The 51,472-nt window shown below is 27.7% G+C and overlaps 4 protein-coding genes across 8 annotated transcripts in view; 2 read left to right on the top strand and 2 right to left on the bottom strand.

Annotated features, from left to right (window-relative positions):
* Positions 1–9,031: 9,031 nt before the first annotated feature.
* LOC140180463 (uncharacterized) lies at positions 9,032–10,842 on the top strand. Its single transcript, XM_072221640.1, has 4 exons — positions 9,032–9,140; positions 9,348–9,499; positions 9,585–10,508; positions 10,606–10,842. The coding sequence occupies exons 1-4, from the start codon at positions 9,032–9,034 to the stop codon at positions 10,840–10,842; spliced, it is 1,422 nt and encodes a 473-aa protein (XP_072077741.1).
* Positions 10,843–14,404: 3,562 nt separating this feature from the next.
* Positions 14,405–17,447, bottom strand: LOC112765692 (uncharacterized). 2 transcript variants are annotated; one of them, XM_025811565.3, is made up of 4 exons: positions 17,344–17,447; positions 17,057–17,215; positions 15,449–15,776; positions 14,405–14,804 (listed from the first exon to the last, which is right to left on the bottom strand). In XM_025811565.3, the coding sequence occupies exons 2-4, from the start codon at positions 17,202–17,204 to the stop codon at positions 14,591–14,593; spliced, it is 690 nt and encodes a 229-aa protein (XP_025667350.1). In that variant the 5' UTR covers positions 17,205–17,215; positions 17,344–17,447; the 3' UTR covers positions 14,405–14,590. The 2 variants fall into 2 exon arrangements, with proteins under 2 accessions (XP_025667350.1, XP_072078319.1); XM_072222218.1 differs by having other exon boundaries at positions 17,057–17,364.
* Positions 17,448–38,929: 21,482 nt separating this feature from the next.
* Positions 38,930–42,409, bottom strand: LOC112764387 (ETHYLENE INSENSITIVE 3-like 1 protein). Its single transcript, XM_025809944.2, has 2 exons — positions 42,096–42,409; positions 38,930–41,315 (listed from the first exon to the last, which is right to left on the bottom strand). The coding sequence occupies exon 2, from the start codon at positions 41,167–41,169 to the stop codon at positions 39,304–39,306; it is 1,866 nt and encodes a 621-aa protein (XP_025665729.1). The 5' UTR covers positions 41,170–41,315; positions 42,096–42,409; the 3' UTR covers positions 38,930–39,303.
* A 7,614-nt stretch (positions 42,410–50,023) lies between these two features.
* LOC112765585 (AP-1 complex subunit sigma-2) overlaps positions 50,024–51,472 on the top strand; it is a 2,625-nt gene continuing 1,176 nt past the window's right edge. Inside the window, exons 1-5 of one of the 4 annotated variants that reach the window (XM_025811480.3) lie at positions 50,024–50,162; positions 50,281–50,367; positions 50,658–50,749; positions 50,856–50,934; positions 51,398–51,433. In XM_025811480.3, the coding sequence (XP_025667265.1) occupies positions 50,160–50,162; positions 50,281–50,367; positions 50,658–50,749; positions 50,856–50,934; positions 51,398–51,433 (297 nt within the window). In that variant the 5' untranslated portion in view covers positions 50,024–50,159. Of the gene's footprint in view, positions 50,163–50,280; positions 50,368–50,657; positions 50,750–50,825; positions 50,935–51,397; positions 51,434–51,472 lie in introns of all 4 variants that reach the window. The other 3 variants (XM_025811479.2, XM_072222217.1, XM_072222216.1) reach the window with 3 other exon arrangements.

The raw sequence follows: 51,472 nt of genomic DNA, 5'->3' as shown, positions 1-51,472 counted from the left end.
TTGTAAATGACGTAGAATATGGTAAGCCACTAAGTTTGAGACGAAACAAATATTGATTCGTTGTTAATAAGTTTTTTTTTTTTTGGGTCTTGGTTGTTAATAAGGTTAGATAATGACTTATGAACCAACCAAAAGGAAAACGACCTTTTAGCCTCATGGTGGGTGTTGGTCCATCACATTGCAACGTGAACTTCAGAATATCTGAAACAAAATATAGAAATCAACTTTTAGTTAATTAATATTAATTAATGTTAGAATTTAAATTTATAATTTAAAATTTAAAAATTAAATAAATAAAATAATTTTTAAAAAGTCTACAATATTAGTTAAAAAATTAATTTTCTACCATTGCTCATTTCTTTTATACAAATTAGTGTTAAATGATATAAATTCAAGTTTTTTATAAATTAAATGCGGATGATAATAATAAATTTTATTTTAAATGAGATGATAAATATGTTACATTAAAACTACTAAAGTATCATTTAAAACTTAAAAGTCATTCCAAATAAAATAATTCAATTCAATTCTATTAATATACTATTAAAATTTTTTTTCCAAATACACTGTAAAAGTATATAGTATTGGATTTATTGACTGGACATCCCTATAGAATACAGGAATTCAAACTTTAGAAAAAATTTTAAGTGTATCGAAAAATACTGATATTCTAGTTGTTTTAATTGTTGATTTTAATTAATATATATATATATATATATATATATATATATATATATATATATATATATATTTTATAATTCAGATCAACGATTAAAACAATTGAAACATTAATATTTTCGGTACACTAAAAACTCTTCGCAAACTTTATTGCCTTATCAGTTATCACATATGACATATGTAAAAGAAAAGCTTTTAGGCTAATTTAGTCTCTGTCTTTTTCTGCCTAATGTCTACTAATGCTAATATGCTTAGTTGGAATAATTGAATTTCTCAAAATATTTGTTAAACATGTACGCTTAAAAACAAAAAGGGTCAATCTTCAAGACAGACATGCGCAAACTGACCAATTGGCAATGTCTATAATAATATCAATTTGTAAAATTTAGAATTTTTTTTTTTGTGGTTTTATAATTGAAACATATATATATATTTGGATAAGTTGTAATTAAGGTATAATATTATTTAATTTTATTAGTTAGGATAATGATAATTTCAAAATTATAAAACATAACATCGATCCATGATTTGGACAACTATGTCTATGTTATTGATTTAAGAGGTTTTAATAATAATGGTACATAGATTATTTATTTTTCCATGTGGGTATGGATTAGTGAATCTTAAATTATTCAAAATTGGACCAAATTTCTTAGCCCTTCACTAAAGTTGTTTTTTTCTTCGAATAGTTTGCACATGCATTGACAGATCACTTAGATTCGATGTATATAGTATTGGATATATTGACTGGACACGCTATATAGGGAAACTGAGGAATTTAAACCTTATTGCCTTATCACATGTGTGAAAGAAAAACTCTTAGGCTAATTTAGGGTATGGTTAATTTGCATTTTTATTTTTAGTATTTTTAGTTTTAAATATTTTAAAGAAAATGATAAAATAGAAAAAAAAATTAACAAAAATTCTTAAAAAAAAAACTAACACACACACAAAAAAAAAAAAAAAAAAAAAACCAAAGGCAGTCGATTTTTTCTGCCTAATGTCTACTAAAGCTTATATGCTTAGTTGGAATAATTGAATTTCTTAGAACATTTGCTGAAAAACACACATACAGCAATCCAAAGGCAATCGATTTTTTTTTTAATTTATTTTTCCGTGTTTTTTTTATCCTTCCTTCTCTCCTTCTTCTTCTATTGCACTTTGAATAATCTATTTAGGTGTAATTTTTAATGTGTACGACTTATTAATTTAGTTAGACATGTTAACTAGTGATTGTCACTTTTTTAATGTTTTGATGAATTTCGCCAAAATTATGTCATTCGAGTTTCTGATTAATTAAAACGTCACAAGAGCCAAAATCTCTATCCTAAAAAACTGAACTATCCATGTTTATTTTGCATCAGCCTTCTTCCAGCGGAATCTACCCAACCGAAATTGAGTGCGACACTTGTAAGGTTATTGAGCTATTTTTCTTAAAACGTAGCTTATCTAAATACTTAGCATCTCTTCTATTAACATTATTTTTTTTTATTTTGTCTTAGATTTGAACCTATATTAATAAATTTTTTCATTTTTTTACATTAAAAATATTGATCCTTTAACATTCTTATTTTCAATTTAATTTTTTTATTAAATTAAAAATTGAAAATTTTATTTAACTAATATATATTTTTTATTTAGGTATCTATAGTGCATAATAATAACTAAATTCCTTTGTAATTTTTAGAGTGATGACTATGAAATTCTCTTCATATCTATTCCATCTAATTAAATCAAGAATGAATAAGATATAGTGTCAGTTTGGATTGGATTTTGAAAAAAATATTTAGTTTTTTCATCTTTTTAAAAAAAATTTAATAAACAAACATTATTTTACATTTGGATAGATTTTTTAAAAAGAATTTTCAAGTATTAAAACCGTCATTTGCTTCTATTTTTTTTAAAAGGTATTATTAACTTTTAGAAAAAATAAATAATTAATTTTTTAAATAAAAGTACATTTTTTAATATGTACCTAAATAGATTTTAAATTAAATAAAAGTATTTTATTTTTTTAAAAAATATATTTTTTTAAAATTCAAAAAGACTAATTCAAACTAACACGTAATAAAACCTTGATAAAAAATCTCCTTTTTGTTTACATTTTAGATATTGTTTAAACAAAATGTATTAAAAATTTATAAAATCTAATAAATAAATAATATATTATCCCATATATATATATATATATATATATATATTTAAAAATAGATGCTATAAAGTTTAAAAGTCCACGAAAAATCAAAGACTACTACTCTCGTAAAGAATATTTATATCAAAACATTTTGAAATCAATTATTAATTAATTACGGTAAGACAGGCTATTAAACATCTAGGTTGACACTATTTTTATTTTGAGGAAAAAATATTTTAAATTTAATTAATTAGTAACTTTTTTTTATTTGCAGATTACTATAATAATAATATTTTTTAATTCAATTCACTTGTTACAAATAATAACGGTAGAAAATAAGTGGTTTTAACTTATTGTTTTATCAGTCATAAATACATATATATACATCTTTTAATATAAAATTATATTAATTTTTTTTTTAATTTTAAGAGACATAATTTACAATTCTAATAAATTAAAATACATAATTTTTTATTCTAATAATAAATATACACTGAAAACATTTAAAAAATACTTTATCTATATTTAATTATAGAAATATTATTAATATGATATTTCTATATATATCTAAATTTGTTTCCGAATTCCATTATTAAACCTTTCTCTTAATCATTTCAACTTCTTTCTTAAACCTTTTTTGCTTCACATTCTACTTATTTTTCCCTCTTCAAATATATATTAACCAAGGTAACTAATTAACTACCACACTCTTATGTCAGTGAAAAAATTCAGCTTGTAACGTTTTTTATGTTTTAGCCATTTGAGCTTTACTAATTAGTAATTACTAGGCACAATTAAATATAAAAATATCACAACCAAAACTTTAACCACAACATAATGCCATTCATTGAAATATGAAATCCAACCTTATTCATATATGGATATCACATGTCAGATTAAGTTTTTAGCCTAAGACGGTATATTAAAGTGCAATTATGTTTGTATACACTAAATTAGTCATAAAATCAATTTATTATATAAAGATTTAATTTGATAAAATTTGTTAAAACATAATAATCAAATAATTCATTAGGTAGAAATAAGTCATAGATGGATTATCTTCTATCAGATTTGTCAAAAAATTGGGCAAATATCTTAGGGTTACCCTTAACTATTCTAGAGTGATCCATTCAGTTTTTTATGGTGTCTTGAATAAGATTCGAAGTAAACTAGCAAGTTGGAAATGAAGTTTACTCAATCGAGCTGATAGACTCTACTTGGTTAATTCTGTTGCAGCCGCTATTCCCATGTACCAGATGCAGGTCTCTATTTTTTCCAAAGAAATCATTAGTAAACACGATTTTTTCAAGATTAATTATGATACTAGTTATCTTGGTTCGGGTGATAGTGTTGGTTTTGCTTGTGTTATTAGAGATTGTAATGGGAGTTGGCAAAGGGGGTGTTTGGGAATGATTGAGAGTAATAGTATTCTTCAAGGGAAATTGTTTGCTATTTGGAGAGGATATCTCTTAACTTGGGATGTGGGCCAACGAGATGTTATTTGTGAGACGCATTCTATGGAAGCATTTAATCTTGTTACTAATAACCAAGATGGTTTTGGGTTTATTGATCCATTGGTACTCAAAATAAGATATATCATGCATTGGAATTGGTGTGTTGACTTTCGTTTGATTATGAGAGATGTAAACACGGTGACAGATACTATGGCAAAGATAGCGATAAAGTTACAACTTTCTCATGTAGAGCTTTCTTCACCTTGGGAGAAATTTAAGAGTAGTCTTAAAAAGGATTGTCCCTTTATTTAAGCAGATTCTTTGTTTTGTTTTTCTTTATTCAGTTTATTTCAGTCACCAAAAAAAAAGTTATTAGATGGATAATTTAAAAAAAACTAAATGTGATTCTTAATATATTTTAAAATTATTTTTACAAAATTACATAGAAATAAATCTAATATATATAAATAAGATCAAAATTTAAATAAAAATATCTCATTTCTTTTAGGTAGAATTTATTTTTAGAGACTAAAATGAGAAGATTAAAATTTAGTATTATATTTAATAGTAAGAGTTTGAAATTAAAATTTCAATACCAAAATATAAAATTTCAGTCACTTTGATATTTTTAGAAAATAAAAACACAGAAAATTAAATTTTTTTTAAAAAAAATTAAAATTTTAATGATATTTTTTTAAAAAAAATATCTTTATTTACTTTTTTAAATTCTAAATTTATTTTTTAATTTGTATATTTATTTTAAACTAAATATAATATTCAATCTCTTAATTTTAATTTCTCTTTTAAAAGCAGCCTTAATATTTGGTATTAATAATATGTGAAGAACTTTTTTCTAATTTATTTTTTCGTATTTTTTTTTTACTTTTTTTCTCTCTCCTTCTTCTCCTGTTGCACTTTGAATAATCTATTTAGTTGTGGTTTTCAATGTGTACGGCTCATTAATTTGGTTGGGCGTGTTGTTGACTAGTGATGGTCACTTTTTCAATGTTCACCGTGAATCTCACTAGAATTATGTCATTTGAGTCTCTAATTAAACCGCCACAAGAGCCGAAATCCCTAACTTAAAGAACTGAACAATCCACATTTATTTTGCACCAATGTTCTTTCGTCGGGGTCCACCTAACTAGAATTGAATGCGACATTTATAAAGTTATTGAGCTCCTTTTCTTAAAACGCAGCTTATCTAAATACTCAGTATCTCTTGTATTAACACTTTTTTTTTATCTTAGATTTGAACTTATATTAATGAATTTTTCATTTTTTTTTATACATTACAAATATTGATCCTTTAGCATTTTTATTCTCAATTTAATTTTTTATTAAATTAAAAATAAAAAATTTTATTTAACTAATATATATTGTTTATATAGATATTTATAGTGCACCATGATAACTAAATCCCTTTGTAATTTTTTGAGTGATGATTAAAAAATTTTCTTCATACCTATTTCATCTAAATAAATCAAGAATGAACAAGATATAAGGTTAGTTTAGATTTGCTTTTGAAAAAAATATTTAATTTTTTTTATCTTTTTAAAAAGAGTAAACTATTATTTCTATCCACGAAAGTTGAAAACGCTGACATATCTACCCATAGAAAAAGGAAATTACCATTTGTACCCATGAAATATAGGTTCCACATAACAAAATTATCCAAACATTAAAAAATTATCCAAAATTTCTAAATTACCCTTATCTTCACCACCACAGCACCTCCTTCACCCAATCACCTTTCTAACCCTAACCCTCTTCACCCAGCCACCACCCCTCTTTTCCCTTCTAATCTCAAATCACACCACCACCACCTTCACCCACCACCACCCCTCAAGCTCTTCACTCAATGGTGGCTCCCGCTACCCCCCGCAACCGTCACCGGAATCCTCGCCCTCGTTCATGGATTTACCGGCGAATCTAGCTGGTTCCTCCAGCTCACTGCCATCTACTTCGCCAAGACCGGATTCGCCACCTACGCCATTGACCATCAGGGCCACGGCTTCTCCGACTCAATCAATTTGATTGCCTAGTCATGCTGTGGAGAATTCCCATTGAGATCCAACTGCTTCATGCCCCAGATCACGGTGATTCTTATTGTATATGGTCATATTTTCTATTCATTGAGTAAATGGCCGCTTTAGACCCGCAAGGCTTTCATCGGAGCACATCACTTTTGCTCTCAGTGGACCTTAGTTTCTCAGTGGAAGAGGACCTTAATGAAGAAAGAAGTCAACTTTCTATACATAATTTTCTGAATAGCCGAATAAAGGGCTTGATAGCCACTCCCCTGAAAAACTTAAAAGAAGATGATTCGCTACTTCCGAATCGTTGCATCTAGCTCCTCCAGTCTCCTCGATTGGCCCCTTCGCCCCTTAGTTCACTATTTTTTTGTATATAGAGTCGAGTGCCTGTCTGTGATTCGGGTTTGGATATTCTCCCGTCGGCGGCGCAATCGCGCTATTAATCGCGGATCGATCCTGGACGTTTCCTTCAAAGTGGAGTGGAAGCGGAAGCTGGCGCTGGCGAGCCTGCGGAGGAAGGTGGCGCATCCCCGAGCTTTGACGGCGCAGGAGCTGCTACGGATATGCAAAGGGGTGGTGGTGGAATTTGAGATTAGAAAGAGAAAGAGGGGTGGTGGCTGGGTGAAGAGGATTAGGGTTAGAAAGGTGATTGGGTGAAGGAGGTGGTGTGGTGGTGAAGATAAGGGTAATTTAGAAATTTTGGGTAATTTTTTAGTGTTTGGATAATTTTATTGTGCGGAACCCATATTTCATGGGTACAAATGATAATTTCCTTTTTCTATGGGTAGATATGTCAGCATTTTTAACTTTTGTGGGTAGAAATAGTAGTTTACTCTTTTAACAAAAATATTTTTTTAACAGACAAAAATTATTTTACATCTGAATAGACTTTTTAAAATGAATTTTTAAGTATTAAAAACGTCTTTTGCTTCTATTTTTTTAAGCAAGGTATTGTTAGCTTTAAAAAAAATAATTTATTTTTTTAATAAAAGTACTTTTTTTATGGTTAAGTACGATTTTGGTCCCTAACGTAAAGGTCAAAAATTTGTTTCATCTCCAAGTTTTTTTTGCAAACAAAATTGTCTCCAAAGTTCATGCTTGTTTTAAAATGCTCCTTTCGCACCAAAAATAAATTTTAATGACAAGTTTGCCCTTTGCGGTTTGTGTCCCTTGATTTCATTCTCGTGAATTCGACTGCTGCTCCTCAAATAACTCTTAATGTTCCTTAAAACACTTGAAAGCTGAAACGTTGGTGTGAAACCCTCGAATACGTTGGTGCGAAGAGAGTCTATAGAAGGGGTTGTCGCGATTTGGCTGGTTTAGGGTTCATAATCGGTGGGGGTGTGACATTAGTCATTGATCTTCATCGCTGCTCCAACTGATTGTCCAGGTACAGTTACTTTCCATCCCTCCAGTAATCACGTCAACTTTCTATAGCTAGGATTTGTATATTTGTTTTTCTTTGTTTCAGTCTCTGTTTTAGTAATGTATTCTGTTGAATAACAGGGTTGACTGAGCAGAAAATGGTGTACATAAACATGAGGATATATCATGGCGGTGCATTCGGATATGAAGACGGGGTTTATAAGTACTTCAAGGGTCAAAGTACAATTATCGAGGACATTGACGGCGATCGTTGGTTTGTGTTTGAGACCTATGAATAGTTAAGGCAGTTAGGGTACTTGCAGGCCAACATTGCAGCCTTGTGGTATAAAGATCCAAGCTTGGATGATTCGGAGACTAACTTGAAGATGCTGAAGGGTGACACAAATGCAATCGAAATGTGCAACATTACTGGGTTAAGGGGCTTGGTAGAGTTGTTTGTGGTCCACGATATTGGTGATGCGAAGCCGTTTCCGAAAGTGGGTTACATTGACGTTGGGGGAGTAGCTGAAGAAGGGACAGATGCTGGGATTGAGTTGGTTATTTTCAAAGGGCACGGGACTGAGGCAGCTGAGGGAAGTTGAGAACCTAATAAGGGAACCGAGGGTCAAGGAGATTTTGAGTGGATGGAAATGGAACCAGTGATGAAGACAGTGAGGACCCCAAGTATTTGCCATCCAATGAGAGAGGGACAATACATGTGACATTCACTTCACTGATAGTAAGAAGGAGTATGAGTACGTTAGTGGATTTGATGAGGATAATTCTGTTCCTAAGGAAGATACTGCTGGCAAGGGAAAGAGGTTGGAATAAGTCAGTTTAGTGATGAAGATGGGGCAGATAGTGACGAGTTGGAGGTAGACCATATGATTGGTGGAGATGATGGGGAGGACAATGATGCTGAGGATGATGCTGATGATGCATTAGATCGTGGGGGTCAAAGTTTTCCAGTTCATAAACCTTTGAAGGACATGAGCAGCTATAGATGGGAGGTAGGAACACTTTATGCATCCAGACAAGAATTTAAGGACACTGTGTTGGATTATACAATTTATACGGCTAGGAGCATCAAGTTTAAGAAGTGTGACTTGGTGAGGGTTAGAGCTGTTTGTCAGAAGGATTGCCCTTTCTGGCTCTATGCACACAGGGTTGGGGATGAATCCACGTGGTAGTTAAGAAGCATGAACCTACAACACACCTGCATGCAAACACACAAGGTTGGCATACTGCACACTAAGTAGCTCGGAGCCCAGTTTAAGAAGAAGGTAGAGTCTAATCCTAGAATAAAAATAAAGGAGTTAGTGACAAAGGCACACAAGAAATGGAATGTAACTCTGACCAAGTCCATGGTAGCCAAAACAAAGCAAGAGGCACTAAGCCAGATTCAAGATGCATTTAGGGAACAGTATAAAAGGATTAATGATTACTGTGCTGAGCTTCTAAGGACAAATCCAGGTTCATCGGTCAGCCTGAAAGTGATCCGGAGCCCAGATTTTGCCCAGGAGGTCCAGAACCCAGAGTTGATGAATTATTGTATATTCCAAAAACTGTATATCTGCTTTGATGCATGTAAGAAGAGCTTCTAACATTACAGACCCTTTATCAGCTTGGATGGGTGCTTCTTAAAGACTCCTCAGGATGGCTAGTTATTGACTGCAATAGGAAGAGACCCCAATTACCAGATCCTTCCGATTGCTTATGTGGTGGTTGAAGCTGAGACAAAGGACTCCTGCATTTGGTTTTTGAGACATCTATCTGACAATTTGGGTGCTGAAAAAATTGAAAGGTGCACATTTATGTTGGATCAGCAGAAGGTAAACATTAATTTGATAATCGTTTTGGGCATTATGAATTATTGTGAACACTATACTAACTTGCAAACTCACCTTTCTACTGCAGGGCTTGTTACCATCTTTTGAAGAAGTTATTCTAGGGGTTGACAACCAATACTGCGTGAGGCATCTGTATAACAATTTCAGGAAGAAAGTCCCTGGATTGGAGCTGAAGAATCAAATGTGGAGATGTGCAAAGTCAACGCACTGGAAAGATTGGGAGAAGGAGATAAAGTCACTGAGGCTCAAGAATGAGGGTGCATTTCGGCACTTGAATTGCATTTCACCCAGGTTCTGGTCCCGTTCTCACTTTTCATTTCATTCAAAATTTGACTCCCTTGTTAACAACATGAGTGAGAGTTTTAATGTTGTCATAGTTGAGGCTAGAAAAAAACTAATTGTGACTATGTTTGAGGTCATTAGGGTCTATGTAATGACTAGATGGGCTGCCAATAGAGATAGGATTCAACTGTACCAAGGTTACATCATGCCAATAATTAGGAGAAAATTAGAGAAAAGTGCAAAGTATGCTAGGGACTGGAGACCATATTGGTCAGCTGCTAGTAAGTATGAGGTGATGTGTGGGTTAGACAAGTTTGTTGTCGATCTGTTTGCTGGTGAGTGTTCCTACAGGAGGTGGCAGATGAGCGGGCTACCCTGTCCTCATGCTATCAGCTGCATCAACTTCAAGGGGTTGGACTTGGAATCGTTTGTGGATGACTATTACAACAAGGATGCTTACTTGAGGTGCTACCAGGAAGTCATACATCCTCTGAACAGGCCAGATCTGTGGGAGAGAAGCCAGTATGATGATGTCATGCCACCACCATATAGGAGGCTAAGTCACCGGCCAGTGAAGAAGAGGAAGCGAGGACTTGGGGATGAGGATAACAGAAGCCAAACTCACCTCTCCCGTAGGGGTCAAATACAAAGATGCTCTAATTGTGGTGGTGTAGGTCACAAGAAATCAGGTTGCACAAAACCTAAGAAGGTATGTGGCTCACTGTTTTAGGGTTCAGTTTGGTAGTATACATTGTTATATATTAAATTGTGACATGAATGTTTCCAATTTTTAATTTTTCTCACAGGTCCAACCTGCAACCCAACAAGCTGGCAAGGGTCTTAAGAGAGGTATGAAAGTTTCAAGCTCACAACCCCCTGGCCAAATAGTTCAAAGAGGAAAACTTAGCAGGACTTCATGTTCTCAGCCCAACCCTGCAACAACTCAGCCCAACCCTACAACAACCCAACGCAAGAAACTAGCAATCAGGCCCAGGAAGTCAGCAGCTAAGCCCACTGATCATTCAACTCAGCCCAAGACCTAGGCCAAAAAATCAAGGCCTGCACCAGCTCAGTCCAACCCTAAAGCTCCTTCAACTCAACCATTGCCTAAGAAGAGCAGTGCAACAGAATCCTCCACTAGCAAGAAGGACTCACATAGTCAACCAACTGAGAGAAAGAGGCATTTTTTGTTATCCACACTGGTGCACCTTATATCCCACTGCAGAAACTGAAGCTAATGGCAAATTTGCCTCCTAGTGCATAGGGCAACCTTTGGATGTCATTAGTTATGATTTGACTTTTATGGCTGTTTCACTAGGCCTCAAACAATGTTATTTTGTTAATTTGTTCTACGTGGCTAAGTGGTTTTAACTTTGTTTATGAACACTGTTGGTCTGTCTTTTTTTTGTTTAAGTGACATCTTTAATTCTGTAATTGGCCTTTTTAGCTTATGGATTGTGTTATGCATGACTTGAATTATCAGTGTTTTAAGTTTCATTGGTCTGTGTTTTATGTCATTACCAGTTGCACATATATCTACTTTAGAATATTGCAACACAGATCCTCTGCTTTATGCTTGGAAACCAACACAACACTGTCATTCATACATTCAAACATGTTCACAAAAGATACAGCACAAAAGATCATTGTAACATGAAAAGTTGTCCTATCAAATACCCAAAAGAACACAAAAAAAAATCCTAAAATTCATGTTCTAATCATCTACAATTTAATTGCATTTCATATGCTTGCCTTAACTTATGTGGATTATGCAGCAACAAATACAAAAACTCAATCCACCCGACAACCCCTAAAGTAGCTACAATCCTCAGCTTCCATTCGACATCCTTCAACCTTGTCTTCAAGGTTGTAATTTTCTTCCTGCTTCTTGCAATTTCAGAATCCTGCTGCGCTCCTCTTGCTTCCGGGTTTGCCCACTGAAAGAAATCACAGGCATCCTGAATCTATCACAACCCAGAATTTCTAAGATGAAAGAAACCCAGATGAAGAAACTCAATCTCACAAAATAGAGGCTAACAAAATACCTCATAGTAGACGCAACCCTAAAATTGTCGGTCTGGATTGTCCTTCGTCGTTGAGGTTCGCAGAATTGGCCTCTCCCCATACCCACATACCAACTCCTTCACAGGCGATCGAATTCGACACAATCTGGAACTCTAAGAAGCCATCGACGCAGTGTTTCCGACCCCTTCCTCTGCTTCATTGAACCCTAGCGCAGCTTCCTTCCTCTGAGCCTTGCCAAGAAGACGATCCTCTACTCCTTCTTCCACAACGTTCACTTTTTTTATTATTATTATTATTATTATTATTATTATTATTATTATTATTTGACTAACAAATAGTAACGAGCAGTAACAAACTCAAGGGCATAATTGTCCGTCAGACCATTTTAAAACAAGCATGAACTTTGGGGACGATTTTGTTTACAAAAAGAAATTTGAAAACGAAACAAATTTTTGGCCTCTACGTTAAAGACCAAAATCGTCCTTAACCCTTTACAAACAAAATGATCAATCTCCAAGACAGACATGCGCAAACTGACAAATTGCTAATCTATTATATAGCTCTAATTTCACAACCAAAATGTGTCACATGTCACTTTCTTATTGCAATTGGAATCAAATCTTTTCCTCCAAAATTAAGGAATTCTCCTCTCCTCTTTACTAATTTTACAACCAAAATGTGCCACATGTCACTCTCTCATTATAATTGAAATCAAATATTTCCATCCATCCAAAATTAAAGAATTATTCCCTCCTCCTTACTAATTTTACAACCAAAATATGCCACATGTCACTCCCTCATTGCAATTGAAATCAAATCTTTCCCTCCAAAATTAAAGAGTTCTTCCCTCCTCCTTCTTCCTTTCTTTATTTATCTCATTCCTTCAACCACTCTATCTATTTTATATATAATTATCAATATTAATGACTAATTACTAATTTGGTAATCAAAATGTGCAACATGACATTCTTTAATTGCATTAAAATTAAAATTAAAATATTAAAATTAAAACTGAAATATACTTATATTATGTATCATATATTACTATCTAATTTAATAATCAAATGTGTCACATGACACTCTCTTATTAAAATTGAGAGAAAATATTATTTTCAAAATTAATAAACTCCATTCCTAAATTCTCTCATCTACCTCTCTCTATTTTTTTATTTCTCTCTACTATTTTTACTCTATATATAATTTATATTTTATATTAGTAATTTGACAAATCAAAATATTTCATCCGATGTTTTTTTACAATTAAAATAAATCTTTTTCTTCCAAAATTAACAAACTCTCACTCTCACTCTCATTCTTCATCTTTATCTTTCTCTCTCTTTTCTCTCATTCTTTATTTTTTCTATCTTTCTCTTCTACGGAAAACAAATAAACAAAATAATATAATTTAAATAAAAAAATTATTATTATTATGATTATTATTGTATACATAATTTTTTATTTAGTTTTAAATTTTCACCGCTTATGTTTCTAATCTATATTTTCATTTCTCTTCTTTCAAATATTTATTACATATGATTTGGAGAGAATACTAATGTTATAATTAAAAGTTAGAATCAAGATTCAATTGTTTTAAAAAATTAATTTTGAGTTAATTTTATAACTGTCAGTATAATTTTTTATGCTAATATTTAATTATATTTTTATATACACAGGGAGAAAAAATATTATTTTTAAATAGTAAGTATAAAAATTAATTATTTATATTTGTGCAACAGATTTAACAGTTAATACTTAATTAAATATAAAAGTATACACGTTAAAGTGTTTTAAATTTTAGATAACAAATGTTAAAATTAATTATTAATAAAAAATTAGACTTTTTATATAAAAATAATAAATAAAAATCTTATTATTTGATTTTTTATCTACAGATATCTTTGTCTTCTTAGTCAAAGACTTTTGTTAATCTACGATTTTTTTGTAAAAGTAGTTTGATTTTATAAATCTTTTGTACCATGCATAATTTATAGTTTTATACTATAAGAACAAAGTGGACGGTAATTTTAAAAAATCTATATTCCCGTAATGTTATTACGGATAAAAATACTAGTTTCTATAATATATTAAGGATATTATTTCAAACATCAAAAGTTTCCTCTAACACGCATTTGATATTTTATATAGTTCTAGTAGCTCTCATCAAACAGGTCAACTTCTATGAAAATATAATAATTAATTTATAAACCCTCTTAATAAGAAAGGCATAATCTCTATCCAAACGCCAACGTGGAATATAAGCCCGTACATGCAAGATTATTTTAAGTTATTTTAAAAGGAAAACCATTAAGATTAGAACAAGAACATATTGAGGCTTACTTAATAAACATAGAAGTATTATTTAGTTTTGACTAAATGACATTTGCATTACACAAGTAATCATGGATAATGACAATGTTTATCTTGTTCACATTTTAAAATTAAATAAATAAAAGAAAGAAAACTTTTTTTTCGGAGGTTCAAAATATTATGCACATACTTAAAGATTTTAACATAGACAAAAAGGATTTCAGAAGAGAGAATCGACAAAAACATTGTAAGAAGAACAACTACATCAATATCTAAACTAAAGTAGTGATTTTAATCTTCATTAACTTCACATTGTAAATTCAGTGTACACACTCACCTCAACTACACCACAATGATCAATGCTATTAATACCAACAACATTTTCTTTTATACAAAAAAGCTCACACATCAATTCACATCTCACATTTGATATATGTATGTGTATATAATATATATATCTCACAATGAAATCATCTTCCTGTGAATATGAGTGTGTTCTCCAGCCATACCTACTTCTCCATGGTCATGATGATGAAAAAAGAGCGTCAAGATGCCAACTAAGCACAACACTGAACCGACGAGAAGTTTGTCATAGCGCTCGACCCAGTGAAACTTCAGCTGACTAGCCCCGTAGAATGACAACGCTACTAGCGATGTCATCACAGATATTGTGCTGTAACATGCACCATGTCTCAAGCTTAGTGATGGTAACAAGTTTCTAAACTACTAAATCTTTACATAGTTGTTGGCATCAAAACAAGACTATACATAAAGAAGTAGGCTAGAAACTAAAAAAATTCAGGGCTTCAAAGAATATACATCTTCAGTACACAATAACATGCAAAGCTCCAAATGCAAAACAATAATCAGGATTCTTAAATTCAAGGGAAAATCATATTTGACTTTCCTTGAGGTTTGGTGTATACTTTACAAAATACAAGGGTAGCGGGCTTATTAAAAATACAGACGAGTCAGGTTGAATTTCACCAAATTTTAAAGGAGTGTAATTTTCCCTAAACTTCATTATTCTTTCAAACAACTCAAAAACCCCGAGCCTCCCTAAACAAATGTAGACGGTTTGAAGGGAAAAGTATAACTGGAACAGGTTGACTTTAATGCTTAAGTCAATGTGAGGCAGATGACCAACATCAGAATTTCTAACCATGAATCCACGATAACCAGCGACACAGTTTCACAGTAAACATGTGACTTTATACACTTGCAGGAAAAGCCAACAGCAATGCACACAGAGAAAAGCAGAGTAGCACATTTGAAAGAAGAAGCACAGAAAAAATTTGCATTGCAATTGACTGATACCTGAATAGCAGCACTATGATGGCAAGTATCATCATGGAAGACGAGTTTCCAACGGCAAGAAATACCGGAAGCGTAGTAGCACAAGGAGACAATGCAGGAACAAGGATAAGTCCTGCTACGGCCATTTTCTCCATGGGTTGGTTGTGTGAATGACTATGGCCACCCTTTCCACTTAAAAACAAAATAACATAACCACCACCAAGAACTACAAGTAGCATTGATGCAAGCTTATGCACTGTTTCTTCACCAGCAATGGTGTTTGCCATCGTGATTGCTGTTATGCCAAGCAGTGAAGTGGATATTACATGCAAAATTGCTCCAAGCGCAGCTGCATGGAGAAAATGGATTAAGTACAAAATGTAATGCCGAGAATGATGCAGATAATGATGCCATAATAAAACAACTCGATATATTATCTTCTGATGATATCGTATCAACAAACACAACAAGTAAAAAAAAAAAATACACCAATCAAACACGATATCACCCCATGTTATTGCTAATTTGATTAGTGGAGGGAAAAAAGTTACATATATAACAATGTTATCATCCATCAACAAAAGCTTCAGTGTACTCTCACGTGTTGGACCATTCTCCTTAATCATCTTTGCAAAGCTGAGATTTCAAACTTAAGATTTTAGCATGCAAGGTTGCGCATCAATTAGTTTTGTAGAATACAGTTCATAGAATTGCATACATACACCAAAAAAAGTGCATACTATTTGATTTCATTAGTCCTCAACTGAGAACCCTTTCCTATGAAAAACTATAGATCGAAGATAATTTTGACACGCCAAGCACCAAATCAATTATTAAGCTAAGAGTTAGACTAAGATCCAATAGATCATTATGATGGGAGGTTAATGACTACCAACAAGGTGCAACGATTCATGACACACTCCACAAGCAAACTTTTCTCTTTTCCCTCTTTCTGGGGCATAATTCTAACTCAAGTCCTTACACATAATCATATCATTGAATACAAAAAACAACAGAAAGAAAGAAAGAAAACATTGAGTAGCAGATGGGCAAGTTATGAGCATAAGCATTCAGCTAGCAGCACTTAAAGCATTACAAATTGGGAACCAAAATTTTTAAAAAAAAAAGGTATATGAAATGTTGAGAACTCATAATCCCATTTTTCGTATTTCAATAATCTATTATACAGAAACCCAATCATGAATCATCAGAGAGAAATTTTCTCATTCTTGATACCTCGATCCATTTATAGCATCCACATCAACAGATCAATGCTTCATAAAACTAGAACAAAGCTACAAAATCCATAATCCCTAAACCCTAAGATTGAAACATGACTTACGCTCTAAGCACCACAAAACTAATCAAAACCTAGAAAATCCAAAATATTAATAACAACAATAACAAAGATAAGTAAACAACAACAATAATAACTTCTTCAACCTCACAATGGCAGCATCTGATGCAACCTCATTCACACAAAGTTCAAATGCAAGTAACTAAATAGCTACCAGAAACGGAATCTTTCTCTCATTGGATACAACAGAAAGGTGAAACTAAATTTCATTTCCGAAAACACGGATCTAAGTAAGAAAGAATCAAATCGAAGAAAAAAAAGGAGGAACTCACTAACTAGGAGAGTTCGAGAGAGATTCCATTTCTGAACACGACCAACAATGGAGAATGGAAGCCAGTGAGTTGGAATGAACGAATGCAGAATCGAAACCGTTGCTATTCCCCCAATCGTGGATAGATCTTCGGCGCTGAAACCATCCATTGCCAAAGCAGCTAAAAAAATATGCAAAAAGAAAAAAAAATTAAAAAAAAAGGTGAGATTATGGTTAGATTAGATCTGTGAGTGGAAACCCTGCAAATGGAGAATCGAATTAGAAGATTGAAAAGGGAAATTGAATTGCCATAGTTTTGGAGAAAATAGAGTAAGCGGTAACAGCAGTTGCAGAGGGAAAAAAATAATGGCAAAAATGAGAAAAAAAAGCAAATAAATAAATATTATTTTCTTAAAAAAACCGTTGTACATCCGTTAAACCATTTAATTATTGTGATTATAATTTTATTCAATTTGTAATTAATTTTTTATATTTTTTAATTGTATTTTTGTATTATTTTTTTTATAAATTAAAATATTTATAATTAAAAATTTAACTAGATTTTTTTCTAAATATTTTTTTAAAAAATTATTTTGTTAATTTTATATTTTTTATATAAAAATAACTTAATTATAAAATTAAAAATATTATAAAAGTTAAATTAAAAAATATATATAAAAATTTAATTAAAATTTTAATTAAATTATAAAAACTCAAAGAATAATTAAATCTTAAATGTACTATAAAATTTTATTTAAGTAGTATTTTTATGAGAAAAGTTTTACACTCAAGTAAAATACTTAACTAAATTCAATTAAGTTGTTATCAAGAATTTTAAATTTAAGCATGCCTTTTTTTTACCTATGTTGTTGCTACATCTTTTTCTTATTCTTTTGTTATTATTGTCACCGTCGTCATCACCGTCACCACCACCTCATCCTTCTCCTCCTCTTTCTTTTTCTCTTTTCTTTTTCTCCTTCTTCTCCTTCATTTTCATCATCGTGGTCTTCTTTTCTTTTTTCTTCATCTTTTTTTATTATTATTATTATTGTCATTGTCACCACCATTACACCACCACCTCCATCTCATCCTCCTAATTCTTTTCTCATTTGAATTTCTTTGATCTCCTCCTTCTTTTTCCTCTTCCACCTCCTACTACATTATCATTATTATCATCATCGTCCTCTTCTTATATGTATAACAGTTCAAACTCTTTTTCATTGAAGGGAAGAGTTCTGTTAATTTCTAATGGAATGAATTCATTGATTTTCTATTTTTTATTTATGCATTATTGTTTCTAAGAGAGAATTTTCATTTTTTATTTTAATGATTCAAATTCATTGGAAGATGGTTTGAATCTAGGTTGAATTTCATGATCAATTGAAAAATTAAATCACTTGAATTAAGTTTGAAGATCCCCTCTCTTGATTCTTCTGGTTTTAAATTTAGATTTGATATGTGAAAGGGAATCACCTAAATTTAAATCTAAAAAATTGTGTGGTTTATAAATTAGGAAATGAGCTTCATCTCTTTTCATGAGAAATTGATCAAAAAATTGGCAATTGATTAAGTCAAAAGAAGTTAAAATACTAAAAAATTAAAATTCAATCACTTATGATTTGACAGAAATCTGTAATTATATAATTAAGATAAAGTTGAGATCTATTATTCCTAAAAAATTAACATCTCTCAATCTTAATGTTCTTCATCATATTATCTTTTAATTGTTTGCTTACTGTTTTCATTTACTACTTCATTTCAATTCTGCAATTAAGATTTATTTACTGTGTATGTTCTTAATTCATTATGAGCCTTGTTGTCATTTATTAAATTCAATCATTTACCTTTCAACTATTTATATTTTTGTCATTTATTTTTAGTCATTTATATTACAGTTATTTATTTTAATATTAAGTTATCTAATTTTATATTATGTTCTTTGATTAATTTTCATCTAAATTTAACTTGTTTAACTAAAATAGTCAATTAATTATTATTGTTTAATTCATTAGTTCTCGTAAAAATAATAATTCACTTACCGTAATATTATTTGATATGATCTGATACACTTATCTCAATAATTTATGCAAAAGTGATAGAGCACACAGATCTTCTCAGAGTGACAAATAGGCGTTGCTGCAATTGTATAACACTAATAATCCACCCTCATAATTCAGCATTTTATCTTTATTAACTCCATATAAAAAATAATTTCTGTATGATATATACATATATTTGATTTTTTTTATGTTTTTATTTATGTCGTTATTAATTATAATTTTCTATTATTCACTACTTAATTGATTTAATATGGAATCAAATATTAAATTAGATGGAATAAGTAAAATTTATTTGTAAAAATAGAATCAATATCGGAATATTATTTGAATGAGAGAGAGGTGATGGTGATTGAGAGTTACATTGCATTTGTGAATTGTGAAATGAATAATGTTGGGATTGAAGAACTTCCTCATCAAGACGGCGCTCTCTGATCTCTACCATAGAAGTTGTGTCGGTGGGTCACATTATTATTTCATTTTCAATCCCCAATTCTTGTCCTCCATCAAACAATAATTATACTATTCATTACCAATAGATAACCCTAACTAGCCCTAGCTACATTAGATTCCATTGTCGTCATAGTCGAGGAGCTAATAGAATATTTGTATAATGTGTATAATAAACTATAAATTAATTAAAGATCGAACTTTTGATCTTTTAGATCTAGAACTCTAATATCATGTCATGAAACCACTCATCTCAAAAATTTAAACTGATAAAAAAAATAATACTAATAATTATATCTCTAATACTGAATCAGACATTCCTAAACTTCTATTATACACATTAGACAGATACTCCATTAGCTCCTTATACTCCCTCTTATATTATAAGTATTATATAATGAATTCCTTTGCTTGTATTGTTAAGAAAAATATTTCTTTTAGAAGTAGAAATAGAAAAATATATTATAAAAATAATTTTTATTAAAATTAGAAGCAGTTATTTATTTTTAAATTACAATTATATATAATAGTGAAGAACAAATATTATTTCATATAATATGACATATTTAAAAAATTTAAAAAGCATAATTATTTTATTATATATTTATTTATTAATATAAAATAAAATATTTATGTAAATAATTAATAGAACATACTAATTATGTTATCCTTTTAGTGATATTTCTATTAAAATATTTATTTTAATAATAGCATGTAATATATAATATATTTTTTAGATACATACAGATACTACATACTAGCTAGTACAATTTTTTATTTTAAAATAGCACAAAAATTTTTATTTAACAAATAATAACCATAATATAATTTAAATCCAATTTTAGGATAATGCAATAGAAATAGAGAAATTTGATAAAAATTTGTACAGTGCAGTGGTTGGTATTTTATATTTTCTTAAATGGATATATTGTCTTTTTTAAAAACAGTATGGGAATAATTTGTAAGCCTAATCATTTTTCAAATTTTCCCTCTTCAATTGTTTCTGTTTATGGCAAAAAGAATCATTACTTGCTTCTAGAAAAACACAAAAAAAAAATTACCTTATTTTTCATTAAAACTTTTTAAAAGTATAAACCAATTACTCAAAAATAAAATAAGTAATTTTTTTTTTTAAAGAGATACTTGTTTTATTTATTCTAAAGTAGATACACAAAGAAACCAGCCCAATACAGTGTCACCTATATTACTGAGACAACTAGTAGCAGTTAAAGTGTCAAAATTAATCTAACCCCAATCTCAGTTTCATCATGCACTCAGTTATCACCACCAACACAGCTTAGTAACAGCTTGCTTTGTCGTTTTATGTGTGTCTATATATATTTGTGTTGGCTTGCTTAATTAATCATCACCAGCATTAGCCCAATTCATTGTATGCCACTTAAATGTTTAATACTAATTTACATATAGAATAAGTGAGATTTTAGTTGAGTGGTTAAATATATTATCTTTCAATATGTTGTATTTGAATTTAAATATTGATAATGATCAAATAATAGATAAAATCTTTAAATATATATGTAAATTTTAAAATTTTATAAGATACGAGAACATGTATACATATAAAATATAAAATATTTTTTGATAAATCGTAATAATATTTTAATATTTTATTGATATTAAAATATAAATTAATTTTTTAATTATTTTTAATGTCTTATTTTAATTATATAAATTATTTAAAATATTTTTTGTTTTAATAAATAATAATATATACTATTTTTAAATTTATTTTAAGAATACATAATAAAAATAAGATTGAATACGCTGACACGTGATTATATTTAGGTGTGTCTAAGATTATCTAAAAAGGAATTTTTTATTTTTTATTAAGATACGATTAGATACAATAAATACATTTGTCGGACGAATATTATATCCGAAATGTATCCGATATGTGAACATAGTAACTCAGTAAAATGTATATCCGTACTTTATAATAAATATGATATAATACCTATAATTAAAGACTGTCTGATCTAAAATATACATATAGAGACTTGTATGTATATTATGACCAATAAAAGCCACATTTCTTGCTTTTGTTTTGGGGTAATAATTTCATGACTATGGAGATGTTTGTAACCAATAATGTTGTCTTGCTTTTGTTGGAGTTATATTATTTTTTAATGTTAAAAGTTTACATTCTTAATAGATACTATATAAAGAAAAAGGGATAATATGTATGTCAAGTTCACTTGCTATATATCATCAGTTTTTCTTAACATGTCCTATTTTTTTTTATTCAAATAACATTAATTTTTTCTTTGTTAAATTATATATTACTTCTTCAAATTCTCTTTCTTCTTAGCAACAATTCAAAAATATTTCATATACATTTAAAGTCAACTACATTATGTATTTATGTATATTTATATAATTATATATATTAATTTATATATTTTTCTAATTAAATAATCAATTATTAAAATAATAAAACTTGATTATAATCAAGAACGAAGTTAGACTAAAATTTGGAGAAGGACCAAAAATTAATTTTACAATACAAAGAGATTAGAATAAATTTTTTATGAGATATTAAATACATGTTTCTATATACATCGGTTAATTGGTAAGTAATTTTTTATACATGCGTGACAATAATTATGCAGAAAAACAAAAAATAAAAAATACTGAAAATCTCAACTTACAAACACAATTTAAGAAGCATACTACATAAATAAAAATATATAAATAAATGAAAATTAAAGAAATGGTAAGACATTCAACACATGCTATATATACATGACCTATGTAGGCTTTTTTTTTTTTTTTTAATGGTAGTTATAAATCTATTATATTTTTCTTGCATAACTATAGCTTTTTAGTTAACTTTCTTAGGGATAGATTTTGATTAAGTTAGGTGAAACTTATTAATTATTGCAATAAAGAGATCATAACCCTAACCTACTATATACTTTTGCAGCCTCTTCCATCTCTTTCTCATCTACTTTGAGAATTGATGAGATAATAACGAGATTGCATTTTGTAGTTTGCATTTAGTTACCTTAGCTTAATCACATGTAATGCCAAGTGCCGACTAATCATTAGTTCTCACCATGATGGCAACAAAAATAAATTTAAAAATAATATGAAATAATAATGATATTTATACCCCTAATAAAATTAGTGTCTATTTAAAGTAGTGAATGTGTTTGTTTATTATCCCAATAATAAGGCTACGTTTGTTTTTGAGAATAAAAAAAGATAAAATACTAAAGACTCATTTAAAAAATTTTAAAAGTAATTTTTTTGAATTTTTGACTTATAAAAAATAGTAGTATTAATGTTTGGTATAATTTTTAAAATTAAATCTTAGCTTTTTAAAAAGTTATTTGGAGCTTATAAAGAAATTAAATAAAATGACTTCTCTCATAATACTACTATTTTTTATCACATTTTTATAAAATAAGTATTTTTAGAGCTAAAAATCTAAATACAAAATAACTTATTTATAAACTACTTTTAGTATAGTCATTTATTGTTTAAGTTATTTTATCAAAATAAGCTTAATTAAGCTGTTTACCCAAATTGGGCCTAAGAATAAGATATAAAGAATAAAGATACATAATTTAGTATTTTTGTATTCTGTTTGGTGATAAAGTAGAACAAATTATAAAAATATAATTTATTCTCATTTTTTTTATTCAAAAACTTTGAGAAGGAAAATATAATAATAAAAAATATAATTATGAAAAATTAACAAGAATAATGAAAGAAAAAATAAAAAATAAATTGTATCCCTTGTTAGTGTCTCTGTATCTTTACTATCAGGATGGATATAAAATACACTAATTCAGTGTCTCTGAACACAATATCTCTGTACATGTCTCATCTCCCAAACACAATTTTATGTCTCTGTGTCCTTGTATCAGTATCCCGTTTCTATAAACAAACGCAGCCTAAAAAAATACATATATAATGACGCTTGGACACACACATATATATAATATAAGAATTTAATTTTGATGCACTATTAATATAAAATAGTTTTACGCATATATTTAATTATGTAATGTCAGATCAGTAAAAAAAATTACTTTTTACATTGACTACGTTAATAATTATATAAAAAATAAATATAATTGTATAATTATATATAATACTTTATACACTGTAAATGCATTAAAATTATATTCATAATATAAATATACATAAATACATATAGTATGTTTGGTTGTTAAGTCTATAATAAAAATATATATCTCAACTTTCTGATAGCAAAATATTAAATATACACGTATTTTAAGTATTGTTATATCCTTTTAAATTTTATTTCTCACTAAATAAATAATAAACCTACGTTACAATATTTATATTTGTGAAGAACATAAGACAAACTAAACACCGACTTACTTAATATTAAAAAAATAATTAGAAAATATGAGAGATATGAAAATGAATATGTTAGACTTTAATATTATATTATATAATTTCTCATGTGCAAATAGTAGCACATGCTGTCAAGAAGTAATAGTTCAAATGACATAGCCTAGTCTTTTCATACTTAATTAAGAGGTTGCGGGTTTGAGTTTTCATATATTCGATAAAAAAAATAAAAAATAAAAAATAAAAATAGTAGCACATGCTTGTTAGTTTTCCTCAATATCAATTGTTTCTCTTTTAAAAAAGAAAAAGAAAAAGAAAAAAAAATCTTTCTCTTAGCTTCTTAACCTACATGATTGTGACTTATTTTCTACTATATTAATATGTTACTAACTAAAAAATATCATATTAAAAGAAACATACAGTTTGTTATGTTTTAGTATTTTATTATAATATAATATTCTCCTATTGACTAGAAGTTGATGTGGGAATATGCCATTATTGATTATTGCCATCTATGAGTGATAATTTATTATATATGAATGAAAGGGACGTGACTAAATGTGCAAGTTTTGTTTTAGAGTAGACTTTTTCTATTTCTATTTTCCTGTACTTATACGTGTACACTGAATAAGATTAAGAAAATGAAATTTAAATTGCGTATATATGTTCATAATTATATATATGGAAGAATATTTGTTTATTTGACCAGATTTGTTGGCATTTTAATTAATTTAATAACATCACAAGCTAGCTAGCTAGCATTCATGCTTTCCGGCTTCTAGTGTTATTCTCATTTCAAGTTAATATACCGTTAAAATAATTTTCGTATAAAATTGATATTTTTTTGTGTTTAAATAATAAAGGGAAACACATACAAAGCAGATAAAATTAGTAGTTAAACGTTATTAAATAATAATTTAATTAAATTTATTAAATTATTTAATAATTTTTAATTATATATATTCGGATGAAATACGAAAATATAAATTTCAGGTTTTTTGCCATTTGTGAAATTTTTTTTCTTGTAATTATGAAAATCAGACAAAAATAGAGAACCCTATTCCAACTAACGTAAATCATTCCAAATCCTATTTTAATGTATTACGCCCGAATCAATCTATATTAATTTCTAAAAAGAATGCTCGAGTTAATTATTATTTAATTTATTTTCTTTGAATTCTTTTCAGGACTTTTTCTAGAAGGAGTTTGATAATAGTTAACAAGAAGAGCATCTGATCTTTTTATTTTCACTTTTTAATGTTCCCTCTATTAATATAAGATAAAAACTCAGGTACAGTCGATTTTAAGTGAAGTTGATAATTGAAAGTTGTTAGATGAAAATTTAGTTAAATCAATCAAATCATCTAATAGCTCTCGGTTATCAATTTCACGTGAGATCAACTGCACTTGAGTTTCTACCTTAATATAAAATTACTAATTTTCAAATAATATAATATCTATTGTATACTAGTAGGTGTGCACATCCCACTCCTAAACAAATTTTAGTGATTAGTTGGCACTTGATTATAATTTATAAAGGAAACAAAACTACTGTTTAATTTGTTGGTTGGCTCCACAAAATAGCAAGGTAATATATATTAAAGTAAGAAAGATATGGATAACTAATTAAAAAGATTGGCTAATAATCATTAAACAGATGTTTAAATCAGGACCATAATAAAATAGATAAATGATATATATTTTTTGAAAACTTAAATTTTAGTTTTTTTTTTTTTTTTTGCAATTGAAATTTATTCAGTGTATTTTTTTATAACACTCAAATTCTTATTACTTTTTTCTTGTTGGATTAAATTGGGTGTCTATAAACACTTCATCTTTATGTGCACAAAATTAACACTAAAAAACGACACAATTTATTTTTTAAAACAAAAAAAAAAGGTGAAAATCATCACATGAAGATTATGAAACTTTTATCTATTTTTATCACCTTTCACTTTAATTTGTCGAATCCTAAAAATTAATCTAGAAGCGATCACTGTTGATAAACATTTCCATATTGGAAAAGTTACATATTATTTGACACTTTTTTGGTCTTTCCATTTAAGGTATATGGAACTCTTTTTTATTTTTAAAAGAAGACATATACATTTTATAATTAATAAGTGAATTTGCATTATTTTATATCTAGATTTGCTGTCCACATCTATGATCGAATTTATGCTGAGATGCTACCACTAAAGAGCCATTTTTTTGGTAAGGAGGGGTGCACATTTATATAAGAAAGGACTCATATCAAAAAATCTTTGTTATGAGAAAAAATGTGAAGATGCAATAATGGAGACCGTGAGATGAAAATCAATGGCTAAAATTAAGATATAAAATTAATTAATGTTTCACATGACCTTCCTTTGATAATTCACTCCCTTTAGTTACTACACATCCTTAGTAGGTTTAACTTTGTATTAGAGATAAGTTTTTTCAATAACATACTTATTAGTAGTTTTATTTTGAAGGTTGTAGAAGACTTAGAGAAAGGGGAATTGAATCTATAGCATTCTTTTGCTTTAATGAATTAAGTTTTTAACATTAAATTTTTATTTAAAATCTGTTTGAACTGTGCAGTGAAAATTTTATGAGATAATTTTATTTTGTCTCATAAATATCAGAAAACAGAACTTAGAGAATGAGAAGAAAGATGACACAAGCATGTATCTTATAGTTCAGTTGTCTTGTGTAATGCAACTTACATTTAGTCTCCATCAAAATAGTGGTAGAATTTCCACTATAGTTAAAGTATTACATACATCAATTTTTTAGGATTCACTCAATCCTTTCTTACCTAACTTGACTTAGTTATGCTAATACTTAACTCTTCACTCTAAGTGTTAACCCAACTTAGAAAGGGGCACATCACAGGTACAAGATACAATACACATGAAACAACCTAAAGAAATCTGAAATCACTCTAGACTTTTTTTTCAAGTGTGTCACCCAGCCTTTTGTTACTCATAGACTTTTTCTTGTATTCTTACTTTCAGCTTTTTACCTCTCAAGAAATTATAAAAAGATATACATTAAAAATGAAATACAAACTATAAAATATGAATGAGATTAATGCATAAACAGCCTCTGTTGCTATAAGTTGAACCGAATTCAGCTGACTCTGATTAAGTTCTTCATCTTGGCGAAATGTTTCTTTTACTAGAAAACACTGTCCAAAGTTGATAAACTCTACAGAAAAACTCTTCAAAACAAATTCAAAATCTGGTTCTCTCTCCTTGCCTTGCCAACCAAAAAATTTTTCTTTTTTACTTAAGTAAGTTAATGAAGTGATGACTTCTGATGGAGGTTGATGGTCTCTTATGGAGGATGATGAGAGAAATTAAAGGAGGCTTTTTTTTAAAAAAAAAAAATTATAAAAAATAAATTGATCAAAAATAATTTTAATATTAAATATAATATTGAGAATCATTTTAAACCAAAAAAATATTAAGAGCGATTTTTATTTTAACTTCAACCAGTATTTATTCCTAATTTTAAATATTTACGTCTATATTACATCATTCATCCTAAATCGAACATAAAAACAAATCTTTCAAAAATATTTTGTATTTCTTTTTATAAAATCGTTGAGAAGAATTTTATTAAAAAAATTTATCTAGTACAAAGACTCAATTAGAAATTTTAAATTGTACAAAACTTAATAAAAGTTTTAATAAAATTATAAAATTAATAAATAATTAAACCTATTCATTAATAATTCCTTCCCACCATTTAATCTCAATTCTCAATTAATCTCAAAATTGTTTTAGCACCAAACTCAGATGAAATACTTCTTTATGAATTGGATAAATCATTGCATGTCCAACTAAGCTGCAAGGCTGAAAAAGAAAAGGGAGTTTTGCCGGGTGAAAGTTTGCTTTTGTGTTTTATACTTTTGTCGCCCTTTTAATTCTTTTCCTCCCCCTGTTGGATGATCTTTAAGTTCTCTCTCTTGTACACAATAATCAACAATTGATGCATATACCTAAGTAATTAAGTATCAATTAGGATTTTTATAAAAAGTAATTTGACCCTTATTTAGTTCTCTTACATAATATTTCAGAATTAATTATTTATGTGAGAAAAAATAGAATTTTTATTTTATAAAGAATAAAAATTTAAATCGAGTAATATATGAAGAATATATATATTATGGATCAATTTTTTTTAAAATGATAAAATAAGACACTAATAGATATTCTTGAATTAAAATAATAAAATTCTTACGTAAATAAAGTTATAAATTTAATAATAATTAAATATTTACTTTTTTATTTACTCCACACTACAAAAAAAAAACGTTGAGTATCGTTGAATTTATCGGTAGAAAAATGAAAAGAATTTGCCAGTACTATGATTACTGGCGGATGTCCCATTGGATTAAATCTGACGGTATAAATTTCGTCGATAAATATTTATTATCAGATTTTGTTGTCCACCGGTAACTTGCGGCGAATTTAGCGTCGGAATATGATGGTTTATGGACAACAAATCTGATGAACGTTACCGGAAAAAAAATTCGACGGTAACGACAACACCATAACTCCATAAGCTAAGCCTTCACGCCATTTTACCGTCGAAAAAATTCGACGAAAATTTTTTTATTTTTTTAAAAAATAATCTGAATGATCGCTAACGTCAGGATTTTTCGTTGGTAAATTTGCCGGTAGTGTCAATATTTTTTTATTTTTTTCAATCTATGATGGACTCCAATAGTTAATAATGATAGTCAACTCTCAGTTAACAATGAATAAATTAGTATTTTATCTGAAAACAGTGATTTATATACAATATAAAATATGAAATATATAGAATGTAAACATGAAATGAAAGTTTGATAATGAAATACGTAAGATAGAACTATATTGACGTTGATCTTATTCAAATTTATCATCTTCTTCCTCTGGTTCATCGTCCTCCTATTCCGAGGTAATTTCTTGATTATTGAACTCGTCTTCTTCTTCTTCATCTCCATCAACCCCGTCTTCTTCTTGAAGATCGTCGTCGTACGCGTCCAATGGTTATGTGTCGTCATCTACCCTAAGGTCACCGATGTCATAATCCATAACAGCCGACCTAAGGGTGATCGGATCACTAGTATCAACCATCATTTTCGAAGGAGTTGGGTCATGAATTTGGAAAGGTTACTGACCCTCTGTCCCATCAGACTCAATGTGACCTCTTGACTTAGTCTTAACCACAACCACCCAACCAGACTTACATGACTTTGGATAAGGCAAATAGTATACATGTCGTGCATTTTGAGGTCAAATAAAAAGGATTGTAGTGCTTATATTTACTGGTCACATTTACTTCAGTGATATTGTAGTCCTTGTGCTTTCGTATTTCTTGTCGCGAACTTGGATTATACCATTGACATTTAAACACGCACACCTTATACGTAGTGCTACCAAAATACTCTAATTGAATTATATTGTGCAACACACCGTACCAATCAGAATGACGACTACCGCCTAAATTTTCACGAATCTAGACCCAGTGTTATATATTTTCTTTCTAAACAACCATTGTAAAGAATGGAATCGATATCCATTAACATTGTATATCGGGTAGCTTGTGCCCTTATTCATTGGACCCCAACTAAGTGCAACTAGTTCTGAATATATTGTGTTAGCTAGATGCACTTTAACGTATTCTCTGAACTAAGAAAAAAAATTGTTCAGTGATGTATCAAGATTTGTTTCCTAGAATAACCTATGATACGATAGGATAAATAAGAAAATCTCACTGTAATACAGCATACAAACATTCAAAAAATAATCGATTTTCACCAAACTTAGACCCAATTTCGAAATTAACTTCTTTGCTCCGGAGGATGCCACTAGCCCCGGCAGGTACTAATTCGTTGCAAAGAGTGATCCACTTATCAAAAGACTTTTGGATGTGTTTTGACTCAGACTTAATACTCATCATTCTAACACTTGTAGACAATTTCGAATGAACAAACCCTTCGTACAAGGGTTTTATAGCAGATTCTAACAGATGATAAAAGTTATTTTCCTCTGAATTGGGCTCTTGTTCAACATCATCCATAACAGTAATACCTATTACATCAAATACCATCTTGTTGTATCTCTCTTGGTTACCCTCCCAATTCATTTCTTCCATGTTTAGTTCTTTAACAATCTGAATTCATGTTGATCGATCCCCAGATATATTGAAATTCGAGGCAGATTAGTTAATTCCCTACTCATCCACTTCTTTTTGTTTTATCCACATCCAATACCCATCCTTGAACCCATTACGATAGAGGTGAAGTGTTATATTTGAAAATCCTAACCATTTATTCAGCCGACACTTATAGCACAGACACCCAAATACCGCTCGAAACCTACACGGTTTCATGTTGAAGACATATGCAACAAATGCGTCAACCCCCTCAAAGAATTCAAGTTTTAAACAAACCCCCCGGTCCACTGTTGTTTCTATTATATATCCACAGACGATGACTTGGAATCATCTTGCAACAAATACCCTATAACTCATCCAACAACACAACTTATTAAAATGTTTAGAAAATTCGGGAGGGTGTCTCCTATAAATAAAATCTCCAACCAAATTCGATTTTCGTTTTCTCACAAACCAAACTTTTTTTATCCAATTTAAATAAAATTTTGGCAAAATTTTTCCTTAATTCAAAGACATCTACCAAATAAATTAATAGTTTTCACAAAGAAAATAGCTACCGGCATAAATGAGAATAAACATGAATTCAATAACACGTCAAATTAAATCATAACCGTTCTAGTGCGCAACCTCTTATAACTCCACAATTTTCTAACAAACAACGGTTTCGAGAAGGTGTCTCTACACAACCTTCTCCCACTTCTGTCCTAAAACGCTATCGTAGGAAAAGTAAGTCCGGTATAAAACTTAAGCAATTGATTGTATATAGAGATAGAAAATCTACTTGGAACACGGATGTATAGAATATGGAAGAAGCGAACTCCAATTGATCTCAGAGAAATAGCACCGTCCTAATAAAAAAGACAACTTATTAAATTCACAAGGTGAAACTAATTTAACAAACTAAATAAAATCTTCTAACAACTCAAGCACTCTTAATCTCACCCTACTTAACCTACCTTAACTTAATTTAATTTCTATTTACATTAAATTAACATAAAAAATCTTAAACCCTAACTTCATTACACAAATTTAATCAATAATTTGATAAAATACCTAACAAAATCCTAAACTTACAAAAAAATTGAAAAAAACTATACCAAACTCTAATCACAAACTTCAATACACTAATTTAATCAATAATTTGATAAAATACCTAACAAAATCTTAAAATCACAAAAAAAATTAAAAAATACAAAAATTATACCAAAATTACTTTTAATGGTGGCTGCAAGATAATGGAGGTGTGGTGGTGACAGGAGGCGGCAGTGACGGCGATAATGTGACCACCATCGATGGCCACAAATACGAACAGCAGTGGCGTTCCTGACAGCTCAAGTGGAGACAATATGCAACGGCAGCGGCGGAAGCTCCATGTGGTGGTGGTGACTGCGGCAGCTTCAATGCCGAAGAGAGAAGATGAGAAGAGAGAGAGTGGGTTTGCAAAAGTGAGGGGGAGAGATTTCGTGTTTGAATTTTACTCCAATATTAACGTCGGATTTACTAGCGAAAATTTCAGCCAGTAAATTGCCTAAACACAACGTTTCACTAAATCAATATACCGACGGCCGAATCTGACGGAAGCTCCACAAGTAAAGTTGCCGCTACTGAAATAAGATTTTGCGCCATTGATTACCATCGAATTTAGTGACAAAATATAAAATTTGACAGTAACTAATTCTAGGAACTATAACTCTTGTTTGTATTCATTGCAAAAAATGTCACTAAATCTATCAGTAATGACCGTCACTATATTCAACAGTAAATTTAACGGTATTTAACGTATTTTTTGTAGTGCCATTTTCTTGTTCTAACTAAAAATTATTTTTCTGTCTTTCAGTGTATAAATGAAAAACTCTCTACAACCTATATATTTTAGGGAAAGAAATGTAAATTACTAATATGCTTTGAAGTTAGACAATATTACATATATGATATTTCAATTTTCTAAAAGTAATCAATAATAGCATTATGTTTTTAGATTATACAACACTTAATACTATTTTATAAGAGTAATATTATATAATCTATAAATATTATTATTTTTTGTCAATAATAATTTATACACATATTTATAAAAATTTTATATACAAAAAATATATAATTTTTACATATATTTATCACAATTTATACATATGAATTAATATAGTTTACACTTATATTTTTAAAATTTATACATACAAATTAATAAAATTTATTTATTGAAAATAATTTAATATTTATATTAATTAAATAATAATAAAAAATACTAAAAATTACTGACCATAAAAAATCTCTCATCTTATAAAACATGACACTAATTATTCTTATAAATGATGTATGGAAAGCAAAAATCTTGCCTAATATTAGATAAAGGAAATGAAATTAAGATAATGTAAAAAAATGTGGATATATATATATATATGCATAGAAAGCATGAATCAATGAGTGGGAAAAGCCAAGAAACAGTGGCGTTTGTCTACTCTTTTTAAAGAGATAGATATTGATATAGATACAAGTAAAAGGGATCAAATCACAATTTTTGTGGTGCATACTATTTATGTATTATTATTGCTATAAATTAAAAGAAAACAATATGGCCAGCTATTACGCTGTCTTCCTTTACATTTAAGCCAACAAAAGCAATGGCCACTATTTAACCTCCTAATTCTTTCTTTTGCTTATTACTATATACATACATATTCATCAGATTCAGATCCTTAACTACCAGCCATATATACTTATATATAATTTAATTTATTTAATCTATTTTATTGTGTATGTATAGTCAGCGACTCCCTTATTATTATTATTATTATTATTATTATTATTATTATTATTATATAAACAATTAATCACTTTTTTATATATTTATGTATAAATATATATTATTTAATTTATTTTTAATATATATTTTATATTATAATATATATTTTAAATAAATAACTAATTTAATATATATATATATATATATATATATATATATAGACAGTAAATTATTTAAATATATGCTCCTAAGTCAACTACTCTAAATTATTTGGAGCCACAAGTCTTCACTCTTCACTGAATTAATTAATGATTGCCAGCTTTTCAAATAATCTTTTAGTAGTTTAGCCAATAATTAATTACTTGAAGAGCACTTGATGTTAAGATTTTGTAAATTTTTTTAGTTTTTGATGGGTGAAATAGAGTGAATACTCCATCGGTTCTGACAATTACTTCGAAAGGATAACGAGATCCCAAAAAAAAAAAAACATTCAATTCGGTCTCTGACTTTTTTTTGGGACTGATTAATCCCTATACAAAAAAAAAACATTGATTTTCTTTTGGCACAGGAGTCTCTCAAGAGTCGAATTGAGTTTTTTTTTTTTATTATCAAGAGCCTCGTTGTCTTTCGAGGTAATTGTCAGGGGCTGTTTTAGATTTTTGTCGAGTGAAATACAAGAAGAACTCGAAATTTTAATTTTTATAATTAGAAAGCTTTTATTTTAAAATCCTTAAGGAGTGTCTTGTTGGCAAAATTCATCTTTTAATTTTCCTCGTGGAGTTAATAAGAAGCAAATATGGAAACATATCTCTACCTTTTCTTTAAGAAATAAAAATAAATAAATAAATAATTTTTCCGGTTTAATTAAACATATAGCTTTGAATTCATGAGAAGTCATCTTCAAATAATTGTTTAAGATATCTATAAACACGTTTATGAATTAATTGATGGGGATTTCTTCTTTCATGTGAAAATTTATTATAAAATATGTGTTGTAGGGTGCTTGCAGTTATAGATTCTTAAATTTAATTAGTATCAGTTGATAAATTAATTAATTAAGACTGTTTTGTGTATCATATTCTCTGTACCGCTTTATTTTCAAATGATTTTTCCAAAAAAAAAAAGCAAAAGAAGTTTTTTTTTTTTCTTTATTATATCTACATAGATTTCTATTAATTTAGGTTCTCAGGTCAAAATATATTTTCTTAACGTATAGTTCATTGAAGATACATTTCTCTTTTGAAACCTTTTTTGTAAAATTCGTAGTCAAATTATAAGTTATGACTCTGATCAAGTTATAACTCAATTTGGTAATTCTCTATTGTAATTTTTTCCATAATTATTGTGGTTGAAATCGAACAAAAAATAGTTAAAAATATATTTATAAAAAATAGTCTAACATTTAAATAAGTAAGTGTTACAAGTTTATGATATAAAAGAGAAAATATAAGATGAACAATATATGAGTTATTATAAAATTTTAAAAGAATAAAAAAAATAAAAATGAAGAATGTTATATTTGTATTTTTTTAATTGAAAAATTATAAAAATAAAATTAAATATATATATAGAGAGAGAGTATTGTCTATAAAATATAAGAACAAATAAAAATAATAAAATTAAATACGATAGTATAATTTATATATTTTGTTGGACTAAATTTATCCGTCGGTGCAAAATTTTTTTACTATTATTATAAACTATTATAAAAGAGTAGTTTAATAAGTTATAAAATATAAAAGTTGATTAAATTCAATTTCTCTTTGTTGAGAGATAAATGATGAATATATAATTATTTAGTAGATATTAATGTCATGACCATTTGATCAGGAACCATGATATTAAAAGTTATTAGTTACACAAGATACGCTTGAATATGATATTAACACAAATAAAATTGATTTATGATAACGGATCAATTTGTACAATACCTAATATGATCAAAGAATAACTTTAAGGTGAATTTTATTTTCGAAGTGAAATTTTTAGGGTTGAAAAAAAGATGAAAAAAACTCAAATCAGCCTCTGACAATTACCTCGAAAGACAACGAGGTCCCTGACAAAAAAAAATCCCAATCCGGCCCCTGACAAAAAAAATAAACCCAACCCGGTCCCTGACAATTACTTCGAAAGAACAACGAGGCTCCTGTGCCATAAAAAAACAAATGTTATTTTTTTTTGGCACAGGGGCTAATCTGTCTCAAAAAAAAATTTATCAGGGGCTGGATTGGGTGTTTTTTTTTTCTTGGGGGCCTCGTTGTCCTTTCGAGATAATTGTCAGGGCCGGATGGGGTATTCACTCAAAAAAGATTAATTTAATTAATGGATCAATACAAGAAGTTAAGAATACATTATTGTGCTGAAGAAAAATAAGAAATCGCAAAAATAAATAAATAAATGAAAACAGTTCATGATCCAACCCATCATAAGTACGTACTTGCCCCCCTTTAATGACTTGTCGTGTTATTGATTACAGTACTCTTTAATTTCCAATTATAACTAAATTCATTTTGATTAATTCGTAGTATAAATTTAGATACAATTATTTTTATATAAAATTAATAATTAAAAATTATTCGATAATAATTTAATTAAATTATTTAATAATTATTAGAATTTATTTATTTTTTATTTTAAAAATACATATTAAATTTATGAATTAATTTTTTTATTAAAATATAAAAAATTTAAATTTTATATTTATTTTATATTTATTAAATAAAATTATTTAAAATATTTTATTAATTAATAATAAATTTATTATATGTCTTTAAAATACATATTAATTAAATTTTAATTATTAATTTATATAAAAATAAAGGTAAAGTACTAAATTGGTCCTCTATGTTTGGGTATAATTCTGTTTTGATCCTTAAGGTTTAAAGTATTCTATTTGAATCCAAAAATGTTTCATTTAGCATTAATTTAGTCCTACGGTGAGGACAAAGTTAAATAATTAATGAAATGTCCTACATAACAATAGTACAAGAACAAAATCGATAATCTGGAGAACAAGTACAAGCTCCAGAGGCACAAAATCAACCGTTGATGCATCAATATATTTATTTATTATTTTTCTTATAATATAAATAAAATATTTTTTGTAGGACTAAAGAGAATGATAAATAAATGTATTGATGCATCAACGGTTCATTTTGTGCCTCTGGAGCTTGTACTTGTTTTTCAGATTATCGATTTTGTTCTTGTACTATTGTTATGTAGGACAATCCGTTAATTATTTAAATTTGACCTCACTGTAGGACTAAATTGATACTAAATGAAACTTTTTTTGATTCAAATAGGACACTTTAAACCTAAAGGACTAAAACAAAATTATGCCCAAACATAAAAAACCAATTTAGTACTTTACCCTAAAAATAATTATACGTAAATCTCTACTTATTTATTAATCGCTATATTGAAAAATTAGTACATATATATAGAGTCTGTTTGAAAAGTTACATTTTTTAGCTTTTAACTTATGAAAATTAATAGTATTAATGTGTCTGATATAATTTTTAAAATCAAATTATAATTTTTTAAGAAATTATTTAAATACTTATATAAAAGTTAAAAAAATTTATTTTTCTCATAATAAAAAAATTCATTTATCATAATTTTTTTAAAATAAATATTTTTAAAACAAAAAAATTAAATACAAAATAATTTATTTATAAATTAATTTTAATATAAATATTTATTATTTTAAATTATTTTTTTAATTTAATTAAAATGTTTATCCAAATTACGCCTATAGTAGGTTATTAATTAGGTCACCGTCATAGAACTCGTTACTATTATTGGTATATTTAATTTGCATGTTAATTCGTACAACAATGTGTCTCACATTTTCTTTGTGAGAAACATTATCTCATATTACACACACAAACCATGTTTTATATTTACTGGTGTTTTCTTCAAATATTTATAAAGATAAAAATCAGAAAATATCGACTAAACAATATATTGAAAAATAAAAAAAAAAGAGGTCAAAAATCAAACTAAAAGATAAAAAAAAAATATATTTACGGCTGTCATATTATTATTATTATTATTATTATTATTATTATTATTATTATTATTATTATTATTATTATTATTATTATTATTATCATCGCACAATTTCCTTTCTTTGGGACTTTGACAAATTCTTAGAAATAATTGGCAGAAGAATTTTTCCTTTTCTTTAACTAATCAAAGAATAACAACAGTAACTTGTCTGAAATCGGTGACTCAATTCAAAAAGATTATTTCAATATTGACATAAAAATTAATTAACTATATTATATGTATATAAAAAATTAATTATTTATATAAATACATATAAAAATATAAAATATATATTAAAAATAAATAAAATAATATATATTTATAATAATTTATTTAATAACTGATATTTTATGTATACATAATATTTTTTAAAATTTATATATGTCCCACTCTCCTAGTAAAATATTTTTTAATGTGACGTTACATTTTTCAACTTGTTGAAGGCCTAGCTACTTACTTGGTTTTTTTTTTTTTTGGTGACTAGCTACTTACTTGGTTTACATAACGAATAATTAAATTTAATATTTTTCTTAATATAAAAATATATAGTTGGATATATGTATGAATTTTATTTATATTAGTAAGTAGTATATATAATTAAAAGAATAAACCAGTACTAAAAAAATAGCTGCAATGATTTTATTTATTTATTGACTAAATTAGTTAGTCAAATTTGTACTAACAAAGTTCTAAAAAAAGAGGAATAATAAAAAACTTTATTTTGGCTAATTACAAAAATAGTCACAGAAGATTTGATGACTTTTCCACTATGCGAATTTGCACACGTGATGAATTACATAACACTACAACCTTTTTCAAATAATTTCGTTACTTCACTAAATTTGATGACACCTGTGTCATTCTACATCAATAATTCAACAATACCCTCCAAATATCAAACCAAATACAAGTATTTTTCACAATCATAACATCATTGAACAAGAAAATGGGTGAAATTAAACATTAAAAATTAATCAATAACTTGTTCAGCCGCCATAAGGGGTCCATACTCCAAAGAGATGTGGACCCCACTTTTTCAATGTATAATCAAAGTGCCACTTTCTTTTTCAAGCAAGACTTGGAGAAAGTTTTACCAAAGTGTGTATATTAATTTCTTAATTGAAAATATAGAATTTGAATCATAGGAATGAAAATAAAAAATCTCTTTAAATTTTTTGGATATTAAAAATCTAAAATTTAAATTCTAAGAATAAAAAGTTCTTACTTGTGAAATCTAGATAGACCAAAACAATAAATATGATTACATCTTTGTTGGAAATTGTAAATTTTAAATTTCATTCATAAATATTAGATTCAATGGTGATTTTAATTTTAATTTTATTTTAAATCTTATAAAATAATATATAAATATTTGTAAAATTATATATCATTAATAATAATTTAAAATTAAAAATACTTTTTTTTAATATTTAATCTTATTCAGTTAAAAATTTATATTATTTTTAATTATTTAATTAACATAATTATACTAATAATAAAATTTTATTAATTTTTTTATCAAAATAATACTATATCTCTAAAATAATACTAATTTATCTTTAATATAAATTTTAATTTTAAATTAATTTATTTTTTAAAAATACTAAAAAATAATACTCTAAAGATTAGAAATACTGTTATTTGATTTTAATTTTATACAAATATCTTCGAATATTTCAATTTCACCCTTCATTTAGTTAGATTTTTGGTAAAATAATGAATCCAACAAATAGAGAAAAAGATAGGGGCAAAATTGTAAAAAAAAGGCATCCTTGGGGTTTTGACCATTGACTTAAAAAAAGACAAAGACAACGTGGCCTTGAAAACAAAGACCCCACAACCCACACACTCATTCATGGCATACAAGTTGATCACGGAATTGAAATGGCAATTTAGCTTTGCATCTGCCAAACAACTTGATAATGGGGTCCATTTCACATGCACAACAAGATAAGCATACAAAATATATATTTATATTATAAAGTCTGCAATAATATTAATAATAAGGCCAAACCTTTGCATCTATCCACAACCAAATTTCACCTTCCTCCCATAAAAGGGGCCACATATTTATATTTTATAATATCTTAGGAGAGAATTAAAATTAAAATCTTATTTATGTCACAATAGTACACATAATAATATATAGTAAGGTGAAAACACAAGAGAGGGGCTACATTATATATATATAGTGACATTAACATCCATGATTGATTTATTAACAAATAAACCAGAAGAGGACCTGCCATAGAACATAAAATATCTCTAAAGAAGACCTAATAATAAGAGGATTACATGTGAATATAAAAATATGCAAAGTAATTTAAAAACTAACTTTGATAGTTAAGGGAAGTTCACATGATCAAAGGGGTGTGTGTGCCAAACCCTTCTTTTCTTTTCTTTTCTTTTCTTCTTTTCTTTTTCTAAGGACACAACAAAAAGTTCCCATGAAACTTGTGTTCTTTTTCTTCACTGGTACCATATTGAAACATCTGGTTGTTTGTGAAGTGAATCCATTCCCATTCCTCCTTGTAGATCCTCCTTGAAATCAAATGATCCTAGATCACAAGGGGATCCAAACATAAAGTTAAAGTTGCTGTTGTTGTTATTGGGGGGGTTGGTGGTGGCGACGGCGGTGGCCGCGGCTGTGGTGGTGGTCTCAAAGGGTGTGTTCATGGCTTTGAACCTGTCAAATTGATTATTATCATCCCTTGCAAAGAAGTTTCCTTCCATCACCATTCCTTGATTGGGGAAGAAACTTTCCTGTTGTTGATTGATGCATTGTTGAGGAATGTTTTGATTTTGATTCTCAGCTACAAAGTTATTGGAGCTTGTGTTCTTGTTTCCTACAACATTTGCATCATAGATTGACATGAGGTCACTGATCATTTTCTGGCCGTCCTCCGGGACGCCGAGTCCGGTTAAGTCGAATGTTGGAGGAACCAAACTAGCAGGCTGAGCTGTGGTGTTTGGTTGAACATAGGACTGTGGGAATATAACAGGCTTAACCTCATTGACATGGAAATTCGGACCGGCGAAATCAGCAGCTGAGTTGTTTCTATATGGACAGTTGAGTTGGTGGTTGTCCCTCGAAGACCGGTCTTGGAAGCCGAGCCGGCCTTCGCTGTAAGGGCACTGAGGGTGCTCACATGTGTAGATTTTCTGATCCACCATCAAGTTAAAGTCACTCTTCCTCTTCCGAATGAAGTCCAAGTTTGTTACAACCTCTCCCTTGATTGGAAGAGAAGGTTTCTGAACCTGCAGCCTTCCCCTCATGCCGAGATTAGACGGATGAAGATTCTCCGGTTTCCGGTCTTCCACGTCGAAGTTAGGCTCATTCTCGGCTCCATCGACGTCATACTCGGTGCAATCATTGATGACCAAAGATCCACTTCCCCCACCAGAAGACAAAGGTGGGCAATAATCAGGATAAAGCTCGCGAGCCAAGGCCTCCTCTTGATTGATGATGGCAAGCCAGGTGGCGCTCTCCTTCGCTGTCATTTTATCTTGAAGGCATTTGGACTGCCTCACGAGCTTGCGAATCTTGGCGATATCAGGAGACATGTGCTTGATAACTGCAGTTAGGACACCCACCTTCCATGCCTTCTTAAGATCATGAGGCTTCTTGTAAGGAGGAGGACCTTGATCTTTAGGCAAACCAATTTGAGGCCACCACTCTTCATTACCGGTCGGCCACCACGGCGGAGGAACACCCTTCTCTAGAGGGAACCTCCTCTGAGGAGGATCACAGTGCTGCATAAGTGCAGACAAGAGAGACCCCAAGGTTGTGTCTTGTAACTCTTGCAAGGTGTGTGGAGTCGGACCGATAGCATTGCATCCATCATTCTTCCCAGGGATAGCATTATCAGCTTGATACTTGGCTATTGCAGCCGGACCGTTTCGATCAAACCGGACCTTATCCTTCCACCACTCGCGAAGATTGTCGGACGCCCCAGTAACCGGCTTCCCCTTCTCGGGTATAATCCCATAGACGAATCCCTGAGCCTTGCAAACCTCCATCATCTTGAGCATATACTTGAGTATCCCATCTTGAGCTCTTGACATCTTTTTCCTCCTAGCTTGTTCTTGGGATTGCCTTTGCTTCGCCGCATCGATGCCTTCTTTAGCCTTGCTTTGCTCTTTCAATCTCTTGAGACGCATTTTGTCCCTCCACATCCTTCTCTCAAGCTCATCCACATCGATCTCTTCGTCGCTATAATCATCCTCCACCACTGCATCAGGCTCAGTCTGTCTGGCAGTCATATCCGATTCGCCGAGGGGACCGCACAAAACATCCAAATCTCCACAAAACCCCATGTCATCAAACATCATCATCTTGTCAATACCTTCAAAGATGGCCTAAATTTCCACAAACAGTTTGATTCAACCTATGTAAAAATCCGTCCCAAATTTTACCCTCCTTCAGAACTATCCAAACATTCAGGTCAACAGATTCTCCAGAACTTTAGATGCCTTCACACCTGTCAAGAGGACAAGGAAGAACAGAACAATCAATTTAATTTAGTACAAAGAACAAAATAAAGTTTCAACATGAAGTGAATACATCAAGAGCATATCAAATTAACAGATTTTACTTCTCATCCAGCAAAATTTGATAAAGATTATATATTTATATAGGTTATAAAAAGTAGAAAAAAATGGATTAAATTTAAAACAAAACTAGAAAAAAAATTATAGAAAATAACATAGGTTTCATCTGATAACTTCAATCCATGAAAACACTACCTAGATCAGGCGCTGGCCAGATTGAATAGATCTAAATAAACAACAAATTAAATACTAAAAACTCATGCAGCATAAACACATAACATGGTTCCAATGATAATTCAATCAAACTATTTTTTTCAGGACAAATAAAATAGAAGATTCCATATTCAATCCACCGTCAAAACAATAGCAAGTCCATGCAGAAATACAAGATCTAAAAAACAACCCAGAAGACCATACATAACATCAAAAACTAAGATTTAAAAGCACATAGGAAAAAAAAAAGATTAGAAAGTTAAAAAAACTGAGCAACAGAAAGCCATGAAAAGATTAAAACTTCACAGATCAACAGGGTAGTGAAACCACATATCAAAACAAACAAGAAGAAGAAACACCCAATTGAAACCCCCACAAAAAAGGAACAAAATAAAAATAAAAAAACAGAACCCCACAAATTAAGTTGACCAAGCAGCTTAAGAAATGAACTGAAGAGTGAAAAAAGTTGATTTTTTTAATCACGTGGGGAAGCTTACCAGAAGATCCAGAACAGGGTCTTGATGAGTGGTCACGAAAGAGGTCAATATGGATAGAAGAAGAATGAATAGAAGGAGGAGAAGGAGGAGGAAGAAGAAGAGAAGGTTATTTCAGGGAGTTTGAAGAGCACATAAGAAAGAGAGAAGAGAAGAGAAGAAAGAGAAAGTGAAGAGAGAGAAAGGGAAGGTGGGAAGAAAGAGAGAGAGAGAAAAGAGACAGGGTGTTTAGAGCATTATTATCTTCTTTGTTATAATAATATTTTTAAGTATTTATATTATATTATTTTATATTTATTTATTTGCTTTGCTTAAGAAGAGGAAGAGTGTTGGTGAATGTGAAAGTGGTGTGTCTTTATTTAATTACATTACATTACATTACTCATTGGTGGGATGGTTAAAATTATATTCATAAAAAACCAAAACTTTCAAAAGTAAAACCATCCCATATTTGAGGGGAGAGTAAAATATCCCATATTTGAGGGGTGGAGTAATTCAATTAAGAGGCTATTTACAATTTAATTTTGAGGTAAATAATAAAATAATTTTATACGTATATTTAATTATATAATATTATATTAATAAAAATAATATGATAATTGAATAGATATAATTGAATAAATGAATAAAATATTTTATATATTTAATATATTAAAATTAAAATAATATATTATGAAAAATATTGTAAAAAATTTATAAAAATAATAAAATAAAAAGATTATTTATTATTAAATTTATAAATTTATAGGAAATTATTTTTTTTCTTATTTGATAAGGATATAAGTATTTTATTTTATTAAAATTTATATATTTTATAAGTATTATTTTCTTAAAATTTTAATAATAAGTCACTCTAAATTAGTTTTCAAAATTTTTAATTGGTTATTTTAGTTTTTAATAAATTTTAATTACCAAATAAATTTTTAAACTTTTATTTTATTAGACAGATTAATTTTTATATCATATTATTTGTCTAAAAAATTTTAAGAGTAGTTGTTAACTTGTTATTGAGTTCTACACATGTTATACAGATACAAATATTTGATCCATATCTTTAATGTTTGAATAAACTCAAAGCTTTAACTATGTGTATTTTATAAAGATATTTGTTAAAATAGTAAAATTAAAATGATTTTTAGGGTAGTATTTTTAGATTTTTTTTATATATTCGATATATATAAAAGACTTGAAACATATTTTTAATATGAAATTTTCTTTTTTGTATCTATAGTAAATACACTTCTATACTAATTAAAAAATATACCCAATTAATATATCTCGCTCAGATTAATTTTAGATGGTTCGTAAAGTAATTTCCGAAGATATGTCATACAAATAAATGAGGGTCAAATAAATACTTTCGTTCTAAAATAAAAAAGTATATATATAAAATCAAAAATATTATGTATCTACTAAAAATAGCTATTAAATTAATTATTCTAAAATAAAAAAGTATATACATAAAATCAAAAATATTATGTGTCTACCAAAAATAGCTATTAAATTAATTATTATATATTTTATTTATAAATATATGTATTGTTTAATTTATTTTAAATATATATTTTATATTTTAATATATATTTATACAAATAATTAATTTAATGACTGATATAAAAAATTAATTTTTAAAATAATTATTTATATATAAAATATATATTAAAATATAAAATATATATTAAAAATATTATATATACAAAAAAATTAATTATTATATATTTATATATATGTATATATAGAAATATCTTGTTTCACATATTTTAAATATATATTTTATATGATAATAATTTAGCAAATAATTTTTAATATATTAATAATATAATTATATTTATACATATTTACATTATAGTTGATTTAATGAGTTATTTTTTAATATATACCGAAATAGGTAGAATTGGCAAAGGTGGGATATTGAGGAAACCAGGTAATTATTGTTTCCAAAAAGAAAGGAAGTAAAAAAGAACATGTGTAAATAAACTCAATTGAGAAAGAATAGCCATTGTTGTGGAGTGGAGGGTAGGTAAATCCCATCCACTTCTGAATTCAAAGTTATGAGTATTCTATTCAGTACCATTCTTTAATAACAGTTACGTAACTCTTCTTAGACTTCTTTGTTTTTTTGTGTTCTTATTCGGTCGCATTAATGCTCTCATAGAAGCCATGAAGATCAAGTAACTCTTTTCATATTATTTATTTATGAAATTATTTATCGTGTACTTTAAGAATATATGTTAAGTTTATAAATTAATAATTTTTTTTAAATATAAAAATTTTAAGTTTTTAATATATTTGTTTTATATTTATCATGTATTTTTAAAATACATATTAGCTCAATTCTATTTATTTTTACACTTCGATTAATATTTGCTTTAAGAATAGAAGAATGATAAAAGACATCAAAATTTATTATTTTTGTCTGCTGTTAGCTATTAATATTTAAAAAGTATAGGATGAAATATATTGTTAAAATATCAAACTAAAAAAATTAAATTAATAACTAAATGATTATCAAAAATAATATATTCTGATAGTCTATTCCTTAATATTTTTCTTAAGGATATATATTTTTTTTTCTTTAAAATATCTCCCAACTCAATTAGTTCGAAACTAATAGGTTGCGAATTAAAACTCTATTTAAAATTTATCGCTAGTTAATGAATAAAATTACAATTTTAATATTTATTTAATAGAATAAATGAATTAACTATTCAATCAATTCAAATAATTTAAATTGTATATTAAATTTTTTGTTTTAATAGATAAATTTTCAGTTATTTTAATAATTAATAATATTAAATTGAAAATTTTTAAGATGAGAAGATTCATAAAATAATAAAATAATAGATTAATCAGAATTTATAACTGTAAGTTCTAATATAACATACGTAATTTTCACTATCTCAGTTTAAAATTAATTAACCATTCACTTTACCGTTTTACTAATTCTTTCGCTTTAAAAGAGTTTCATCTAATAATGTTAATATGTTTTTTATTTCTTCGATATCATTAATATGTGTTTTTAGAACACAAGTTAATTAAAATTTTATTTTAATTATTATTTAATTATTATTTCTATGAAAGTGTGTAATGTGTGAAAGTGGGGACCGTGTTTGGCTTCGTCGGTTTGCAGATAATTGATAAGGGCACCTGACCAATTATGAAGTTCACACACCCAAACAAAATGAAACGCACACAAACACACATAACATAAAGTGGGTTACTCAGTGGAACACACTGTGTGTGGGGATAACTATTTAAAAAAAAAAAAAACTATAATAATAAATTAATAGATAATAATGCAACCCATCCCATTCCCCTTTACTTCCACTATGGTTTTGCTTTGGACAATTTTCAAGACATTAAAAAATTATTGATTTTATTAAAATTTTTTCAGGTATTTATTTTTTATTTTAGGTCGGCTGAGCATGATAATTAATTTTTGGTTAGTTATAAATATAGTTTAATGAGTGATTCTCTAAATTTGATGCTAAAAACTTGAAATTTAAATTCATTTCTCTGTCTCTATAAAAATAATATAAGAAATATATATTTATTTTTTAGTTATTTACGGTATTCAAATTCGATAACTAAAGATTAATTCGTTACAGATGAGCTTTATTTAAAGATTTGTTATTGGTCAATAAATTACTAAATGCACGAGACAGAATTCGAATTTTCAATATTTTTTTAAACGAATAAATGAACTAATCACTCGACCAATCTAAATTGATTAAAAAATATACGTATATTATTGCACTATTTTCATCATTTTTATCAAAAACAGAAACTGAAATGCTATTTGAGTTATGAGTATATAAACAAAATTTCCCAACACAAAAGCTAATTTAAAAATAATTTTCAAAAATTGAAACCTTCAATCCTGTGGATAAAGTTCACATAAAATCTAGCCCATTTTTGTCAAGCTAATTTTCATTGGTTGAATTTCCATCCTTTATTGTTCTTATCATTACACCTACTTTTTATCTGTCTTCTAATGCCAAAATTAGTATAATGGGAGTTACTTTATTTATTTTATTTTTATTTTGTTAGATATTTCTCTAGGTATAAGCCAAAATATAAAAAATAAAAATCAAAGATACTAAATTAACCTAGGGGTGAGCACGAGTCGTTGGTACTCGATTACCCGTCTGAACTCAAACCGAATCAATTAAATTGGTTCTGGAACTAATGGATAATCAGATCCAATCCGAACCAAACCAATGACTCTCTCTAGTAACTAGTTCGAATAACAGTTTTGGTGGCGCAGAATCCGAACCAACCTGTAGACCCGACCATATATTAATTAAATAAAAAATAAAATTAAAAAAAAAAAATATATATATATATATATGCCTTTTAGTATGGTTAAATTTTAATGTGTTTAGTATTTAATATGTTTGAATTTTAATGTGTTTAATTTTTAATATATTTAGTGTTTAACATATTTAGATTATTTCTATTAATGTTACATGTTTATTATATTTACAGAATTTTTAAGATAAAAATTTTATTTTTTTTAAATTTTTTTTATGAATTTCTGTTTCATCGAATATTCAATTATTCGAATCGAACTAATCTATTTTTAGTCAGTTTAGTTTGATTCGAATACAAAAAAAAAATATAAATTTAAACCAAACTGAACCAATTACAACTCAATTAATTCGATTCTAATTTCACCTTAAATCTGAACCAATTTATCTGTACTCACCCCTAATTAACCTTTAAAAAAAAAGAGCAACAAATAGATAAATATTATGCTTAGTAATTCTGTTGCTTCTTGCCACCAGCATAACAAAGTAATTATTTGGAGTCCATAGTCATTATACAAGGGTATAGAGTAACAATAACTAAGTTGAGTGAACGCAATTTAAATAAACGTTAAAAGTTTAAATTTTGCTTTATATATATATATATATATAAAAATATAACATAAAAAAAAATATAAAGTAACAATAACCAATTTGAATTGAATTTGTCTGTATTTGTAAAAAAAATAAATAATTATTTTGATATTTAAAATATTTTGATTTGATAAAATAGATTTTTTATATTTATTTTTGATAAAATAAATTTTTTAATATATACTAAATTTGATAAAAAAAAAAGGTCTAATTCTCAATTTGTTATTCTGAATAATTAGGTTATTTTACCAAACAAAGTAGATATTTGGAGTTTATTTTATAAAAAATAAATGCGATAATTTATTTTGTAAAATCAAAATCTTTTGAAGGTTAAAATGGCTATTTATTTATTCGACAAAATAGTAATAGAAAAGGGAGTATAGCGTAACAATAAATATATAAAATAATTTCTACAAAATTTTGATTTCTTTATATTTCATCAGTGACATAAAAATAACAACAAGAAATTAAAAATCTTACACTAACTTTGTTTCCATTACAAGCATATGTATATCAGTTGAAAAAAATATTTAATGTTCTGTACTAGATACTTTATATTTTATTATATAAATTTCAAAAAAAAATATTTAAGGAAATAAATATCAAATACTGTTCATATATACAAAAAATAGATATTTTGCCTTTTATGAAATAATATTTTGATTTCTTTCCTTAACAAATTTCCCGAGAATATTCCTCCACCAATTTATATTTTTTTAAATTAAGACTATTGCATGTTTGGGCGCCATTATTTTGTTAAAAAAAAAGATCTTTTTTCAATGAAAAAAGATCTTTTTTTATTTTTTAACGTGTTTGGTAAATTTCTAGTAGTAAAAATAAAAGCACTAGTAAACTAAAAAAAAAAAATCTTTTTTGAGAAGCTGTAATTTACATCTTTTTTTAAAAGATTTTTTTTTTTAAAAAAAAGATGTTTTTCATGTAATAAATAAACAAAAAAATACTTTTATATTGTTATACCCAAACATAATTGATTGATAAAAAGACCTTTTTATATGAGATATCTAAATATAAAATTATTTTTACTTCTCTATAAAATCTTTTAAAAAAAGATAACTCGAAAAAAGATTTTTTCTTAAAAGCTCACTTAAACAAGCCTATGTTTGATGCATCATATAATAATAAGCAACATTGTATAATTGTGGTTCCATGGCAAGTGTTGTCTTTTTATTTTAATAACATCTGTAACATTACACTTATATATATATAGAACCGATTATATGTATAGAAATATCATGATCTTGAAAATTATAACAAGTTTTTGCTTCCCATTGAATTATTGATGTAGGGTACAATTAGGAAATTTAAGGCACTAATTAAAAGATTAAAACATTTTATTATTTTGATTAATATATATGATAATTTATTCACAATATTTTATATTTTGTAGGATAGATGACGTATATAAATTGTTTGGAAGGCAAAATATTGTTATTACATATTAGACCTCTTTTATTTATATAAATGATTAAATAAACTGTTATACCTGTGGTGTATTTAGTAGATTAAATTGCTCAATAAGTGTTGCTATAGAACAGTGGGATTTAGATTTTAGACCCATATATATATAAATTCATATACTCTACAGATAGGGACGGATCCAAAAATCTAAGAACGGAGGGGTCGAAAATTAAAATTTTGTATAATTAAATATAATATTATATATTTAATAATAGATATAATTATAATTAATTTTTTTATTAAAAAAATTAATAAATACTTGTTAAATAAAAGAATTATCTCAGTTTTTATAATTTTTTTATAGTTTTACATCTAATAAAATATAAAATTATATATTTTTAAATATTTTGTTAATTAATTTACTTTATTAAGTATTTATGTGACAGTAAGATATATTTTTATTTTTTATATCATTAAAAAATATAACATAAAATAATGTAAGTTAATTGCACTAATAAATTTATTATGTGAATTTAAAATATATTAAAGTATTTTTATATAATAATAGAGATAAAAATTAATTAAAAAAACAATAAAAAAAAACAACTAAATAAAATTGGAAAAATATAATATTATCCTAAATAATATTAAAGTAATTTTTATATGATTATAAATGTTAAAATTAATCTTAAAAAAATATAAAAAAAAACTCTAAATTAAATAAAAAATACAAATAATATAAATATATGTAGAGAAATTTAAGTTCTAATATATAAAGAATAGTAACTCTTTTTACTATCACTATACTATTAAATTTTACTTTATACAATACATTTATTATAATAGTATATGAGCTTTTAAAATTTGTTTGGAGGATCCAAGGCCACTATTTACCCCCTTAAGTTCGTCTCTGTCTACAGAAATTTATCTAAAAATTAGTTTTTCAAAAAATTAATAGAGTGTAACGATTTAGTAGGAGAGTAAAAATTATAAAATCCATTCTCTTTAAAAATAGTAATACAATTTATACTTGCAGATACTCGACCTGTCTCTATTCAATCGATTTTTGTTTTAAATAGAATAAAATTAAGATCAAAGTGGGTATATATATATAAAAAATTAATTTAAAAAAATATAAGTAAGAGACAAATTAGAGTGCAAATAATAGCAATGAAGTAAGATCTATATAAAATAAAAAAAGGACAAAATAAACGATTAGATAATACGAAAATCTGCCACATTATTGTTGTCTTAATCATCCTGCCACAATCTATTAATTAAGACATGGGACAAGGGAGATTTTTCCCTCCATATAATTTATATATGTTATTTACCCTGTTTTTCGTTATATTATTGAAAAATTTTCAAGTATATCGTTATACCGGTGTTTCAGTAATTTTTAACCGTTGATCTTAATTATAAAAAATATATATAATATATATAATTAAGATTAACGATTAAAAATCACTGATACACTGGTACAATGGTACATTTGAAAATCTTCTTATATTATTTAGTTAATTGTTACTTTATTTTATATGATAAATTACGGTGGCTATTTTTTTTTTTTTTAAGTTAGAATAGTCACATAAATGGTTGTGTTTGTGCGAAATTCAATGAAACTGAAGTTTTTGTTTGACCATTGAAATTAACCAAAACTCCAAAAGTTTCAGGTCTCATAGATCTGAAGAAACAACACCACGATCCCTTTCACCATAACTAAAACCAAATCAAACAATAAAACGTCATGGTACATGTTTTTCAATTTTTATTATATTTTTAAAATAATCTTAATATCCATTTCTCATAACAAGGGTTTGATTTCTTTTACCACTCTTACCTTTATTTTTTAATTTTTTTTTTTTCAGATTCACTTTGTGCTTCTCATAAGTAGACAAGGAAAAGTAAGGCTTACAAAATGGTATTCTCCATACTCTCAAAAAGAAAGATCCAAGGTATTTGTCTACATGATTGCATACAAAATTTTACATTTTAATTCATTATTATCATATATTATATATTTTATAGAAGAGGATCACATTTTTTTGTTTGTTTATTCAAGTTATTTGATCTTGAGCTGTATCATCATTTGGGAATTAGGGTTTAAATTGTGGTAAGAGATCGTAATTGTGATTGTAAAAAATTAAAATTGTGACATATAAGTTTTACATTGAATGTTAAAATTTCTGTTCTCAATTACAAATTTAAATTCTTAAAAGTGTTTGTTTCTTTTTTTTTTCTGAAGGTAATTCGAGAGTTAAGCAGTGAGATTCTCTCACGAGGTCCGAAACTGTGCAATTTCGTAGAATGGAGGGGATTTAAAGTTGTTTATAAAAGGTGTGACTAAGAATATTCAAATAACACGAAAATTTATTTCTAATTTTGAGATTTTTTTTTTTAATATTGTTTCCAGATATGCTAGCCTTTACTTTTGCATATGCAGTGATCAAGATGACAATGAATTGGAGACACTCTCCATTATTCATCATTATGTTGAGACATTGGATCGCTATTTTGGCAGTGTGAGTTTCAAGTTCTTCAATTCTCAACTTTCTTAACAAATTATACAGGTTTAATTATTCTCTTGATTTTTATAATTTTACTAAATTTTTAATTAGGTTTTTATATTTTTTTTTCAGTTGATTCTTTAAACTATTTTTAATTTTATAATTAGATAATTTTTATATCAAAATGGTTAAAATTAACATAATATTATATCTAATTATGAATATTTTTAATTTATAAAAAAAATATTCAGTTAACTCTAATATTTTTTATATTAAAAAAGATCTAATTATAAAATTAAAAATAGTATATATAGAAATTCCACTTAAAAAAAATATAAAGACCTAATTACAAATGTAATAAAATTATAAAAATCAAAAAAATAATTAAACTAATTATATATTGCCAATGCATGTTTCAGAACTTGAATAATTAGTTCCTCTGATAGTTTTTTTTTTTTTTTTTCTTCTTTTTTATCAGGTTTGTGAATTGGATTTGATCTTTAACTTCCATAAGGTAATTAATTGTTTCTCATAAACATTATTATCTCTAGTT

Source organism: Arachis hypogaea, chromosome 17 (assembly GCF_003086295.3).
Source record: "Arachis hypogaea cultivar Tifrunner chromosome 17, arahy.Tifrunner.gnm2.J5K5, whole genome shotgun sequence".
Taxonomy (NCBI): domain Eukaryota; kingdom Viridiplantae; phylum Streptophyta; class Magnoliopsida; order Fabales; family Fabaceae; genus Arachis; species Arachis hypogaea.
This window is presented reverse-complemented; position numbering and strand designations above follow the sequence as displayed.

Coding starts and splice junctions, on each gene's coding strand:
- LOC112765692 (XM_025811565.3), bottom strand. CDS start 17,204: ATGGATGGTTTCAGCGCCGAAGATCTATCCACGATTGGGGGAATAGCA. Junction 15,777..17,056: donor CTCTCGAACTCTCCTAGTTA/GTGAGTTCCTCC, acceptor TTCTCCATGCAG/CTGCGCTTGGAGCAATTTTG. Junction 14,805..15,448: donor ATCATAGTGCTGCTATTCAG/GTATCAGTCAAT, acceptor TGCATGTTACAG/CACAATATCTGTGATGACAT.
- LOC140180463 (XM_072221640.1), top strand. CDS start 9,032: ATGGTAGCCAAAACAAAGCAAGAGGCACTAAGCCAGATTCAAGATGCA. Junction 9,141..9,347: donor GCTTCTAAGGACAAATCCAG/GTTCATCGGTCA, acceptor TGACTGCAATAG/GAAGAGACCCCAATTACCAG. Junction 9,500..9,584: donor TTATGTTGGATCAGCAGAAG/GTAAACATTAAT, acceptor TTTCTACTGCAG/GGCTTGTTACCATCTTTTGA.
- LOC112764387 (XM_025809944.2), bottom strand. CDS start 41,169: ATGATGATGTTTGATGACATGGGGTTTTGTGGAGATTTGGATGTTTTG.